Here is a 72,089-nt window from a genome sequence, read left to right as displayed (position 1 = left end):
GGAGCACCCGGAGGAAACCCACGCGGACAAGGGGAGAACATGCAAACTCCACACAGAAAGGCCCTCGCCAGTCCCGGGGCTCGAACCCAGGACCTTCTTGCTGTGAGGCGACAGCGCTAACCATTACACCACCGTGCCGCTGCCACCAAACACTATTGTATAAAATAAATATTATTCTCAATTATATAAATTCTCCATGACTACTGGAAAATCTCCTTATCCTTCGGTCCCTCTGGGACCCCCAAGCTGTCGACGCTACCTGCTGCTCCACTGTGCTGTTTCATCTCATAATACTGCAATACTTTGCAAGTAGTATTTTCTCTCTGGAAACATGTATGACAAAGTTATTCACACCCAAAGAAAGATTTAAAATAAATAGCAACAAATTCTCGAAAAATAAAACATCCTGTTAGTCCTTGGAAACTTTATTTTACTTTAACCAGTTCCTGTTTCCTTGGAATATAACGATGAGGGTTCACTTCCCATGCCTCACCATGCATCACCATGCATCATAGGAAAAACGAAAACCTTTCGACACAAAGGAGTCACGCATTGTTAACCTCCACATGTAAAGTAATGGGTATAAAAATACAATTGATCAACAACAACAACCATGTTGAAAACCTGTGGTCTGAATTGAAATCAGCTGCCTGTGTTCAAACCTACAAATATAAAGGAGCTTGAAATATTTGGCATGGTGGAAGCTCTCTAGTTTTTGTGGTTTCCAAGTTTTTATGGAGTGGAGTTACCAGCCCCAAGCCCAACCTTCCTCCTTTTACAACCTGGCTTGGGACAGGCTTCAGCGGAGTTCAACTCATTGAACAAAATCTGGTACAACAAGAAGATGACAATAAAGACTAAGATCAGGATTTATGAAAGTGTGGTCCTTACCATTCTCCTCTACTCCACAGAAACTTGGCAAACTACAGGTCAACAAGAACAGCGGCTTGAAGTTTTCCATCAGTCATGTCTCCGTAGAATATTGAAAGTTTGATTCTTCCATCAAGTAAGCAACATTGAAGTGCTACATAGAACCAGTCAAAAGTAAATCCAAATTCAACTGGCAGTGAGATGTTTGAGATTTTACAGGCATGTTGTCTGCATGGACAACTCATGCCTACCAAAGTATCTACTAGAGTGGATGCCATGGCATGGTCACCGCTCAATTGGAGCACAGCAAGTCACTTGGTTGAAGTGCATTGAGGAGGACTTGGAGTTAGTGACTGACTGCACCGGTATCCAACATGAGTGAGGCAAAGTGATGGCTATGGACAAGAGAGCATGGTGGGGCATGCTGCGGAATGTGATCAGTTTCGATGGTGGGTAGCCATATCCAAGATGATGGATGACAGCTTCTCAAGTAAGTCCACTCTGTCTAAGTAAGTAAGTAAGTAAGCTCTCTAGGTGCATTATTTAAGGATTTGTTCTGTATCAAAGTCCCCATATGTTTCGGCTCAAAATGTCATTCAATACATGGGTTGCTCATTGTCATGATAGGTGCCAGTATTTCTGGAGTTGATTGTATTCACAACAGATATGGAATGTAAGTTATTATGAACTGGATATATGTGTGATATGTGATTTTGGGGCAGACAGAGTGAGATCGGAGTGACTGTGTACAGCAGTGTGTTGGTGAGTGGGTTGAGGAGGAGGAGCATCTCAGTGCACAGGAGTGCAGGAGCAGTGGTCCATGTGGGCTCTGTGGTGCAAAGCAAAGTTGCACAAAGAGTAACACAGCACTGACTCCACCAGATGATATGGTGAAGAGAAAGAAAAAAATTGCAAAAAAACCACGCCACAGCGTAATGTACAACCTCAGTAAACACACAAGAATCAGTTGGTACAATCAAGAAGAAAAAAGTTTCCATTGACCAACATTGACAAACTCCGAGGAAGATGAAGATGATGTCGACTCCAAACACGAGTGTATAGCTAAACTGGAAGGCTAAGAGTTCGAAAGGGTTACAGTCAGTTCCTGGTAATGTATTCAGGAGTCTGACACGTCATTCGTTCTGTCTCCAAGATATTCGAATGCTGCGTCATTTCTGAAACCTTGTATCTTAATTACATGGTAAAATGAGCAGTGCAAATTCGTAACACAAATAAACAAAAGGGGAAATGAAAAAGAAAAGAGAAGCATATTTTATAGACACAAGTCATAAAGGATATGCAAATGGTGAATGATTTTCCAAACCATGGTACACTTCTCAACACTTCCCAGAAAAGACAAAGATGATACTCATTACATGAAACCATTTCAAGATGAGGATTCATTAAAAAAAAAAACTAGAGGAAAAACAATGTTACTTACAGATGCAATTTCAATATCAAGAAATTCCATCCAGCAATTTTGAACTTTTTGTCAGCCTACAATGAAGATCTATGCACATACCCACAGAGGTGGACAGTAACGAAGTACATTTACTTGAGTACTGTACTTAAGTGCACTTTTTGAGTACTTTACTTGAGTATTATTTTTTTTTGGAAACTTATGACTTTAACTTCACTACATTCGAAAGACAAATATCGTACTTTTCACTCCACTACATTTCCATCAAGGTACTCATTACTCGTTACTATGAAGCAGCTTTGAAAGTGGATATTTCTTTTTCTAAAATGTGATTGTTTTTTTTTCGTAGGTGACACTGAGACAGCCTATCAGTAATCACTATGGTCACGTCACGTCCATAGACTGTATAAAATCAAGTTCAATGATTTCTCAGCAGCATTATTTAGCATGATCAGTTGATGGCAGAATGGAAGGAGGCAGTTCTTCCCAGGAATGCATGCAACCATGGCTATAGATAGAACCCATGTTTCAGTTTTCTGAAAGGATTAAAGATCTATTTCATTTTAAATGTTTGCTTTGTTTGCCAAAGACGAACCACATCACGGCCTACAAAAACTCGCCATCCAACCTGCGGAAGCATATTGAGGTACAGCCCCGATTCCAAAAAAGTTGGGACAAAGTACAAATTGTAAATAAAAACAGAATGCAACGATGCGGAAGCTTCAAAATTCCATATTTTATTCAGAATGGAAACTAGATGACATATCAAATGTTTAAACTGAGAAAATGTATCATTTAAAGAGAAAAATTAGGTGATTTTAAATTTCATGACAACAACACATCTCAAAAAAGTTGGGACAAGGCCATGTTTACCACTGTGAGACATCCCCTTTTCTCTTTACAACAGTCTGTAAACGTCTGGGGACTGAGGAGACAAGTTGCTCAAGTTTAGGGATAGGAATGTTAACCCATTCTTGTCTAATGTAGGATTCTAGTTGCTCAACTGTCTTAGGTCTTTTTTGTCGTATCTTCCGTTTTATGATGCGCCAAATGTTTTCTATGGGTGAAAGATCTGGACTGCAGGCTGGCCAGTTCAGTACCCGGACCCTTCTTCTACGCAGCCATGATGCTGTAATTGATGCAGTATGTGGTTTGGCATTGTCATGTTGGAAAATGCAAGGTCTTCCCTGAAAGAGACGTCATCTGGATGGGAGCATATGTTGCTCTAGAACCTGGATATACCTTTCAGCATTGATGGTGTCTTTCCAGATGTGTAAGCTGCCCATGCCACATGCACTAATGCAACCCCATACCATCAGAGATGCAGGCTTCTGAACTGAGCGCTGATAACAACTCGGGTCGTCCTTCTCCTCTTTAGTCCGAATGACACGGCGTCCCTGATTTCCACAAAGAACTTCAAATTTTGATTCGTCTGACCACAGAACAGTTTTCCACTTTGCCACAGTCCGTTTTAAATGAGCCTTGGCCCAGAGAAGACGTCTGCGCTTCTGGATCATGTTTAGATACGGCTTCTTCTTTGAACTATAGAGTTTTAGCTGGCAACGGCGGATGGCACGGTGAATTGTGTTCACAGATAATGTTCTCTGGAAATATTCCTGAGCCCCTTTTGTGATTTCCAATACAGAAGCATGCCTGTATGTGATGCAGTGCCGTCTAAGGGCCCAAAGATCACGGACACCCAGTATGGTTTTCCGGCCTTGACCCTTACGCACAGATATTCTTCCAGATTCTCTGAATCTTTTGATGATATTATGCACTGTAGATGATGATATGTTCAAACTCTTTGCAATTTTACACTGTCGAACTCCTTTCTGATATTGCTCCACTATTTGTCGGCGCAGAATTGGGGGGATTGGTGATCCTCTTCCCATCTTTACTTCTGAGAGCCGCTGCCACTCCAAGATGCTCTTTTTATACCCAGTCATGTTAATGACCTATTGCCAATTGACCTAATGAGTTGCAATTTGGTCCTCCAGCTGTTCCTTTTTTGTACCTTTAACTTTTCCAGCCTCTTATTGCCCCTGTCCCAACTTTTTTGAGATGTGTTGCTGTCATGAAATTTCAAATGAGCCAATATTTGGCATGAAATTTCAAAATGTCTCACTTTCGACATTTGACATGTTGTCTATGTTCTATTGTGAATACAATATCAGTTTCTGAGATTTGTAAATTATTGCATTCCGTTTTTATTTACAATTTGTACTTTGTCCCAACTTTTTTGGAATCGGGGTTGTATGTAAATGTTTTATTCCAAGAGAAAGCTTGCAACAAAGTTGTCTGTGCTTTTAGAGCTAGCGATAACATTGCAATAGCTATGCAGTCTGGTTAGTCAAATGACTTTTTATGGATTTGCTCGCCAAGTTGCCATCGCCTTGTCCACGGCTAACGTTAACACATAGCTAGTCAACTTGGACACTGTTAGTTAGCATGTAAAAACGGAGTTATGCTAACATGAATAATGTTAACTTATCTGAAGTCCTTTCAGAAATATGTTTTAGCATAAACTTGTCAAATAAACATAATGTAGAAATCTTTCTTTTTTAGTAGCATGAGCTACCCAATATGATTTTGAGTTTGAAAAGAGTTTGCTAGCATGTCAGATAGAGCTTCACTGACTAGTTAGCTTAATGTTAAACCACCATGATGGCACAGCATATGCGTTCATTTTGTGAATTCACATTTCTGTCTTTGGTAACAGCATTCGGTTCTGTAAGTGTTGTGGCAATAATACAACGATGTGTTGACAGAAAATGTACTTTTAATACTTAAGTATTTTTAAAAGCAAGTACTTCAGTACTTTAACTTAAGTAAAAATTTGACTGGACAACTTTCACTTGTATCGGAGTAACTAGCGGGATCTGTATTTTGACTTAAGTAATGAAGTTGGGCACTTTGTCCACCTCTGCATACTCATGCCAAAATGAAGTAGAGCAATGAAAATGGCAGCAGATGGGCTGGTATCTGGTACCGCTTCAAGCTTGAACAAGAGACAAATCTGCAATTTGGTCACACAAGCAGCATAATGATGATGATATCACATCCTAGTTATGGACTGGACTATATTTTATTCATAAATTTCATTCAATTATATGAATAACACACACACACACACACACACACACACACACACACACACATTAGTGTCGTCAGTCCACCTACAGGTATATTTAAAGGAGGTGGGAGGAAACCAGAACACTCAGAGGAAGCTCACACAAACACATGCAAAGATATTTCCAGCCATACCCCCAACACCTGGAGCATAAACCTGGTCATAAGAAGCCAAAATATTTTAAAATAACCTTTATAATTTCATTGTAACATGGCTTTCCATAGTTCAAGATGAACCAATATTAACTATTATGCAACATTCATAATAGATTACTACATGCATACATAATATTCCTTCTCTTTACTGTTTCTAGTTTTCACTTTTATTATTATTATTTCTTTATTAGTATACTGTAGGTCAAAACTGGAACTAAGAGCTAGTCGCGCCCAGCTTTCTCTCTTTTCCACCAAGGTAGTTTGAGGGCTGGTCTGGAGCCGATGCCTAATCTTAAATCAGTTCTTCGCATTTCGACGGCCAAGGAACCAGCTCTCGGCCAAGAAAACTGGTTTGAGATCAGCGCCAACACTTTGCTGGTCTAGAACCAAGAACCATTTACGTCAGGTGTTGGGAGTGGGATTATCATGACCAACAAGATCAAGTAAAACTTTATGACCACCATGTTTAAAAAGCCAGAGCTAGTGTAGCCTCTTGTCTGCCTAAACCAATAGTCTGATATTGTTGTTCTTGCTGGTAAAGTGGGGATGTGTACACACATATACAGTGATGTAATGATGGCGTATTGGTGGCTCTCGAGCCTGTCTTGTAAGCAAACCAGTTATTAGAAGGTTTGAAAGTTGAACCAACTCTGAAGCAGCACTAACACCAGCCCAGAACTAGACCTAGTTCATGTTGGTTGAAAGAGGGAGTAGTCCTAACTCCTGTGATTTTCTGCTTGACAAGAGGAATGGCCCTGAATGGAAAGGCAAGTTAGAGAGCCAGTTCCAATGCATTAGTCTGTGCAATGTTTCTTTTTTTTATAACTTTGCAGAAATCTTCAGCAACCACTTCATTCTGGTCAGGGTTGCAGTGGATCTGGAGCCTATTCTGGAAACACTGTGTGCAAGGCCAGGTGGCACGGTGGTGTAGTGGTTAGCGTTGTCACCTCACAGCAAGAAGGTTCGGAGTTCGAACCCAGTAGACGATGGGGGCCTTTCTGTGTGGAGTTTGCATGTTCTCCCCATGTCTGTGTGAGTTTCCTCCGGGTGCTCTGGTTTCCCTCACAGTCCAAAGACATGCAGGTTGGGCTAATTTGTGGCTCTAAATTGACGGTAGGTGTGAATGGTTGTTTGTCTCTGTGTGTCTGGAGACTTGTCCAGGGTGTACCCTGCCTCTCGCCCATAGTCAGCTGGGATAGGCTCCAGCTTGCCCGTGACCCTGCACAGGATAAGCAGTTATGGATAATGAATGGATATGTGCAAGGCAGGAGAATTCACCCCCATGGGATTCCAGTCCACAGACCAGAGCTGCGAGACAGCAATGATACGTGTTTCATCTTAAGATCTGCAGAAGTGGTATAGAGCAAAATCAACAATGTGTTCTCAAAATTTCTTGAGTTAAGTTTGAGCCTTTTTAAGCATAATATGGACTTTACTGCACAATTAATGCACACAGTTTTTCAACTTTGCTAAGAATGTATTGCCTGCTAGATCCAGCTCATATACCAATACATTATTATTTATTTATTTATTTTATTTATTTATTGTAATTATATTATTATCATTAAAATGGAAACAAGGAGGTCACAATCTTTGCTCTATGGACATTTTGCAATTTGTCATTCCCAAAGTAAGAACTGAACTGGGAAGGAAAGCTTTTAGGTTTTCGGCACCTGATGCTTGGAACAATTTACAATCTGAACTTAAACTTCAAAACCTTGTACCCTTGACCAAATTTAAAGCATTAGTGAAAACTTTGGAGTCCAGACTGTCTGTGTGCAAGTGAGTAAGTTTTCATGTAGCTAATTTATGTGTTGTCTGATTATTTTACTGTAACTGTGTTGCTGCTGTCTTGGCCAGGTCTCCCTTGTTTAAGAGATCCTTGATCTCAGTGGAACTAATCTGGTTAAATAAAGGCTAAATTTAAAAAAAGGTATTATTATTATTATTATTATTATTGGGCGGCACGGTGGTGTAGTGGTTAGCGCTGTCGCCTCACAGCAAGAAGGTCCTGGGTTCGAGCCCCGGGGCCGGCGAGGGCCTTTCTGTGTGGAGTTTGCATGTTCTCCCCGTGTCCGCGTGGGTTTCCTCCGGGTGCTCCGGTTTACCCCACAGTCCAAAGACATGCAGGTTAGGTTAACTGGTGACTCTAAATTGACCGTAGGTGTGAATGTGAGTGTGAATGGTTGTCTGTGTCTATGTGTCAGCCCTGTGATGACCTGGCGACTTGTCCAGGGTGTACCCCGCCTTTCGCCCGTAGTCAGCTGGGATAGGCTCCAGCTTGCCTGCGACCCTGTAGAAGGATAAAGCGGCTAGAGATAATGAGATGAGATTATTATTATTATTATTATTACCTCGCCCACTACGGAGTAAGCGGGGCAAGGTATTGTTTTCGGTCGGGTTTCTTTGTTTTTTTGTTAATGATATTACGGGAAAACAGCTGGATCAATCTTCATGAAACTTTCAGGATAGATGGGCATTGGTCTCAAATAGAACCTCCAACATTTTGAGGGTCGTCTGGTCAAGGTCACCAAAAAGGTAATTTCCATTGTGGGCCATAATAAAAAATACACGTAACATAATTCAGTAGCACCAATAAAAAATAGTTATCAATGGGTAAGTAGGGAGATATATTAAAAGTGGAAAATTACATTAATAAAATACAAAATGACTAGATTCTTGTCTGTTAAGACTTTCAAATAAAAACTTTTTGACAAGAAATGTGAACTGAGATTTACTCCTAGCACCTTTGACATTTGATGGTAAACCATCCATCCATCCATTATCTATAGCCACTTATCCTGTTCTACAGGGTCGCAGGCAAGCTGGAGCCTATCCCAGCTGACTATGGGTGAGAGGCGAAGTATACCCTGGACAAGTCACCAGGTTATCGCAGAGCTGACACATACCCCTTTTCCACCAAATCAGTTCCAGGGCTGGTTCGGGGCCAGTGCTGGTGCTGGTTCACAACTCGTTCAACTTGCGAGCCAGCTGAGAACCAGTTTGCTTTTCCATAGCTCGCGGTGCCACGTCATTACGTCGCTGTATACGTCAGTTAAGTCGCTACGTTTGCTTAAACCTTGGCGCGAATATCGAAGCAAAAACAACACAGAAGAAGCAGCAGCAGCAACAACAACAATAATAATAATGGATGACTTCGCGTTTGTACAGCTGCTGCTTCTCGTCGCTTAAAAATGGCGATCTTTCACGGTCTTGTTATTGTTGTTGGTCTTAACAACTCCGCCCCCCCGCTGACGTAAGCGGTTCTTTCCTCTGGCCCAGCAGAGAGTTGGTGCTAGCCTGGAACCAGTTTTTCTGGCCCCAGAGCCAGTTCTTTACGTTTACATGCACGTCCAAATCGAGCTGCTGTTGGTAATCGAGCAAAGGGTCCCAGCAGGGGTGCCAGAGAAATCCAATCCTACATGCACAAGTGAAATCGGGCTATTGTGCAAGGTGCATTGTGCACCCGAGCCACACGTGGCGCTACACGCCCCATCGTGTTGGTACACTTCCGGTTGTCGTCATGAAGAAGAGCTATAGTGTTGCCAGCTACTGCTGACGTTTTCCAGCCCAAAACATGTTCAAATCCGCTAAAATGCACTTAAAACCCCCAATCTGGCAACACTAGCAGTTCCGTGTTCAAGCTGTTAGGCTTGCTCTAACAGACTATGGCTACAAACTGTCCGGCGCAGACCGTTTTGTAAGACAACTTATTTTGCACAATAATATTTTTCTAAAATCCATTTTTTGCTTACAAAAAAAAATTTTTTTTTTGCTTACAATTTAACTTATGTCTTAATAAACACACAAAAAGTTCAATTGTTTTGCTTTTATTGACATTCTTCAGATGTTGGACATATATATATATATATATATATATATACACACACAAATACAGTGACTTGTTTATGTACACAGTTCACAGCTATGCAACAGCTGTACAGATGTATTTGGTGATACAGTAAGTGAGCTAAATTTTAACAGTGCAAACAATGCCACAAAAAGAAAAGATTCATGCCGTTGTCATGATTCGTTGTCATGCCGACCGAGGCTGTTGTGTTTCCCGCTTGTGGTCTCGTCACTCGTCACTTCCGGAAGTAGCTCGACAACTAGCTCGATAGGGTATACATGCACAAAGTAGCTCGGCAGAATTCGCATAAACTAGGTCGTGTAGCTCGATTCCGAGAAATCAAGTTCGGTTCAATTTCAGCCGAATTAAGGTGTATACATGGCATTTTGAACTTCGATTTCAGTCGAGCAACGGCAGAAATTCGATTCTCTCTATGTGCATGTAAATGTAGTGACTGGAAACAGAAAACCCGGTTCCAAGTGACTGGAAACAGAAAACCCGGTTCCAAACTAAGCACTGGCCCCGAACCAGCCCTGGAACTGCTTTGGTGGAAAAGGGGCAACATACGCTACGTTCACACTGCAAGGCTTAATGCTCAATTCCGATTTTTTTGTGAAATCCGATTTTTTTGTGAGGTCGTTCACATTAACAAATATATGTGACTTGTATGTGATCCTCAGTATGAACGAAAAGCGACCTAAAAGTGTTCCGCATGCGCATTGCAGGATACGACGACGTCACACGCAGTGAGCATGGCCAGTGTTTACGGAAGTAAAACCGCCCGGTTGCGGTATGACCCATCCAGTCTAGCTTGAATAGCTGCATCCCCCCAAATGGAAATCAGCTCCCTAACCTCTGCGTCCTTCCACTGAGAAGATTCAGAACCTTCACAGCCCGAAGCGTCCCTCGCATTGATGTCATGCGCAGGGGCGCAGATACGTTTTTTGAACTGGGAGGGACAAAAAACTGGGGGGGACAAAGCTGCCAGCAAACCAACCCCGATATGCCTGTCAAACTTGTTGTTAGTAACCATAGCAACCAAGCTCGAGCTCGCAACCTGTGCAGTCTGCGCAGCTCAACCAACCAAATATCAGTCTTTGTTTTATGTGAGTTGTTGCAACTATGTATACACTGCTGTGCACCTCAATAAACCGAATGGTAATTAGTCTTTTGATTTTTCCGTGAGGTTTGCCTTATACAAAGAAAGACAGCATAGACGTTTTTTCCTCCCTATAAGTGGGGGGGACCGAACGAGGTGAATTTAAATCTGGGTGGGACGAGTCCCCCCTCTATCTGCGCCCGTGATTATGCGCCATGTTGTTGTAACTTTTTTTGAGAGACCCGCCGCCTACTTCAGCGCAGAATAGTGACGTTTGTGGCTTGTTGATGATGTGTAAGTCGGATGAATGCGACCTGGCGGTTCAGACTGAAGTCGCATATGAAAAGAGCAGATAGGATCGGAATTAGGACCACATATCCAAACGGCCTGGGTCGGATTTGAAAAAATCGGATCTGTGTCGTTCATATTGTCAATAAAAGATCGGATACAGGTCACATATGGGCGAAAAGATCGGATTTGAGTCACTTCAGCCTGCAGTGTGAACGTAACCATAGAGACAAACAACCATTCACATTCACACCTACGGTCAATTTAGAGCCACCAATTAACCTACCCTGCATGTCTTTGGACTGTGGGGGAAACCGGAGCACCCAGAGGAAACCCACACAGACACGGGGAGAACATGCAAACTCCACACAGAAAGGCCCTCGCCAGGCTTGAACCCAGAACCTTCTTGCTGTGAGGCAACAGTGCTAACCACTACACCACTGTGCCACCCATAGTAAACTATCAAATAAGTAAAATTTGATTTACTGTAAAGCTTGGACCTCAAAACAACTTAAATATGCCCACTTTTCAAATCTGTAAATTTTAGATTCTTCTTATTTTTATTCTATTTATATAACTATTCTATTTATAGATGACACAACAGTAGTGGGCCTTATCTAGGGTGACAACGACGTGGCCTACAGAGAGAAGGTGATACACCTAGTGGACTGGTGCAAAACCAACAACCTGGTCCTGAATGTCACCAAAACCAAGGAGATCATCGTCGACTTCAGGAGGAGCCGGCCCACTCACACACCACTCATTATCAACTACACAGCAGTGGAGAGAGTCAGAAGCACAAAGTTCCCAGGGTGCAGATAACGGACACTCTGATCTGGTCTCATCACACCGGGGCCCTTGTAAAGAGGGCTCAGAAGCACATGCACTTTCTGCGCTGGATGAAGAAGGCACATCTCCCCCCTCCAATTCTCACCACCTTCTACAGAGGCACTATAGAGAGCATACTGACTTGCTGCATCTCTGTCTGGTCAGGAGCCTGCAGGGCCTCTGACTGGAAGTCCCTGAAGAGGGTGGTGAAGACAGCGGAGAAAATCATTGGGACTTCACTTCCTCCGATACAGGATATTGCAGAAAAACGCTGCCTGACCAGGGCTTGCAACATCAGCAGAGACACCTCCCACCCCCACTATGGCCTGTTCTCACTGCTGGTTTTTGGAAAGAGGATATGCAGCCTCCGGAGTAGAACAGCCAGGTTCTACAACAGCTTTTTCCCACATGCCATTAGACTGTTGAACCGAATTAATCCCCCCCAACTAATATACTTTATATTCAGGCAATACACTTTATATTGTATATAGGATTTTATACACAGTTTGCTTTTATCCATCCATCCATCCATCCATCCATCCATTATCTATAGGCACTTATCCTGTCCAACAGGGTTGTAGGCAAGCTGGAGCCTATCCCAGCTGACTATCGGCGAGAGGCAGGGTACACCCTGGACAAGTCACCAGGTCATCGCAGGGTGAACACATAGACGCAGACAACCATTCACACTCACACCTACAGTCAATTTAGAGCCACCAATTAGCCTAACCTACATGCCTTTGGACTGTGGGGGAAAACCGGAGCACCCGGAGGAAACCCACGCGGACACGGGGAGAACATGTAAACTCCACACAGGAAGGCCCTCGCTGGCCACGGGTCTCGAACCCGGACCTTCTTGCTGTCAGGCGACAGCGCTAACCACTACACCACCGTGCCACCCTATTTTAGATTCTTCTTATTTTTATTCTATTTATATAACTATTCTATTTATAGATGACACAACAGTAGTGGGCCTTATCCAGGGTGACAACGATGTGGCCTACAGAGAGGAGGTGATACACCTAGTGGACTGGTGCAAAACCAGCGCTAACCACTACACCACCGTGCCACCCTAGTGCAAGGTACCTAACCCCTGACTGCTCCCTGGGCGCTCTGATGTGGCTGCCCACTGCTCTGGGTGTGTGTGCATGTGTTCACTGCTTCAGATGGGTTAAATGCAGAGGATGAATTTCACTTTGCATTTTTAGTTGCTCTCTTTTACCACCCACAGTTGACAATAAATAAAGTTTTTCAAATTATTTTATCTTAACTGTTAAGCACCAACCACCTAAGCAAATTCATTGTGTCAAAACACTTGATTCTGAAAGGGCGCCAAGATTAGCCACGCCCACCTACGCGCCAAAATCCATCGCTTCCGGTTGTGTGACGTAACAAGCACTAAGCCTGACAACAAATTTCAAACCAAACTTTTTTGCTCAAAAGATTCAAGCTGAAACAACTCTTTAACCTCTCACCGTATATTTTTCCAAGATTTAGACAACACACTTGACTTAGCTGCTTATATGGGGAACGGATAATTAGCAAACACTTATGTTTGTGATTTTTATTTGCATCCCTCGACTGATATTTTGAAAAATTGCCCCTCTGACGTATGTCCTCTCAGCGTTTACAGAACACACAACACCGCATAGAGGCAGCATGGCAACAGAGAACACGATGTCTAATGGACAAGAAGCGACTTCTCTGAATGGCGAGCCTGTGGTGAAGCGATCCCGGGAAGGTGGAGTGACAGAAACTCTGCGGAATTCCAGGGAACCTCAGAATAAACTGACCGTGGTGCTCGGGGCTCAGTGGGGAGATGAGGGGAAGGGGAAAGTGGTCGACCTGTTGGCTATGGACGCTGACATTGTCTGTAGATGCCAGGTATTGTGTTGAATATATATATGATATACTAGTGACTGTTTTCAGGGGGCTTTATTTTTTGTTTGTTTCAGAAAGTTTTTTTAATCACAAGTAGCAGCATTACTGTTGTTTGGTGCTTAGCTAGTTGTTAGCAAGCTAACACTGGGATGCTAAGTTACTTCCTTTTTTCCTCAGGGCTCGCAAGTAGCAGCACTACTGTTGTGTTTGGTGCTTAGATAGTTAGCATTCCAGTGTTAGCTTGCTAAGTTACTTTCTTTTTCCTCAGGGCTCACAAGTAGCAGCACTACTGTTGTTTGATGCTTAGCTAGTTGTTAGCAAGCTAACACGAATGCTAAGTTACTTCCTTTTTTCCTCAGGGCTTACAAGTAGCAGCACTACTGTTGTGTTTGGTGCTTAGATAGTTAGCATTCCAGTGTTAGCTTGCTAATTTACTTCCTTTTTCCTCAGGGCTTGCAAGTAGCAGCACTGCTGTTGTGTTTGGTGCTTAGCTAGTTGTTAGCAAGCTAACACTGGAATGCTAAGTTACTTCCTTTTTCCTCAGGGCTCTCTGGTAACTAACCAGGAGCTTTAAACCTTTTCGGTAGTGTCTCTAACATATTAAATATATATTTATTTGCATATATAAAATTTTACTCGTGACTCTTAAATTATTAGTTACTTCTGTCCTTGAGTAAATACTGGGCCGAGTAAACAGTTTAGCACCTGGACTGAACTTTATTTCCGGCCCTCAGAGTTATAACAACATGAAGTCTGTTTATATCTCTGAGTCCTTTGTGTCTCACAGGGAGGAAACAACGCGGGACACACGGTGGTGGTGGACGGTGTTGAGTACGACTTCCACCTCTTACCCAGCGGCGTCCTCAACAAAAAGGCCATCTCTTTTATCGGTACATTTCATTTGACCTTCCTGTTTCATTCAGACTTAATTCATCTACTGCCCCCTACTGGCCAAACTGAGCAAACGCTACCTCTCTTTCTGGCGTTATTTTTCCGCCTGAGTCACGTGGTCAACATGGCCCCGCCTGTTTCACTTTTTTTTTTTTTTTTTCCCCCCCTTTTTTAAATTTCAAGAATGCAGATGCAAACAGCTTGGCACTAATGTTTCCATCATGTCATAAGGTACAGGGCTTTCCCCAGGGGAAAAAAAAAAATTAAAGCGGCGCTACTGATGCGGCCCAAAGGCTCCTAGGGGGTCCGGGCAGAGGTGGACAGTAACGAAGTACGTTTACTTGAGTACTGTACTTAAGTGCACTTTTTTTTTTTTTTTTGGGAGCGTAGCCTATCTGTACTTTTACTTGAGTATTTTTGTTGAAGACGTATGACTTTAAAGTGCATATCACGGGTAAATTCAGGAGCAAGATCAATGTAATTCTCCTATTTTGGTCAAATATCTGTCACATTTTGTGCAAATTTTTTTACCTTGCGCAATACCAGGAAAATTCAGTTGAAATCAAACCGTTTGAGGCGAATTGGTCCGCCTCTGAAAAAACTTGGAGTTTGGATTTCCCGGGAAACAATGATTTTTGTGTCGTCGCGTGCGGGATGCCTCCTTCTGAATCCTACGTCAGCGCTGGTTTGTTTACGAGAAAACGACCTGGTGGTTTTCTGCAAATCTCTTCAACGTTATCACGTAATTATTAAAACGGTTAACAGATTTATCGTAGGAGGGTGTAGCAACACCAGTCGTGATGGGATTAGTACTCATCGTTTTCCAAACGGTCGGACAACGAGAGAGAAATGGGAGTGCTTGGTGTACACAGGCTGTGCACTGAATCTGTGGAAGCTCGCGCAGCCTGCTGGTGCTTCCGCAGGTGACGTCACGAATCTGGCTCCAGACTCCTTTGGGATTTTTCCAGACGCATTTTATTTAACTTTTTTTCTGCTATAGATAGGTGGCCTTGTGCAAAATTACCCTTCTGGATGAGTGTGTAAAGGGACATACTTTCATATTAAAAAAAAACAAAACAACAACGAAATTGGTCCAGAATATGCACTTTAACTTCACCATGTGGACAGTTGAAAGTCACACCTGGAGATGCTCTGGACTCTTATGCCAGTATTTCACTGGGCTGCGACTAGTTGGAGACACACCAATTGCGATAAGATATGCAAATTTGTGACAATTTTCACTTGGAATCACACTGAATTGGTATTCGCATATTTTACCATAATTGTGTCTCCAACTAGTTGCAGGCTGTCGCAGCCTGGCTTTCCCTCGGCAGGTAGGGAAGTAGAGGAAGCGTCATGGAAGCTGACTTGAGAAGGGTTCGTGACGGCTTTGTGACACCAGTGCCGCATTTGTGGCTATTTTGAGAGACGTTTTGTCGCATTAATTTTTTGAGCATGTTCAAAATTTCAGCGACGAAGGAGCGACACTTTGCAACTCATGCGAGGAAATTGAGAAGCCCCGTGAATGTTTCAAGACACTTTTGAAATTCTCTTCCGAATGACGTTCACAATTTGTCGCAAGCTGTCATAGCCCAGTGAGATACTAGCCTTACAGTAATGCTTTTATGGCTGAGGACTACAGTTGACTTGCTAACTTTAGGACTGCGGTTGTCATGAACAGTTTGCACTCAAGTTTCCATCAATGAAGTGTTTATAACGTCAACGAAACTGACTTCATGTTAAAACTGTTAATGTCATAGTCATGTTGTCTGTTGTTGCCCAAATTAGGATGGGTTCCCTTTTGAGTCTGGTTCCTCTCGAAGTTTCTTCCTTGTGTAGTCTGAGGGAGTTTTTCCTTGGCGCCGTCGCCACAGGCTTGCTCATTGGGGATAGATTAGGGATAAAATTAGCTCATGTTTTAAGTCGTTCAAATTCTGTAAAGCTGCTTTGTGGCAATGTTTATTGTTAAAAGCGCTATACAAATAAACTTGACTTGCCCCTGCGCATCCTCACTACGTTCTACAGAAGCACCATAGAGTGTTCTAACCAGCTGCATCTCTGTATGGTCTGGAGGCTGCAGTGCCTCTGACTGGAAGAATGTGAGGAGAGTGATGAGGACAGCAGAGAAAATCATTGGGACTTCTTTTCCCTCCATTCAGGACATTGCACCAAGGCGTTGCATGTCTCAAGCCAGAAATAACATCAGTGACCCCTCACGATAGATTGTTCTGGCCTCTGGAAAGAGGTTCTGCAGCATTAGGTGCAGGACCAGCAGGTTCTGTAACAGCTTTTTACCCCCCCCCAGGTCACCAGACTGCTGAACTCCAAACACAAACTCTAAACTTCTATTTATAACTTGAATCATTCCTAATTCCACCGGTCACTTTATACTGTTGCACTTTATAATATTTTTGCTGCCCTTCATATTTATTTCCGTGCTGAGCCAAATTGCAATGAAATTTCATTCAGTGTACACTTGCTGCATACTGAATGACAAAGGTTGTCTAAGTCTAATTACGTTTGATAGAGAAATATCGTCCTTTTCACTCCACTACATTTCTGTCAAGGTCCTCGTTACTATGAAGCAGCTTTGAAAGTTGATGTATGTTCTTTTCTTTTCTAAAACGTGATTGGTTTTTTCGCAGGTGATACTGAGAGAGCCAATCAGTAATCACTAGGATCACATCTCGTCCATAGGGGTCATTCCATGTCAGATCACCCAAAAAAGACATTTTAAACCCCACCTCCTCCAAATTCAATGAAAATTGGTTTATAGGTAAATCCTAGCCAGAAAAGTCAAATTTTAGCAAAATCGGACCAACGGTTTGAGGTCGCCATTTCTTTTTTTCACTTTTTCGTGAAAAAGGGCGTGGCCGCCAAATTTCAAAGTGCTGTATCTCGGCAACCAGTGGTCCGATTTTCAAAAATAAAGTATATTTGTGAAGGGGAGATCATAAGGAATCTAAGTACATCATTACTTTTATCTTTTAAGTGATATAGGTCAAAAGGTCATGATGAGATATATTTTGACCTTGAAATTGACAATTTGGGACAAATGACCCCGCGACGACTTTTCCTGAAAATTGTAGCCCATCATGTTGCCTACAACATGTAAAGAAATTGGAGAGGTAATATTTTTCATTTTGAAGCAATATCAATTAGAATGAGACATACTTGCCACTAAAATGATCATGCCTGTATTGTGTGTACATAAAGCATGTATTATCCATGTACATCACATATTCACAAAGTCAAGAGAAGATATATGCATCCTAATGATGCAACTTAACAACTTCCTGCATCAAAGAAATACAGACATGAAAGACAGAGAACATGTTAACCATGTGGTAAGCATATAATGTGTTAAATTGTGTGTACGGATGTACATAGAATGTACAGGAGTAGGACTTTTAGCTGTGGTAATGCACATTTCAAACTGATGCTGCTTCAAAATGAAAAATATTACCTCTCCAGTTTCTTCATATGTTGTAGGCAACGTGTTGGGCTACAATTTTCAGGAAGTGTCGTCGCGGGGTCATTTGTCCCAAATTGTCAATTTCAAGGTCAAAAGGTCATGAGGAGATATATCACATAAGAGAAAACTAATGATGTATTTAGATTCCTTATGATCTCCCCTTCACAAATTTACTTTATTTTTGAAAATCGGACCACTGGTTGCCGAGATACAGCACTTTGAAATTTGGAGGCCACGCCCTTTTTCGCGAAAAAGTGAAAAAAAGAAATGGCTATCTCAAAAACCGTTGGTCCGATTTTGCTAAAATTTGAAAATTTGGCTTTTCTGGCTAGGATTTACCTATAAACCAATTTTCATTGAATTTGGAGGAGGTAGGGTTTAACTCATTGGGTGATCTGACATGGAATGACCCATAGACTGTATAAAATCAAGTTCGTGATTTTTTTTTTTTTTTTTTTTTTCTCCCCCCCTCGGCAGCGTTATTTGGACTTGATCAGTTGATGGCGGAATGGAAGGAGGCGGTTCTTTTGGGGAACGCACGCACCCACCCATGGCTTTACCTAGAACCCATGTTTCAGTTTTCTAAAAGGATTAAAGCTTAATTTCATTTTAAATGTTTGCTTTGTTTGCCAAAAACGAACCACATCACGGCCTATTAAAAACTCGCTGTCCAACCTGCAGAAGCATATTGAGGGATATAAACACTTTATTCCAAGAGAAAGCTTATAATGAAGTTGTCTGCTTTTAGAGCTAGCGATAACGTTGCAATAGTTAGTCAAATGACTTTCTGTGGATTTGCCCGCCAAGTTGCCATCGCCTTGTCCATGGCTAACATGGACGCTGTTAGTTAGCGTGTAAAAACAGTCATGCTAACATGAATAACGTTATCTTATCTGAATTCCTTTCAGAAATATGCTTCAGCATAATAATAAATAATAAGCAGTTAAACTTGTATAGCACCTTTCTCATACCCAAGGTCGCGTTGCAATAAGGGGGGAACCTTGCCAAATAAACAATGTAGAAGTCTTTTTCTTTTCTAGTAACATTAGTTACCCAATATGATTTCAAGTTTGAAAAGGGTTTGCTAGCATGTCGGGTGGAGCTTCAGGTTCTACAAGCTTGTCAGTTGCTTCAGAGGCATTTGGTTTTGTAAGCGTTGTGGCAATAATACAGCAATGCGTTGACAGAAAATGTACTTTTTAAAAATGCTTAAGTATTAAAGCAAGTAGGCGGCACGGTGGTGTAGTGGTTAGCGCTGTCGCCTCACAGCAAGAAGGTCCTGGGTTCGAGCCCCGGGGCCGGCGAGGGCCTTTCTGTGTGGAGTTTGCATGTTCTCCCCGTGTCTGCGTGGGTTTCCCCCACAGTCCAAAGACATGCAGGTTAGGCTAACTGGTGACTCTAAATTGACCGTAGGTGTGAATGTGAGTGTGAATGGTTGTCTGTGTCTATGTGTCAGCCCTGTGATGACCTGGCGGCTTGTCCAGGGTGTACCCCGCCTTTCACCCGTAGTCAGCTGGGATAGGCTCCAGCTTGCCTGCGACCCTGTAGAAGGATAAAGCGGCTAGAGATAATGAGATGAGATTAAAGCAAGTACTTCAGTACTTTAACTTGAGTAAAAATTTTGACTGGACAACTTTCACTTGTATCAGAGTAACATTTGACCAGTGGGATCTGTACTTTCACTTAAGTAATGAAGTTGGGTACTTTGTCCACCTCTGGGTCCGGGGGCATGCACCTCTGGAAAAACTTGAAATTAGAGACTTCAAGTGGTGCATTCTGGTGGCATTTGGGGCTGATTTAGCAGTGGGCAGCCATGCTAACAGCACCTGGGGAGCAGTTGGGAGTTAGGTGCCTCGCTCAAGGGCACCTCAGCCCAAGGCCGTCCCATATTAACCTAACTGCATGTCTTTGAACTGTGGGGGAAACCAGAGGAACCCACGCAGACACTGGGAGAACATGAAAACTCCACACAGAAAGGGCCTCGCCGACCACTGCGCTCGAACCCAGAACCTTCTTGCTGTGAAGCGACCATGCTAACCACTTGCACCACCATGCCGCCCAGCTCGGAGTAGAACTTCTGCTCCTCTGCATCGAAAGGAGTCAGTTGAGGTGCTTTGGGCATCGTGTTAGGATGTCCCCTGGATGCTTCCCAAGGGAGGTTTTCTGGGTGTGCCCCACCAGGAGGAGACCCCGGGGCAAACCCAGGACAGGCTAGAGAGATTGCGTCTCTTGGCTGGCCTGGGAACGTCTCGGTATTCCTCTGGAAGAGCTGGTGGAGGTGGCTGGGGAGAGGGAAGTCTGGGCTGCTCTGCTTGGGCTGCTGCCCCGGCGATCCGGATAAGCAGTAGAAGATGGATGGATGGTTTTGTCAAATATGCAAGGGGAAAATTGAAAGGGGAACTGACGTCACGCTTGCTTTATTTCTTAAAGGTCCCATGGCATGGTGGTTTGTTGATGCTTTAAACGGGCTCGTGGAGGTTTCCGGATGTTATATCCGCAGCCTTTCTCGAAATGAACCCTCGGCACATAGATATAGCCTCCTGGGAGAGAGCCCCATTTCAGCGCTTTTCCCAGTGTGTCGTTTTGCTAATAGGCGGGGAAGGATAGAGGGTGGGGGCGGGTCTTATCATTAATATTCATGACATGTAAACGTGTTAGCTCTGATTGGCTAACAGCACTGTGACGCTACCTCCAGTGGGTCAGAACAAGCGGATGTGGGTGTCTTACTATGGCGAGAGAGAAGGAACAAACTGCGAAGGGAAAAATACCGCGCGCTGACGTCATTAAGGTGCGACGCGAGGAAATAAATTCAACAAATGTTTGGGTTTTTACTAAACAAACATAAAATGAACGAGTGACTTAAAAAAAAGAATGTGGGTGTCTTTGTAAAAACTGTTTTGATTGGCTATTATAACAGAGCATGCTGCATGCTTTTTGGTTTTGTAGCGCAGAGTACCTGGCTAACTGCAGGAAGCGGTTAGCTGCACAGCTAATGTAGCCATTTCAAGGCTAACGTGGCACCGATTTTAAAACACGGCAAAACGACTTAACAGTTATACACTTACTTGTTCGGTGTTTGTGGCTGATGCGGCAGGGATGCTTGGTATGGACCCAGGCTTCAGTGACAGTTGATGTGCAAAACCTGCCCTGTACTGTCCCAAGTTGTGGAAACATTCATCAGGAAAATGCTTCCGACAAACATGCATCGTCTTAGGTAGACTCGACGGCGTATTATTGGAGTAAATAAAATTAAGCCACTGCGTCTTCAGGGGCTCTCCTGTCGGCAGTAAAAACAGACTCCTTTGTGTTGTCACATCCATGTACAGCACAACTTCCATGTTTGGTGGCAACTTTTGAGCTGGGCGGGCAATCCATACAGTGGGTGGGAATCCAGAGGGGGGTGCGTGGGGATCATCTCCCTTGCTTGACGTAGGCAAGGGAAGAGTTTATCAATGTGCCGTTTTGACACGCCATTCTCAAATGTTGGGCATAGTTTGGCTTACACATTATGAAATTTCTAGCCACTGGGGTGACTTCTTCTGACCTTAACTCATTTTAACGTTAAAACCTCAGAGTGAAAATTTCATACCATGGGACCTTTTAATTAACGTGTTAATTATGTTTTCGGTTTTATTAACCTTTTTTATATTGTGACTCGTATTGGCATATTATATTACACTTATCAGCCTTTTTGGTTTTTAGCCATGTTGAATGTAGTTCGTTTGGTCCATGGCAGGCGTCGCTTATCCATGCGATCTTCGAGACTTGTGTGAGACTTCAAACGTGAAGTGTCAGCGCCGCCATTTTGAAAACTGTTTACACAGCGGCCAGGTCACCATATCATTCTAATTTAGATTAATTTCAAGACTTGCCAGCTTCATCAGTGATGGAGTGTCAGTCCTGCGCGCTGTGGCGCGTGCACCTGAAGGCGTGCACACCTGAGTTCAATTGAGGAACTATATGTTTGCCTCTTTAAGGATGCATTTGCATCGCAAAATACTATGATGCGCATGTGCACATTACCGAGCCTTTCTATCCGTTGTCTTGATTTCCTGTTTCACGATCCTTGTGCCTGTTTCTCGTTCTTGTCCTCGCTTAACCTTTGATGTACTGTTTTGTGCCTCAACCGACCCTTTTGCCTGTGTTCTCATTTTTGATCTAGCCTGTCGTTTTTGATTGTTTGCCTGTGTGTGTATGTATTCTGCACTTTATTAAACTTCTGCAAATGCATCCACCTCCTTCGCGTATGTGACATGGAGATTATTCCATACGATTTGGAACCAACTGAGAAGAGTTGGAAAGACGGCAGGATAAGGACTTGTCCGTCGTACTGGTATTTACGTCATTACTGTCACGCCATTAAAACGTGCCAGATCAGATGACTGGTGGGTTTTCAAGATAATAAATACTAGGGATGTCCCGATCCGATCACGTGATCGGAAATCGGGCCCGATCACATGGTTTCAGACTCGATCGGAATCGGGCATTGCCTCCCGATCAGGGATCGGATATATATCTATATAATATATTCTCATTTTTAACACATCAATAGCTATGCATTGGCACAGAGTGAGACCAGACCTCTTGTCTCAACACAGCAACACCAACGCGTGCGGCATGACATCACTTTGTAGCGGAGACGCTATTGGTTATTGGCTGCCTGTTGCCGGCAAAGTTGAACACGGAAGCAGTTTGAAGCGGAAAGCAAAGCATGAGATCATTTTTTGTTGGATGACAAAAGAAACGGGCTGAAAGGGTAGAAATGCTTGTTTTCATCAAGAAAAACGTTCATTTCCTTAATTGAAATTACTGTACACCACTGTGAGATGTGTTCTTAAAAGCAAATTACCGGCACTGTGGCACTTTATTTTTTTTATTTGTTTACATTCCTGCCAGGTATTTTAAGGTTATTTTTTTTAATTTGTTATTTATTGTTGAAACTGCCTCACGTAAGTGCTCTGTTTGCTAACGGAGTTGTTGGATGTTAAAATAAGGTGTTAAATAAAAAATGAGGAACATCCTGGATCCGTTTCTTTCCTTGTCTTTATTTTTTATGGCTTATAAGAAGTATCGGATCGGGACTCGGTATCGGCAGATACTCAAAATCAAATGATCGGTATCGGATCGGAGGGCAAAAAAACCTGATCGGGACATCCCTAATAAATACATGCATGTATTTTTGTGATAAATACATATTATACTGAGCGCATTTCCCACATAATCCTCACTAAGGTTTCGGACAGCACTACAAAATGGCGTCCGCACTATATAGTGCCCTGCATAGTGAGTAGGGAGTGATTTCGGACACAGAACTTCCGGCTTGATTACATCAGCATTCGAAAGAAGGCACGTGTGTCTTTTGACAATGTTGGCAGACGTCGGTCACTTTGATTTCCGCTGTACGTTTTACTTCCGTCCTGCGATGTCGCGCACAGGTCTCGGCGAATCTCGTTTACAGCCGTTGCTTCGACATGCGGACTGAGATGTTGCATAGCATATTTCAAACACTCATAACTTGCTATAGCAGTGACAAAGTGGCTATTAAAAATGCATTCCTATAGTTAATAAAATGAGAAATAGAATTTTGATGATTAAAAAAAATTTGCCTTCAGTTCCCCTTTACAGGGCAAAATTGGATTTGAAATGAAAACGTGTCATACTATGCTTCGTTTTTCAATTCCAGAATGCCAGGAACAGAATCAAAGTCAAATCACGCAACAGCACTATCTAGCAACTGACACTTGGAATGTGGTTTTATGTATGGTTACGAATGGCAGTCAGTGCGCACAGCGAAACCCTTTTTCACTTCTGGGTTGAGAGACATTTTCCTATTTCTATAGTTATTACTCATTTTCAGAGGGAAATGGGAGATATTTTGGGTGTGGAAAGTACTGTTCAATTTATGGAATTGATGTGATTATTTTGGGTGTGCAAGTGACAGTGTGGTGCTGATGTCACACAGCGTGTAGCTGTGTGTTAGGGAAAGCCTTGAGGTGCATACAAAGGACACCAAAACAAAAGGGGGAAAATGCATTAAGAGACTAAGGCCTTTTTTTTTTTTTTTTTTTTTTTGGGCAAGGGTTAGGGTTGCTGGTTCTATTCCCAGGACCAGCAGGAAAATGTGAGGGGAGTTGAGTGAATGAACAGCACTTTCCCCCTCCCTCTGTATCATGGCTGAAGTGCCCTTGAGCAAGGCACCTAACGCCCAACTGATCCTCAGGTGCTGTAGCATCACTGGTGTGTGTATGCGTGCTCGCGTTTCCTGATATTTCACTACGATGACGTCACTCCCAGTGTTTTCCCCCTGATTGGATGCGCGTTGTCAAAATCAGAGATGCCTACTAGAACAGATTGGCCGTATTTTGTACGGAAAAGTTACGTAAATACGATGTTACGGCAAACAGTGTTATTCTGTACGGAATTATTATAAAGTCTTAAATTCCAGTGAATTGTTTTTAAATGTCCAAGCGACTTTTTCAATCCATGCGCGATTCACGGCTAGGCTATTTATTTTTATGACAACCACACATGCTGTGTGTGACATGCGCAGATTCCGCACATTTGTTTGCGCTATTTTCGATACTGTAGAATGGCTGTGCATTACACCCAGTCAAAAGGGCAATGGATATGCGTACTGCAAACTGTGTAGAACTGACATTAACATCACTCATGGTGGTCTCGATGACTGCACGCGGCATGTCAACTACATAAAAAAACACATGGAGTATGCTGAAATGGCGAGTCAGGCTGAAAGTAAATCTGGGGGTATCCAGCAGTTTTTTACGAAATCTGTGGATGAAAAGATACAGAACGTGACACGTGCTAAGCGGTGATGGTTGACCTGTGCTTGGAGTTGAACTTGCCAATTAGTGTCATGAAATGTGAGTTAAATTATTCAGTTTTTTTTTTACATGTATGATTTTTATTCACTGAAATATCAAACACTGGCTGTACTTCTTTAATTCAAAGTCTTTTCAGTGTTGCAAGTGCAAATGTACATGTAGTATGATCAAAAACAGAATTTTATGATTAGTGCTGTTGGGATTGTGGCAAAAAACATCATTCCACTGTTTTAAATGTCATTTTATTCAATGTCTCTGCTGAAGCATTATGCTGAAGTATTTATATATTGGGACGTTAAGGTAACAATGTTGGACTCTCTTTGGCATGAAATAATATATATATATATATATATATATATATATATATATATATATATATATATATATATATATATATATATATATATATATTTTTTTTTTTTTTTTTATTAGAATCCGTTAACAGGTAGAATATTTTGCCAGGTAATATAATACTTTTGAGGAGTTACATTCAATACCAATGATTGGTAGTCAACTGTAATGTCTGCAAACAGGGAACACTATTGTATTTATAAAAATGTGATATTGTATGCTCTAGAAATTTGTTGAGTGGAAATTCAGTTGAGATGGCTGCTCGCGTTTTGTTTATTCAATTCACACAAAACAGTTCTTTTTAATAATTTAAATGTTAAACATATTGGTATATACACCTCTTTATAATGGAAATGCGCATAAATAATGTTACTGAAAGTCATTCCAAAATACTGAAAAATGTTTTCAAGAATACTGAAATTCAAAATTTGGGGTAGGCATCTCTGCAAAATGGAAAACCGGTTCAAAATTAAATTCTTTTTTTTCCAAGTGTCCATAAAGTCCATTTATGGATTTTTTTTTTTTTTTTTTTAATGTCCATAGTGTAATGTCCATAAAGAACATCTCACTATGGTATGGACATATGAAGTTTCTTATCGTGTTGAAAAATATTTCACTCATTTGCTTCACTCACTCATGAAATATGCCTTCGCCACTTGAAGATAAACTTCATACCTTCATGCAACTGTGTAACATCCTCCTATATATGCCACGAAAATTTAATTTTGCGACATCAGGAACAGTTTAAACTGTTCTGCTTGCATCACCAGAGACACGGCTTGGAGGCTGAAACAACCAGCTTTGCTTTGGCCCACCACCTTTCTATTTTCCTGAAGAATTCTTCATCTTGGGCTCTTTAAGCTTCAGCTGAATTATACGATCGCGTAGTGTAGTAGGTTTGCACACTTTCAAATTTTAACAGATGTAGTGGATGATCCAGGTACCGTTCCACTGCTATTAAATGCCTACTGAGTATCTCGTCACTCTATGGATTGACGTACTGCTTTTTTTTTTATTTATTTTTTTAATACTATATAATAAAGGGCAATATAACGGTTCAGCTGCACCCTTGGTGTATGACCGGTATTGTAATGTTTCACGTCCCAGATTATTGACTGGAAAATAAAGTGAAGTAAAAACATTCTCACAATAGAGGAGTGGGGTGAACAGTCAAGGTGCTTTCACACCTGTTAGTCTGGTTATCAGAGTGAAATTGGTACTATTTGGATTGTTTAATTTTCTAATTAAACGAACCAAAACGTGATAAATTTTGTTGGCGGAGGACTGCGTCGGGCCCAACCCAAAACACACTGCAGGCTTGGTTCTACTTGTGTCTGGACTGGTTCGTTGATTCGATTTCACGGTTTTTGTTGGTCGTCATTTTATTTCCTTGATCTGTAGCTTTTGCTAGAATATTCGATTATCTGTTGTCTTCTAGGAAATGGAGTTGTGATTCATCTGCCTGGACTGTTTGAAGAAGCAGTGAAAAATTCTCAGAAAGGCACAGGTGAGCGAGCAAGCGAGTGTGTGTTTGCGAAGAAAGTCATTTTTCTGCTATCAAACAGTTTGATCGAATAATCTACTTGTGTGTTCATGTTTGCTCTTATTTGAGAGACCAAATTTTGTGTTTTGGGTTCAGGATTACAGGGTTGGGAAGAGCGGCTGAAGATTTCTGATCGTGCACATATTGGTAGGATCGCATCTGTTACATTTATATATGAAGTTTTACATTGCTGTATTTTAAATCGGTTTCCTTCATGATGCCTTTTGAAGCAGCACTACTGAAATTAAGTTGCAGCCAGTTTATGTACTTTATCTTCATTTTCCCAGTGTTTAACTTCCATCAGGCTGTTGATGGGATACAGGAGCAAGAAAGACAACAGCTGGCTGGAAAGAAGTAGGTTTTCTTTCTCTGTCTTGGGCACCGTTTGGATGTTTCTCTAGCTGTTATTCTTCATTTGTCTTTTTTTTTTTTTAAACTAGCTTGGGAACAACCAAAAAGGGCATCGGTCCTGCGTATTCCTCCAAGGCAGCACGTAATGGACTGCGAGTGTGTGACTTGGTGTCTGACTTCTCAGCTTTTGAGGAAAAGTGAGTGTACCAGTTTTGAACATGTGAAATTTGTATAGTATGGAGTCTGCTTTTGGTGAACAAGAACTTTCTCCACAGGTTCCGTGTCCTGGCTAGTCATTTTCAGAACACGTACCCCAAACTTAACCTCGATGTTGATGGTGAACTGGAGCAGCTGAAGGTAATGGAAATGTTTTTTGTGTTTTTTTTTTTTTTTTTTCTCTCTATACGTGTGTGTGTATGTTATTTACCAGCTGGGAGGTCCGTATCGTGAAAGACCGTGACCGAGGTCTTGAAAGTACCGAGTGAGGCCCTCTGGGCCGAGGTCAATATTTAAAGCCGAGGTCACAGTATTTCACCATACAGACTGACCTTAAGCTGGTAAATAATGTATATATTTTTTTTCTTTATCAAATTCTAACAGAAAACGAGAGCGCCTGAAACGGAAAGGCGAGCCGCCATTTTGAATCCTCGTTCACAGCTGTAATGCAAATGGCTTCCTCCTCGGTATACAAGTGCACTTCCATGGCAGGAAAAAAAATTTTGCCACCTATGTAGTCCCCTATTTATACAAATGTGAGTCATTCAGGATTCAGCCATGTTTTTGCTCGGTGTTGGCAAATTACAGGCTTTAGCTTTCTCCTGAAATGTTTTCTTTTATTTCTTCTTCCTCAGGGTAGTAAAACTCGCTTTCACTGTGAAGACTGTCGTTATCGCTATCCATGCTGTAAAATTAATGCTATTCTCCTGAGAAATGCTGGCAAAAATTTATAATATTTTTGATAATCTTGTAAATAAATCTTATTAAAAAAAAAAGTGTTAACAAACATAGTAGCATTTTTTTGTCGTGAACAAGCGAGTCACCAGAGGTCTGTAACCGGGGTCCGTACTGTAGGATACGGACCTGCTCGCCAGCCAATCAGAGCGCAGGATTTGGACCGCGAAAAAAATGTCCATATTTATTATTACGCAAAACGTATTCATTTTATGTGGAAAACCTTTGACTAGTTCCGTTTTGAGGAAAAAAAAGCTAATTAAGTACCTTTTAAGTTATTCTGAAGCTGCACTGTAGTGTATGTAAACATCCTTTTCTCTACAATTTTAATTTTGTTATAACGAAAACTTCTGTTTATCTTCATCCCATTGTGTGCTGTTAGAACTTTTGTGGTCGGTCTTTGCTTTCGACTACCTTGTGCTTATCCTCTTTCTCTAGGCTTATGCAGAAAGGTTGCGGCCTCTCGTCACAGATGGTGTGTACTTCATGCATAAAGCTCTTACTGGACCAAGCAAGAAGATTCTAGTTGAGGGGGCTAACGCGGCTCTTTTGGATATTGACTTTGGTATGGATTGTGTCCCTTTTTAGCTTATTTTTTTTGAATTTTTATTTCTCTCAACACTTGGGTCACATGGGTCACTTTTGCCTGACACAGGAACCTATCCCTTCGTGACGTCATCAAATTGCACTGTTGGAGGTGTGTGCACAGGTCTTGGGGTTCCCCCGTCCCACATTGGCCGTGTGTATGGTGTGGTTAAGGCTTACACCACCCGAGTTGGTGTTGGAGCGTTTCCCACTGAGCAGAACAATGTGAGTGTGTTTACATGAGCTGATAGACATGAGTATGCGGAGGGTATGTTTCCTGACGTGTAGGTTTTATTTTGGTTGTTGTGTAGGATATTGGTGATCTTCTGCAGTCAAGAGGGAGGGAATTTGGAGTTACGACAGGCAGGCGGCGACGCTGCGGGTGGCTGGACCTGGTTTTAGTTCGTTATGCTCACATGGTCAATGGCTTCACGGCGTAAGTAACTTTTACACACTGTGTGGTCCTATGGAGATTCTTGTGTTCTTAAAGTTTTTTTGTCGTGATGTTTTTCAGCATTGCTTTGACCAAATTGGACATTCTTGATACGTTGTCGGATATCAAAGTGGGCGTGGCTTACACTGTTGATGACAAGCCCTTGGACAGCTTTCCTGGTGAGATATACTACTTAGATTTGCAAGAGTGTTTTTTCTTTTTTTCCGCCTTTCTTTCTTCCCCCTCCCATGTAATATGACACTGATTTTCAACTGCAGCTAATATGGATGTCCTGACGAAAGTTGTCGTGACTTATGAGACGTTACCTGGGTGGTGCTGCAGCACAGAAGGAGCACGCAATTTTAGTGACTTGCCACCTCAGGCACAGGCCTACATTCGCTTTATTGAGAATTTCCTCCACGTGCCAGGTAAGACCCTGTATATCTGTAATACCCTCTCAACAAAAACACTAATTTACAGAACCTAATTGTATTCAAGATGCACATTTGTTGGCCAGATTCTTCAGGGTTTGGGTCGCCCCACCTCTTCCTGGAAAGCTATACATGCTGCTTTTAAATGACCAGTAATCTAATTTTCAAATAAGTTTAGTTCAAAAGCTCAAAATCCTTAGTTTTTATTTCCATGCATTGGGAACACTGCACATTATATTCTACATCAAAACATGAAGAAAAATGTATCAATATTTTAATTACTTTACAGAAAATGAAGAAAAATGAACATTGGGCTGTTCAAAAAAATAGCAGTGTCTGCATTTTTCATTACAAACTCCAAATATTTACTGTATAAACTGAAAAAATCTTAAGGATTTAGTATTCCTGTGAATCACTAAACTAATATTTAGTTGTATAACCACGGTTTCTGAGAACTTCTGGCACCTGTGAACAGGTATTCCAGCCCAGGATGATTTGACAACATTCCACAATTCCTCTGCATTTCTTGGTTTTGCCTCAGAAACAGCATTTTTGATGTCACCCCACAAGTTTTCTATCAGATTAAGGTCCGGGGATTGGGCTGGCCACTCCATAACTTTCATTTTGTTGGTCTTGAACCCTGATGCTGCTCGCTTACTGGTGTGTTTGGGGTCGCTGTCTTGTTGAAACACCCATTTCAAGGGCATTTCCTCTTCAGCATAAGGCAACATGACCTCCTCAAGTATTTTGATATATGCAAACTGATCCATGATCCCTGGTATGTGATAAATGGGCCCAACATCATAGTAAGAGAAACATCCCCATATCATGATGCTTGCACCACCATGCTTCACTGTCTTCAGAGTGTACTGTGGCTTGAATTCAGTGTTTGGGGGTCGTCTGAAAAACTGTCTGCGGCTCTTGGACCCAAAAAGAACAATTTTACTTTCATCAGTCCACAAAATGTTTTTCCATTTCTCTCTAGGCCAGTCGATGTGTTCTTTGGCAAATTGCATCCTCTTCAGCACATCTTTTTTTTTAACAGTGGAACTTTGCGGGAGCTTCTTGCCAATAGATTAGCTTCACACAGGCATCTTCTAATTGTCACAGTACTCACAGGTAACTTCAGACCGTCTTTGATCACCCTGGAGCTGATCATTGGCTGAGTCTTTGCCATTCTGGCTATTCTTCGATCCATTCGAATGGTAGTCTTCTGTTTTCTTCCACGTCTCTCTGGCTTTGCTGTCCATTTTAAAGCACTGGAGATCATTTTAGCCGAGCAGCTGATCACTTTCTGCACTTCTTTACAGTATACGTTTTACCTCTCCAATCAACGTTTTAATCAAAGCACGCTGTTCTTCTGAACAATGTCTGGAACGACCCATGTTTCTCAGGTTTTCAGAGAGAAATGGATGTACAACATGTGCTGGCTTCATCCTTAAATTAGGGCCACCTGATTGACATCTGTTTTTTCACAGAATGAATGATCTCACTAATTAAACTCCACACTGCTATTATTTTGAACACGTCCCTTTCACTTAATTATTAGATTACACAGACTCGGGAGCATGCATATCATGAATGTTGGGTCTGTTGGTTTTCTATGACTCTACTACACCTACTGGTAAATTATTTGCCATGTAGTAATACAATTTCCACCAAAAACGCTTTGATCTGGTTAGTCATGTTGGACTGCTATTATTTTGAACACAAGTGTATACATGTACGTTTCAGAGAGCGGTATTTGAGGCCTTTTGTATCGGTGTCTACATCTTGGCTTCTTTTGTTATTGTTTGGTGTGTGATGTATAATAAAATTGCTAATTTTTTTTTTTTTTTTAATTCTCTCTTCCAGTAAAATGGGTTGGAGTTGGAAAATCCAGGGAGTGCATAATAAAGCTGATGTAAGATGCATAGGACAGTTCCTGAAATCAATCACCTGCATACGTCTTCCAGGGACATCATAACATACATATTTTTTTTTTTTGGGGACCAGAAATTTATGTAGATGATTAGTGCTGGACTAAAGAAAAAAAAAAAAAACCTTGGGTTGAGAACCTTGAGAATGTCCCGCATAAAGTGAGCACCAGCATAACTACAGTTCAGGACCATAAATATTAATGAGGGATTGCACAAAGTTGCAGACGAACACTTCATTTAGAGAGTGACTCAGGGGTCAGAATAAGAATTCTATTCTTGCATAATGGTGTTTGCTTTCATTTCAGTTTCTGGACCAGCATTCTTAATGTGACCATGTGTATTAGTTCAGAGGTCATACACTCCCACTTTAGGTCTGCACTGAATGAGCTTTGTGTAAATAAGTTGCAAATTGCACCATTCAGACCTCTGGCTTTAGCCTTCCGCTGTACTGTTCTGTAATAACTGGTTATAGGATCAAACTTTTTTTTTTTTTTTTTTTGTACTCCTGATGAAGTAGTCCATTGTATACAAAGCTCAGATTACCTTGACCAAAATTAAGGCTTTATTTTGATTTACTGCATTTTAGAAAGATTGACTGACTATTTTTCCATCTGTGTCGAAAATAGGCTTTTAAGATTTTCTGTAAAGTGTAGCCAAAACTTATTTTATGTGTATGACCCTGTGTTTTTGAAACTTCATTTTAATTTGTACATTAAAATAGTTTTGGGTGGCTGGTGTTGCCTGTCTTGGAAAAACAAAATATATAATGGATTGTTTCACAGCTATGTAATTAAAACAATTTTTTTAATTAGTTATGTAAATGTACACCAAGCACACAATCAGTTTTAACAGATGAGCATACTGATGAGAAATGTAGGAAATGGGTGGATCCACCCAAATGCATACATACAGTTGCCTTCCACTGGAGTGTGTAGATTGTCATGTTATTGGCTGCTGCTTTAGAACAATAAACTGTTCTAATTATACTGGTTTGTGTTTTTCTGTCGTCTTCCCTTTGGTTTGTGTATTCACTAAGAGGAATCAACTAACGTGGCAAGATGGCTTATGTATAGTATCTTCTATAAGTCTTCATCTTGAGCTTTCCATATTTTGTAGTATCGCAACCTAGAACTGGAAAATACTTGAGAAATCAGATAATTGAATGGTGGCTCAATAATGGTGTATACAAGTCATGCCATGCAATCTCAGTATGAAGATGTGTGTGTTCCTGAAAGACTGGAGTTGTGAGGGGGGTGTAAAGACAAAGCAGCAAATCTGGCCAAAGTTGTAGAAAATGTTTGTTTTAAATCAATTAGAAAATGGAAGTGTTTTTAGAATTTAGAGATGTCCACATTAACCTTGACTATGAAGTAACCTAATAGGTGATGGATCAGAGCTGGGTTAAGGGTAAATGGACGTTTCAGTAGGTTCACTATAAATAAATGTACCGTATTCGAGACGTGTTTTAAGTGTGTTTCTTTTTTGGTTTAAAAATCCAGGCTTTACTCAGGATCCCCAACTCAAATCTACAGCCTCCATTAGCATACAGTAGTAGATTAACTGAACTTCATGCTTTTGACCACTAGATGCCACTATTGTGCACCAAATAGAAAAGCTTTTCTTAATTAACTTTTTCGAAGTATTTTCTTTTGCACTGATTATCTGTTTAATTGCTTGTTTTTTCGTCGTTATATGATACAAGGGGTCGAAAATGCATTCCCCCCCCCCCCCCAGTATAAAACGGCCCATGGGACCAAAGTAGAGCTATCACAAACAAAAGCATGGTAAAAATAGTCAGTCTGACTACCCAAATCAGACTTAACTTTCGAGGAGACAGGCAACTAGTTGAATTTGAAACAACTGACCAACCCTGGTTATGTCTAATCCCCTTTGGTGCGTCACATTTTATTGTGATCATGCATTCTCTTTGTTCTGGACATGTCCTTTTTGGGGGATAAAAAAAAAATGCTTAAACTCAAATGTAAATGCGGAGATGAATTATAGAAAATAAATTCCATTTTCTTCTATATTCAGGAAGGTCCAAAAGACGTCTCGATTTCATTCTCACAGTGAGACACTATCACTTCAGTGCGAATGTTTTCTGTTTTTTTCCTCACTGACGTAAAAGCAATGGACAGCGGAAATGAATCACTGAAGAGGCTTCTGAGCATTATTAATTAATAAATAAACCTGTTTGGTTAAGACTTTCTTGCTTCAAGGGAAGTATAGTATACCTGGACCCACCACACCAAGAGGACTGAAAAGTGTCTAGTCAAAAAGTGGACTTCATCTGGCAACTTCCACATAATTTTTGTTTTACTCTGTAAAAAAAAAAAAAGTATGCATTTTTTTAATGTTAAAGATTTTTTTTCTTTTTACCTTTTTTTTTTTGCTTTGTATTGATTTTATTTGTAAAGTAAGGTAAATAAGTTGAAGTGAAAGGAGGTTGTTTGGCTATAAGCTACTGAGACATTGTCCCAATGCTATAACTTATAATAAAATGTGACGCACCAGAGGGGATTCGACATAACCAGGGTTGGTCAGTTGTTTCAAATTCAACTAGTTGTCTGTCTCTTCGAAAGTTACCAGCTGTCTGATTTAGCTGTCTGATTTGGCTGCCCTCCTGCCCCCCAGTGTCCTCTATTTTGAAAACCAATATACGGACACCCTATTTAGTGTTTTCCCATTTCTAACATACTTCAATTCAGGTTAATTAGCTGATTAGCTTTATCAGGTGTGTTAGGAGCAATGGACACGCAGGACAGGGTATTCCAGGACCAAGGTTAGCAACCTGGGAATTAGACGATATCGAAACTGCCACTGCAAAGGAATTAACCAGGTTAATTAATCTATCCTGCTACCTAACCTTGTAGGGTGCATTGCTGATATGCCATTCTACACGGCAAAAAGTAAGGGGTCAAATAAGTTTGGAGTTTGATCATAAGCTGACTAAGTCCATACATCATCTGCTGGGAAGCCTACGTGCCTTTTTGTCATGAGTATTTCTCACTGTGAAGTTCTCTCTCGATCTGAAGTTTCATTTGGTCTTGAGCTAGTGATCATGTCGCAGGTGTTGGTTTGGCTGCTTCTTGTCATCACCCTTGCCCTTCAAACTTGTGGGGTCAAATGTCAGGTAGGATAAAATAATGCATCATGGATGGTCAGGACTATAAAACATGCCTTATCCTATTTATTCAGATATTTATTTTAACGGATAAATGTCAAGATTTGACTTCAGGTGCTTATTTGTTTTCTTTTCTCTTTTCTTTTGTGGGTCCTATAGACTTTCACTGATGTTTTATCTGCTATTATGGTGTTAATCTACTGCACACTGGTGTTCATGTGATAATTTGAAGATCGCTTTTTGGACAGGAGCAAATGAATGAATGAATGAATGAATGAAGGCTTTATTTCAAACATGTCAAAGTAGTACAAAACGAGAAAAAAAACAAAAGAACAAATAAAAACACTTAATTCAATTAAAAACAATGGAAACAATATTAACTTAACATGTTTGAAAAGGAGTAGGAAGAAGCATTAGCTTATTTAATCCTACCCCCTTTCCAATTAATTAATAATACTATTTACTTCCTGTGTGTATGTGTGTGTATATATATATATATATATATATATATATATATATATATCGGGCGGCATGGTGGTGTAGTGGTTAGCGCTGTCGCCTCACAGCAAGAAGGTCCGGGTTCGAGCCCTGGGGCCGGCGAGGGCCTTTCTGTGCGGAGTTTGCATGTTCTCCCCGTGTCCGCGTGGGTTTCCTCCGGGTGCTCCAGTTTCCCCCACAGTCCAAAAGACATGCAGGTTAGGTTAACTGGTGACTCTAAATTGACCGTAGGTGTGAATGTGAGTGTGAATGGTTGTCTGTATCTATGTGTCAGCCCTGTGATGACCTGGCGACTTGTCCAGGGTGTACCCCGCCTTTCGCCCGTAGTCAGCTGGGATAGGCTCCAGCTTGCCTGCGACCCTGTAGAAGGATAAAGCGGCTAGAGATAATGAGATGAATGAGATATTTTATATCTTTATTGTTATTTTTATTTACTATTTTTAAATCACATACTCCTGAACACAAGTAATTAAACATATTTGCCTGTACCAACAAAATAGAAAATAAAAAAAGGAAATAAAAATATGTGCAAAAAACCCTCGTGCTCGTCCCACCCTTCTTCCTCCCTGTACCTAGTGAATACCATGTGTTTGTACCGCTGTTTGAATATACTCATGCTTGGACATTGCTTCAGCCCCCCTGACAGTCTGTTCCACAATTTCACTCCACATACTGAGATGCAATGTGTTTTGAAGGTTGTGCGAGCAAAAAGATGTTTAAAGTTTATTTCCCCCCTCAATTACAATCCTGATTTGTCTAGTTGTCACATATACAGGAAAATACATGTCAGCCAGTGTATACTGCAATCCAAGGACGGTTATTCATAATTTGCCTGGTAACATGTACACTGACCAAATTCAGAAGTAGAGTGGGAGTAATACTGTCTCAGTCAGTATGACTGACTTTTAAACAGTTCTTTGCTATCTGTAATCAAATGCAGGAAGCTATGACTCTGGTGAAAACGAGAGTCATGATGGTGTAAGAATGAGTCAACTGGATTGGCTTCTGTTTTATTTTCCTTTGAGGCATGCAAATTGTTTCTATTTATATGGATTTCACAGACATTATTTATATCCAAGGTAAATGCTGAAAAATGTCAGGCTGAATCCAATCCCACCAAAGAGCTCTGAATGGATTTGACAGTAATGTGCAGTGATTCTATCCTGAACTTGGTTTACTGTCCAGGTGGACTTTAATTCTATGTTCTTTGTGTGTGGTGTAGTGCTGCTCACTGTTGCCTCACAGCAAGAAGGTTCTGGGTTCGAACCGCACGGCTGAAGGGGTCTTTCTGTGTAGCATTTGCATATTCTCTCTATATCTGTGTGGGTTTCCTCCCACTTCAAAAGACATGCAGATTAGGTAAAAAAATAAATTGTTGAACTTGTACATCACTCTGGATAACAGCGTCTGCTAAATGCTTATAATGTAGTGTGTCCATGTGGGTTTCCTCCAGCTTCTCTTTTAAAATCTCTTATCTCATCATCTCTAGCCACTTTATCCTGTCCTACAGGGTCTCAGGCAAGCTGGAGCCTATCCCAGCTGACTACGGGTGAAAGGCGGGGTACACCCTGGACAAGTCGCCAGGTCATCACAGGGCTGACACATAGACACAGACAACCATTCACACTCACATTCACACCTACGGTCAATTTAGAGTCACCAGTTAACCTAACCTGCATGTCTTTGGACTGTGGGGGAAACCGGAACACCCGGAGGAAACCCACGCGGACACGGGGAGAACATGCAAACTCCTCACAGAAAGGCCCTCGCCGGCCACGGGGCTCGAACCCAGAACCTTCTTGCTGTGAGGCGACAGCACTAACCACTACACCACCGTGCCTCCCTCTTTTAAAATCATACCAGTAAATTGGTTAGCAGAGCCAACCATGGGCGCAGAGTTCAGCCATACATTCTAGAAATTGCTGGGTTACGAATTTGGGTAGGGCGGCACAGTGGTGTAGTGGTTAGCGCTGTCGCCTCACAGCAAGAAGGTCTGGGTTCAAGCCCCGTGGCCGGCGAGGGCCTTTCTGTGCGGAGTTTGCATGTTGTGTCTGTGTGGGTTTCCTCCGGGTGCTCCGGTTTCCCCCACAGTCCAAAGACATGCAGGTTAGGTTAACTGGTGACTAAACTGATCGTAGGTGTGAATGTGAGTGTGAATGGTTGTCTGTCTATGTGTCAGCCCTGTGATGACCTGGTGACTTGTCCAGGGTGTATCCCGCCTTTCGCCCGTAGTCAGCTGGGATAGGCTCCAGCTTGCCTGCGACCCTGTAGAACAGGATAAAGCGGCTACAGATGATGAGATGAGGTGAGATGTTTTATTGTACCCTTGTAACTCAAAATGTAATTATTTGAATTACTTCTGCGTAATTTGACTACTTATGTCCAGAATTAAACATAAACTACAATGTTAGCTCAGTAATTGGTGTTCATGACCAAAAATGTCTTCATCTTGACATCTGTCCATTTTCACTGTATTCACTAAAACACAAGTGGAAGAACATTTGAAGCACAAATAAGACAACAGAAGTTCCAAACGAGGAAGTGTTTTGTAAGTACAGTGAGACGTACTTTAAAAAAACAAACAAACAAAAAAACTCTCCATGGAAAGCATGATGCCAGCTTTCATTTAAAAGACAATGTTTTCCTGAATGTTTCAGGGAAGATTGTGTAGCTTATAAGAGCAATAAAAGCAGATTAGGGGTGGGTGTTTTTTATTTTATTTTTTTAAGATTTTCAACAAGTTAACGTTCCTCTTTAACTTTGGTCTGCCTGAAATCTCCAGGAGGCAAATGATTAGGGATGAAGGGGTTCAGTTAACAACAGTTTTGGGAACTGCTGGTTTAAGATGTATTCTGGGTGGGTGGGTTGACTTTTGTCCACTTATGTGGACAAAAATGAATACATTTGCTGTGCTGTAAAAAAAAAAGATTATAATTTTATACCCATTTTCAATAAACAGTGCAAAAAATGGTTTGATTTGATGCACCCTTATGTATATAATTTATTTGTACAGTATATCAGTCAAAACAGGGTGGCACAGGGGGTGTCCCACTTGGGCTGAATTGTATGTATATTCGGTTTAAAACGCATTATAAAACTAGTTTAAAAAAGTGACTCTTAATGGAAATCATTATTTTCATGCATCATTTTTACACCTCCACTTACAATTCCACTCCTATCAGGTCATGATTACACTATTACACTACCAGGTACAGTAATATCAGTGCCTTGAAGTGGTTTCCTGTTTAATTTAGCCTTCTTTTGCTTTGACTGGATTCGTCTCAAATTTTTGTTTGACTTGCCATTCCAGTTAAAGCCACATGTTCTCTGGAAATGGTGTCTTTGGTGTTTTGTTTGGGAAATCTGTGAAGCTGTATGACTCACACTGCATGTATTTTCCAGGTTCATTGGGGTGAACATTTAGTCACACAGTCTTTCACTTTCCTACCGCACGTGCGCACAAAGAAGAGACACATCGTATTAAAATTATTCATCTCATCTCATTATCTCTAGCTGCTTTATCCTGTTCTACAGGGTCGCAGGCAAGCTGGAGCCTATCCCAGCTGACTACGGGCGAAAGGCGGGGTACACCCTGGACAAGTCACCAGGTCATCACAGGGCTGACACATAGACACAGACAACCATTCACACTCACATTCACACCTACGGTCAATTTAGAGTCACCAGTTAACCTAACCTGCATGTCTTTGGACTGTGGGGGAAACCGGAGCACCCGGAGGAAACCCACGCGGACACGGGGAGAACATGCAAACTCCACACAGAAAGGCCCTCGCCGGCCACAGGGCTCGAACCCGGACCTTCTTGCTGTGAGGCGACAGCGCTAACCACTACACCACCGTGCCGCCCAAAATTATTTCTATGTTGTATTTAATAACATTTGCCACACTTGTCTTCCAAAACTTCTTGGCACTTTTTCGAAGTGTGCACATGGGGCCAAGTTTGGCAAGCAATCTGATTCCTTTAATTTAACTGCTAAAACTAGCCCGTTTATATAACGGTGTATTAGGACCATTTGTAGGTGGGGGGAAGAACTCAATTCACGAGATTAGTCATTCACTTTACTAGGAAAAAACTTGGATGTTTTCTGAAACTAAAGTCGTAAATGTGTGATTAAATATTACCCCACTTTTTTAACCTACAATGGCCCTAATATGCCGTACCTCTAGCATCTTTTTTTTAAAACTACTTTTATCTAAAATCTGATACTAGCGAATGTTAGATATCAAACTTGAGTACTTTTTATGTAATCTTGCTGGCTGTATGTAACACTAAATTACAAAATTTAATGCTTACTGTGAAAGAGTCAGTAACAAGTAACCTTTTCTAGCTAGGAAACTTGCAGCATAATGCTAACTACAGTACCTGGTGGTGGCTCAAAGGTTAAGGCTCTGGGTTACTGGTCAGAGGTTCAAGCCCCAGCACTGCTAATTTGCCACTGTTGGGCCCTTGAGTAAGGCTCTGCCAGGGGTGTCGTATCATGGCTGACCCTGTACTCTGACCCCAACTTCCTAACAAGCTATGTGAAGAAAGGAATTTCACTGTGCTATAATGTATATGTAACACATAAAGCCAACTTCTTACTAAGCCTACCTACACCTCATTTTTATTTCATGTAATGTTGTAAGGTCATTTTGTGTTGGTTACCTATCCATGTATATTTGGCACCTTTCTAGTCTGCTCAGTGCCCTGCTTAGTTTGGTAGTCATTGCACCTAGTGGTCAAAAATTGGAACTACATCAAGTGCTAATAGGAGCCCACTGGGGCAGAAGTCACTCTGCCTCTTGCTTGCTCGGCTACCCCTTTTCCACCGACAGGGAACAAGCTCCGTTCTGGTTCATGCACTGAATGAATTTTGAACTATTTGGAGCATTTCGACCAAAAATTAATTGGTTCAGAACCTGAAAAGTTGGTTCCCAGCTTGAACTAGATTTTTCTAGTGTGAACCATGACATCGTTGGGCATCTCATTAGTTTTTATATCATAGGTACAACCCCAAGTCCAAAAAAGTTGGGACAAAATAAAAATTGTAAATAAAAACGGAATGCAATGATGTGGAAGTTTCAAAATTCCATATTTTATTTTGAATAGAACATAGATGACATATCAAATGTTGAAACTGAGAAAATGTATCATTTAAAGGGAAAAATCAGGTGATTTTTAAATTTCATGACAACAACACATCTCAAAAAAGTTGGGACAAGGCCATGTTTACCACTGTGAGACATCCCCTTTTCTCTTTACAACAGTCTGTAAACGTCTGGGGACTGAGGAGACAAGTTGCTCAAGTTTAGGGATAGGAATGTTAACCCATTCTTGTCTAATGTAGGATTCTAGTTGCTCAACTGTCTTAGGTCTTTTTTGTCGTATCTTCCGTTTTATGATGTGCCAAATGTTGTCTATGGGTGAAAGATCTGGACTGCAGGCTGGCCAGTTCAGTACCCAGACCCTTCTTCTACGCAGCCATGATGCTGTAATTGATGCAGTATGTGGTTTGGCATTGTCATGTTGGAAAATGCAAGGTCTTCCCTGAAAGAGACGTCGTCTGGATGGGAGCATATGTTGCTCTAGAACCTGGATATACCTTTCAGCATTGATGGTGTCTTTCCAGATGTGTAAGCTGCCCATGCCACATGCACTAATGCAACCCCATACCATCAGAGATGCAGGCTTCTGAACTGAGCGCTGATAACAACTCGGGTCGTCCTTCTCCTCTTTAGTCCGAATGACACGGCGTCCCTGATTTCCATAAAGAACTTCAAATTTTGATTCGTCTGACCACAGAACAGTTTTCCACTTTTCCACAGTCCATTTTAAATGAGCCTTGGCCCAGAGAAGACGTCTGCGCTTCTGGATCATGTTTAGATACGGCTTCTTCTTTGAACTATAGAGTTTTAGCTGGCAACGGCGGATGGCACGGTGAATTGTGTTCACAGATAATGTTCTCTGGAAATATTCCTGAGCCCATTTTGTGATTTCCAATACAGAAGCATGCCTGTATGTGATGCAGTGCCGTCTAAGGGCCCGAAGATCACGGGCACCCGGTATGGTTTTCCAGCCTTGACCCTTACGCACAGAGATTCTTCCAGATTCTCTGAATCTTTTGATGATATTATGCACTGTAGATGATGATATGTTCAAACTCTTTGCAATTTTACACTGTCGAACTCCTTTCTGATATTGCTCCACTATTTGTCGGCGCAGAATTAGGGGGATTGGTGATCCTCTTCCCATCTTTACTTCTGAGAGCCGCTGCCACTCCAAGATGCTCTTTTTATACCCAGTCATGTTAATGACCTATTGCCAATTGACCTAATGAGTTGCAATTTGGTCCTTCAGCTGTTCCTTTTTTGTACCTTTAACTTTTCCAGCCTCTTATTGCCCCTGTCCCAACTTTTTTGAGATGTGTTGCTGTCATGAAATTTCAAATGAGCCAATATTTGGCATGAAATTTCAAAATGTCTCCCTTTCGACATTTGATATGTTGTCTATGTTCTATTGTGAATACAATATCAATTTTTGAGATTTGTAAATTATTGCATTCCGTTTTTATTTACAATTTGTACTTTGTCCCAACTTTTTTGGAATCGGGGTTGTCGTTGGTCAATGATTTGTATTTGTTTTCATCCAAAAACATTAAAAAATTTCTTTTGTTTATTAACACTGCCATGTTTTTAGTGACCTCTGTTTAGTTTTGTCCTTTTCCTGATTAGAAAGAATGTGATTAGCTAGATTTATTCTTCACTGTTGTCTAACTACATAACCTAGGTTGTTAATGTGCCATTGGAAAACAATGATCAGCATCCAGAAAACATAATTGTACCAATTACTTATAAAATTATAACCGCTGATTTTAAATAAAGCCATGATAAAAATAATTGGTGTACATATTTAGTTTGTAAATTCAAGTCTTATCAAGTGTTGACTTCTTATTACAAGGTTGCTCTGAAAATTCATTCAGTAGTAACTTATAGCATCAGACTTTCAACTTGGACATAGCCTCAAACAAAATTATTTATTTTGTCCAGCCATACTAAAATATATGGTTACAAGCTGCTGCTGGCTCCCAGGATTAGTTCTAGATCCATCCAAAAAGTTACTGAAGATGGATGAATGACTAGAGAAGGGAGTGATTGAACTGTAGGAGCATCTGGAATCAATTATGTGCATGAACACACACTTGCGCAGAGAATACCACAACATAAAATGAGAGCTAGTTTAGTAACATGTTGCAAATTTTTATTTTTTTATTTTTTTAATCAGCTTCCCATGTCTTATTAAATGTGCATTTTTTTTCTCTCTTCAACTAGGGCTCTAACGGCAATACTAGGGAGAAATTGGAGACTAATGGAGGTATGTACACATTGAGATTTGGTTTGGGAACTAATACAGCATGCCGTATACTAATACCTTGATTTTAATAGATGTCTGAAGAAATACTCTAGCTGGTACTGTGACTTTATCACAGTGTTATAATTTTTTGTGCATTATCTTAATATAATATATTCATGTTAGTGTTGCAGTTTGTATTCCAGTAGGTCTGGAATGTTCACTTGTTATGCAGCATCAATAATTGCAAAGCCACACCAGCTATATATTAAGTGAATTACAACATTTCATTGCTATATATGCTGCTGAGGGGGAGGGGTGTGGGAGTTGCCGGTTTTGGATTTAAAGAAGCAAATATCTAATCAAAGTCTCTTGGGTAATTACTGTACTGATTTTTTTTCTTCAGTTGGCAATAATTCTTTTAACCCTAACTGATGCAGTGAGTAGCTTCTCATTTCTTAAACAATCATGTTGGAAGATGTATCCTATGGTCATGGAAAAGATGCTACGGTGTTTCAGAAGGGTCAAATTATTGGCCTGCCTCAAGCCAACAAAGGAGATAAAATAAAAGGGTTGAAAATTGTGAAAGAGTGGTTCAGGGAGTGTGAAGAATCATTTTCACCTGTGAATTGGCTACCACAGAGTCCCAGCCTTAACCCCACTGAAAGTCTTTGGGATGTGCTAGAGAAAATTTTAGTGGTTTGACTCTTGTCGAGACAAGATCTGGCAAAACCCTGCAACTCTGAATGGAAATAAGTATTGTGATGTTGCATAAAGTTGTTGAAGCAGTGCCATGGCAAATACATGTTGTAATCAAAGCTGAAGGTGGTCCAACAAATTATTAGTGAGCTCCCCCCCCCTTCCTCGGGTCAGTATATAACGCTACATGACTTATAAGGATGTACTTGGATATTTTTCAGACCAGACAGAGGGATTAAGATGGTTGTTTAGCAAAATTCAACTCTGGGAAATTAAATTTTGTCAACTGCATGCTGCGTCTCTCCCAAACCACCACTTCCCAAAATTCTATTTTTATATTTGGTGACCACTGAAGTACACTGAACTTATATTCATGGAATCAGTGTGAGATTACTTAGTGACATGGAAGTAACCGTTATCATCGTTGTTACTACCGAACCCAATCTGGGCTTGAGGTGGACCATGTTTGAGTGGCTTGGCCAGAATTGCAGCAGTAGGGTGGGCAGTTCCTTTCTGTGCGCACACACATTCATACCTACAGGCAATTTGGAGTAGCCAGTTAACCTAACTGCATGTCTTCTACATGGAAACTGAATTTGCCCTTCTTTGTATTCTTCAGAAAAGAGTGTGTTGGACCTGATACGTCAAACTTTGTGCCAACCTCGAGAAGCTTTAATCAAGGTTCATGATGAATTTCCAGAGGAGATGCAGTACAAGATTGTGCCTAGTTGTGTGCCAGTGCAACGGTGTTTGGGCTGCTGTTCTGATGAGGCGTGCACGTGTATGTCTAATAAAAATCATACAGTCAAATTGGAGGTATGTCGTATACAGCATCAAGATGCATTGTCCTGATTCTTTCAATTTTATTGACTCAGAGCTCATACTTTAATCTTATCCCCAAACTATATGCTGTGTGTGTGTGTGTGTGTGTGTGTGTGGTGGGTTTTTCTTTTTTTTTAAATAGGTGCGCCGCATTTACTCGAATAATACAGTAGAACTAATTGTGTTGCCGTTTGTGAAGCACATTCGATGCAGGTAAATAACATTCATAAAGACACACAGGAATATCACCACATTACATTTATCACCTTAATCCCTTAGAAACAGACAATAAGTATGATTACTTCTTATTCTAATTTCTGTTGCATGTTTTTTATTTTTTTAAATTGACAGATCTTGTATTGTCCATGCATTTGGCTCTAATTTCACTTTTATTTTTATTTTTTTTAACAGCTGCAAGAAGAATAACAGCAATTAGACTAACTTCCTTTTATGGAGCATAATTTAATAATTTTAACTTGAATTTTTGATATATTCTAATTATTTTGTTGTATTTAAAGTATTTAAAATACAGATTTCAGTCTGCACTTTCAAATGTGGTACCTATAATTAGGGAGGGAGAGAAATATATTTTATATTAACAGTTCTGTAAATAAACAAGAGTAAGCTGTGTCTGTACTGAACCTATACACTTGCATATCTTATCACTTCCAGATGCAGTGTACAAAAAGTGAGTGTTAGTTTAATTAATTCCTACCTCATGCCTGGTTTTCCTGCAATAAACTCCAGCTCTGAACAGCATAAAGCAGTTACTGAGAACTACTTTTTTTTTTAAAGCCATTTGTTTGATTTGTTACCTGTCCACTAAAAAAAAAGGAAAAAAAATCAGTGAAATTTACTCAAGAAAAGCATGGTAACAATTTCCACACAAGATACTCTTAACTAGTGTATTTTAAATCAAATTTAGATGGCACCAAGTAAATTTGACTCACAGTTTTTATTCATTTTTATAAATAAATTCTACTCCAACCCATATAAAACACTAGTTAACCTCCATTGATATCTTTAATGGTTTTTGTCAGAAGTAGTGCATCGTTGGATGTATATTAGCCTTCATAATATTGAACTGTTAGAATGCAGCTTAACTCAGTTCTGCACACGTGCATACGTACATGCCATACACCTGATTTGAAATTCACAAACAGGGTGAACCAAGAACTTTCCTGAAATACTTGACCTTTCATGAGATTTCATAATACTTAGGACTTAAATCCAACACGAACCATGAAATGTTTTGAAAACAACCCATCCAAAATGCTCACAATTATAGCAGGTTAAAATGCAGGTGAACTCCGATGTAAATTGAGTTCTAAAAAAGAAAAAAAAAATGCCCCCATGTTTCAAATAAACACCACTTTGGGTTTCAGACACAATATAGTACAGAGCTTGATTTAATTATTTAATATTTATTTCATTTTATTGGACTTTTTTATAAATTTGCTCTTGCCCATGCTTTACTGTTAGAACTGGAATATAATTGACAGTACCAAGCAATAGAGCTCTTTAATTTTTACAGACTCATGATCCTGCCTCCAGGCACTTGGGTTTTTTGTTTGTTTGTTTGTTTGTTTTTTGATCATCCTATGATTGTCAGTATTTTGGACAAACTTGAACTTTTACAAAGCCATGGCCTAATGGTTAGAGAAGCAGCTTTGGGACCAAAAGGTCACTGGTTTGACTCCCTGGACCAGCAGGAATGGCTGAAGTGCCCTTGAGCAAGGCATCTAACTCCAACTGCACCTCAGGTTGCTCTGGGTATGTTGTTCTGGATAAGAGTGTCTGCAAAATGACATATGATATCCTGGTAACCACAATCAGTTGTCCTCAGACAAGAGATTATCATAATCTGTTGATGTTCAAGTGAAGTTTTTCCACCTTCCAACACGTGCTTCCAAAACCAAGTGGGAAGGATACAGTATATACCTTGTACTAGCTGAAGATATTCTGGTCAAACTGATGGAGCCGTCATCACCAAATCGTGCAAGCAGGACATGGGAGATCTACCACATGTCTGCTAAAGTCATGGACTCAATTGAGGAGGAGCATATTAATCATCTACTTCCTGATAAAGCTGACTTTTTTTTCTGGTGTGTTTTCTGATGTCTATGCTGAAAAATTGCAGTTGTACTGAAGTTTGTATTTTGCTGTTTTCCATTGTGAATATTTACAGAAAGATAAAGTGCACATGACATTTATTTACTGTACCAAATTGTTAAAGTTGTTAAGCAAGGAAGCAATGGCTGAATGGTGAAAAGGTTGGAACTGTTTGTTGTAATTAGGCCACTGCTACTATTATCAGATGGAACTAAAATTTGTGTCTTTTACAATAAAAAAAAATATGTCCAAAATGTGTTATTTTGTATATGTAATGAATAATTTTAGAGGAAGCCATGGCCTAATGGTTAGAAAAGCAGCTTTGGGACCAAAAGGTTGCTGGTTTGATTCCCTGGACCAGCATGACTGGTGGAAGTACACTTGAGCAAGGCACCCCAACTGCTCTCGCAAGAGTGGTGGCATACCTTGTGTCTGATTCGCTAAAGGGAAAAACTGATTATGTGCTTTATCAATTTGGGTGGTGTCCAGCCAGAACAATAATGTATTTAAAAAATGAACAGACTTGAATAACATTTAACAACATGCTTATGGTCTAGCTACAATTATTTCAAAGCACCAAGTCTATATAAGACTAAATACATAAAGAGGAAAAATTAGCATTGTATTTTCTTGACATGTGTTGGCAAAAAGTAATGACAGGGGAAAAAAATGCATATTTTAAGAAAAAAAAAACTGGGGCAGCACAGTGGTGCAGTGATTAGCACTGTCACCTCGGGGGGGGGGGATAAAATTACTAAATCAGGAGATTGCACTGAAATATTGCTTGTTTGAAAAGACCTTGTTTATAAACCTATATGTTTGTATTTCTTAACATTTACATATATTTTTTTATTTTTAAAATTAAAACTTGTTTTATCCAAATCCTCAAGAATCATTAATTTGATATATTTTTAAAAATTTAATTCTATTTTTAATCTCATTTTGCATTACACATATTCATTTCTGAAATAAATGAAGTATTTTTAAGTACTTTGGTGTTGATTAAATACAATTTTGAAGACTGGGAAAACTTTATACTGCTTTATTTGTGTTGAATTTTAATTCCCTTTCTGAAGTGAACTAAATCAAATAGTCAGAATTTGTAGATGATTAGGCTTATCTAGCAGTGTGTTTGTTTGTGGTATAACTTGTGACTCAGAACAGAAGCGCTTTATCAGTTCTGTGTTTTTGTCAGATCTCGTTTAAATCTTTTACTTGTTCTAAAGATTTCCATCAAAAGTGCTTTAAGCATAATCAATGTTTTTGTGGTTTCCTACATTGGTGTAGCTTCCTGTCAATTTTAGTTGTACGTTGCTGTGGATAAGAACATCTGTTAAATGCCTGTATTTTAAACATTTCTATGTTGTTGAAATGCAGCTCATATGAAATACTATATTTATTTATTTATTTATTTATTTATTTAATGCATGAATATTAACATAATTTCAAAATTACTTAGACATTTATTTTAAAAGGTAAATGTTTCTGACCTGAAAAAATGATGGAGTTGCAGCCAGTGCTGGATCAGTATTGCTATCTGGGATAATTCTCAAGTTCTACACAGCATTTTTTAACACTATGAAATCTTGGCATGAATTTATTGACCCATAAACTGACAGTGAGAGTATAATGACCCTACAAGGATGTTTTGAGTGCACAGATTGGGACGTTTTTAATTGTGACGATATAAATGAACAGGTAGAAGCAATATCTGACTACATCAATTTTTGCACAGACTCTATCATACCCACAAAAAACAAAAAAGTGTTTCCCAATGACAAACCGTGGGTGTCCAACAAACTAAAGCACCTTATAATGGAAAAGAAAAAAGCACACCTGGCTCATGATGACATAGGCAGGAGGGACATACAGAGACAAATTAAAAGACAAATACAGTTGGATAAACACAGTTATAGACAAAAGATTGAAGCTACCCTGGAGTCAGGCAACTCCTGGGAAGCATGGCAGGGAATTAAGACCATGACCGATGTCCCACACAAGGGCAGGGGAAAATCCTCTCTGGACTGGAACAATTGCTCAGACATGCTTGGAGGTGAGGGCAGAGAGGGTGTTAACCAATTGAACAACTTCTTCTGCCGCTTTGAAAGCGGCAACAATGACACCGGTGGCACCCCACCACTGCCCTCTCCCCCCTCTGCATCTGAGTGGAATATCAGGCAATTTGATGTTCTTAGGATGTTTAGGCATACTAACCCTAGGAAAAGCCCTGGTCCAGACAACATCTGTGGTAGTGTTTTAAAGAACTGTGCCGAACAACTGGCCCCTGTTTTTACTGACATTTTTAATTCGTCTCCCAACCTCTGTAAAGTCCCTTTTCTGTGGAAGACTTCTACAATTGTACCTGTTCCAAAAAAGCCCAGACCCTCAGAACCCAATGACTTCTGGCCAATAGCACTGACATCCTTGGTCATGAAGTGCTTGGAGCGTCTGGTAAAGCAGCACATTGTGTCCCAAACCTACAAGCTCATGGACCCCCTGCAGTTTGCATATCAAGCCTCCAGGGAGGTGGAGGATGCCATTTTAACACTAATGCACCTTTTGCACATGCACCTTGAAAAATCTAAGGCCCATGCAAAGATTTTATTTGTGGACTTTTCCTCTGCTTTTAACACTATGCTACCAAAGACTCTTGCAGGGATACTTGCTAATGATTTTAACCTTAATGCTGGTCTTATTTGTTGGATTATGGACTTCCTGACCGGTAGAGCTCAGCGCATCAGAGTTGGCTCTCTCCTCTCTGACACTATGACTACATCCATGGGCTCCCCACAAGGTTGTGTTTTATCTCCCTTACTTTTTATTTTATACACAAATGCATGCACTAGCACTTTCCCCAACAGACATTTTATCAAATATGCAGATGACACAGTACTAGTGAGCCTCCTAGAGGATGGAGAAAGTGATCATGGCCCAGTTTTAGATTTCTTTTTAGCGTGGTGTAAAAGGTCAAGCCTGATTTTAAACACAAAGAAGACAAAGGAAATGTCTATTGATTTTAGAAGGTCACACTCATCCTCTGCCACAGTTGTGATGGGAGAGACCATTCAGACTGTCTCCACTTATAAATACCTGGGTGTCGTACTTGACAATAAGCTGAAATGGGACTCATGGACTGATTTACTGCATACCAAGACACAGCAAAGAATGTACTTCTTAAAGAAACTGCTTGTTTTTAAGGTTGACAAAAAGATGCTTCACATGTTTTATACTGCTTTTATTGAAAGTGTTTTAACCTTCTGTATTACTTGCTGGTTTGGCAATGCCACTGAGGCACAGAAAAAGGTGGTCAGAAAGACAGTCTCTACTGCCAGCAAGCTTCTTGGGATCACTCTGCCAAGTATGGAAAGTATTTATAGAGACAGACTTGTTAAAAAGGCTGATAACATTATTGAACAATACACACACCCGCTGTCCTCTTCATTTCAACTCCTGCCATCTGGACGTCGGTTTTGTCCCCCCCTGCTGTCCAAAAACAGGTCAAGGTTTTCTTTTGTACCCCAAGCGATAAAAGCCCTAAATGAGGGCAAGTGGTAATTCAGTCAACCAATGTAGTATTAGTGTGTGAATAGCAATTTTCTGTGTATGTGTTTTTTCTGTTGTTTTGTATGCCTGTCTGTGTCTCATGTCTTGTGCCAGCGACTGTACAGCAAATACAATTGCCCCATGGGGATAAATAAAGTTCTAACTAACTATGCTAGAATCTGACATTACATTATAGGCATTTAGCAGACGCTCTTATCTAGAGTGATGTACAACATACCCGGAACAGCTTGGGGTTAGGTGCCTTGCTCAAGGAAACTTCAGCCATCCCTGCCAGTCCAGGGAATCAAACCAGTGATCTTTTGATTCCAAAGCTGCTTCTCTAACCAATAGACCATGGCTTTCCCAAGTTTATAAAACTATGAAAGCATACCTCCTTCATACAGTCTCCAAAATGGTCATACAGTTGAATCAACACCTCTCTAATAAATTGACAACTGAGTGGGATATGAAATTATGCATTATACACCATGGAATACCAACTGAAAGGTATGTTTTTTTAATAGTGAATAAAAATAAGTGAAAAATATATTCACATATATGTGCATACAAGCAGAAATATACATAGAAGTAAATACATTTAAACATGCAAACCCTTGATTTGATTCAGCTTGCTAGTCAGGATTTCTTCAATTTTAAGTTAGTTTACACAGAAGACAAAAGAAAAATCCAGTCAAAAACTTCAAGTTCAAACTTTCCTTTTCAAAAAGGTCTGTTCTTTTTAAATCTAGAATAAGCAATCATGGACACGTTTGATCAACTTTATTCACATTTAAACATGGGGCTAAAACAGATGAAGATAGGGCTAATACACTGGGAGCTAAACCACCAGATACCACCACCATTTTGCTAACAAAATGACATGAACACACTTTCTTGGGTGGATGTATTAGTTTCAGCTTGTTCAGTCATTCAGCTTGTTCTGCTACTGCACTGCTACCTTATAGTCCCTGCCTTTACACCAATTACAGTATATGAAGGATGCATGAGGTGACTGAGTCACTATCCAGTCAGGAACAATGTTCAATTAAGCTCTGCCTGCAACAGTTTTTCAGTCTATTGCAAAATGACTATGATGGGGAAATAAATCTTATTTCTGAGGCTATTCCTCAGAAATCTGGTCTGAACGATCTATGCGGAATACGATAAGGGTTTATTGCGACTGGCTCGCCTTTACAGGTACTCTCCCCTGCACCATCTGCGAGCCAGTGGCATCGCTCTCTCTTTCTCTCTCTCTGTCTTTTCTCCCTTCCAGGCACCTTCGGGACTCTGCATGGCAGTGCCATCCTCCTCCCTGAGCCGAGACTTGGCCGCATACCATCAGCAGATCTTCAGGTGGGCACCCCCCTTCCTTGGTGTTTCGTCGTATTTAAGCCCACAACACCTGGGGGGGGGCTCGATGGCAGGTCCAGCGTCCTGGATCTGCCCCTGCTGAACACCACCCGACTCTATGAAGATGTTAATTCTTCACTGGTTGGCTCCCTCACCAGACCTTCCGCTGTATCCAAATCCATCTTGATGCTGCCTCTGTTTGTTTACTGGTGTTAGCTACCAGCTGCTTCCTAGTGAGCCCTTAGATCCCTAGCAGCCCAAGGGCTCTCCAGAGCGACCGCCCAGCAAAGCCCTGGCAGCCAACGTCCACCGGTAGGTTCCAGGCCTTCCATCCGTTCTGCTGGCTCTCGAGGATGAGGGCTTGATATTTCTATAACCATATTTGGTCAAGATCATAAGAAAAAACATCACTGATTGTTGGTTATATGGACCAGAAATCGAAATGAAGTGAGGGATTTGATTAATAAACAACATGAAAAGTCATTTGAAGCTCAGGCAAAAGAGAAAAAATATCTGACTGTGAGGCTAAGGAAATTCAAGAAGAGCAAGCAGACACACAAGACCTTACACAAGAATGAGTAAGAAGATAAACATCAGAGGACATCATTACAGAGAGAAGTTCAAGTAGGGCAAGTAGATACAGATGAAGACTTACACAAGAATGAGCAAGAAAAGAAGCAACAGAAGATGTCATTGCAGAAAGGAGCCCAACCTGAGAATGGAAACAAAAAACAACGGAGAAAGTTGCCAGTGGTATCAAAGAGGTTCACAATTACAGTGGAGAGGAAGAAATGGCAAAAAAATTGTTCCACTGCCAGTTTGCATGTTCTCTCCGTGTCTGCATGGGTTTCCACCGGGTGCTCCAGTTTCCCCCACAGTCCAAAGACATGCAGGTTAGGCTAATTGGTGGCTCTAAATTGACCGTAGGTGTGAATGTGAACGTGAATGGTTGTCTGTCTCTGTGTCAGCCCTGCGATAACCCAGTGACTTGTCCAGGGTGTACCCCACCTCTTGCCCATAGTCAGCTGGGATAGGCTCCAGCTTGCCTGCAACCCTGTAGGACAGGATAAGCGGCTACAGATAATGGATGGATGGATCTTCCACTGTCAGGTTCAACCAAAATGAGGTAACCATGGACCAACGTATTGTACAACAGTTTCCGAATGAAAAATCCATGTTGTACACTCGTCTTCAAGAGCCAGCATGTCAAAACTCCTCACAGCCGGATAAGTCTATATTTTAAACAATCAGTGCAGTTTGCACATTCCCTCCTGCAGTGCTAAATACTTCTTTAAAAGAAAAGATGAGGAGACCTCATCGGCCACTGTTCATCCGGGAGCTTGAGGTGGAGAGGGTGAGCAGCTTCAAATACCTGGATGTTCACATCAGTGAGGACCTCACATGGACACTCAACACCACACAACTGGTTAGGAAGGCTCAACAGCGACTGTGCTTTCTGAGGAGGCTGAGGAAGTTTGGTATGTCACCCAAGATCCTCAGCAACTTCTGCAGCTGTGTGATTGAGAGCATCCTGACCAACTGCATCACTGTATGGTATGGCGGCACTACAGCAATGGACCGTAAACGCCTGCAAAGGGTGGTGAAGACTGCTGAGAGGATCACCAAAACTCCACTGCCCCCTCTGCAGAGCATCTACCACCGCAGAGTCCACAGGAGAGCTGTCTCCATACTCAAGGACCCCGCCCACCCCCAGCACGGACTGTTCACACCCCTACCTTCAGGCCGGAGGTACAGAAGTGTGAAATGTAAAACTGTCAGACTAAAGAACTCTTTCTTTCCCACTGCCATCAGACTCCTGAACAGCTGACAGGAGTCTACAGCCATGGACTACCTCCCTGTAAACTGTCCTTGACTGTTTACATCTGTTTACATTCGTTTGCACATTACTGCCCTTTTTGCTGCTGTTCCTTGACTGTTTAAATCTGGTTAAATTGTTTGCACATATTTGCACATTACTGCCCTTTTCCTGCTGTTTCCTTGACCGGTTACATTGTTTGCACATTCGCACATGACTGTCCTTCTGCTGCTACGTCGGATCATTGCCTTATTTTTGTATTACGCTACCTATTTTGCACTACATTTACCTTTATTTTATTTTTTTCGATACTGGGTGTTTTGTTTTTGTTGCTTTTTGCTTTCTTTGCTTTTATTTTTGCACTATATTGCCTTTTCTTCTTCCGCCTATTTATTATTTATTTGTAATTGGCATTCATGGTGGACAGCAAACTAAGAATTTCATTGTACAAGTGGACATGTCCTAACTGTGCATATGACAATAAACACTTTGAACTTGAACTTTAAAAGAAAAAGGGAGCCAGTGGGAGACACCAAGGTTAAGATTTTTGTGCTACAGAAAGGAAAAATGGCACACAAAACAAGTGAAAGACAATTCAGACCAGCAGCAAATATGAGAAGAGGGAGAATTGTAAAAGCTCTACATAAAGGAATGAGCCAACTCTTCTATCCATCCATCCATCCATTTTGGCGTATCACTACAGTGATGTAGCCACTCTAACAGCTTCAGCCATCAAAGTCATTACAGTAGTGGTTTCCCATTGCCTTCTACTTGATTATTATAGAGGTTTTCTCCTCTCAACCATTCACACACACACATTCACACCTACGGTCAATTTAGAGCCACCAATTAGCCTAACCTCCATATCTTTGGATTGTGGGGGAAACCGGAGCACCTGGAGGAAACCCATGCAGACAGGATGAGAACATGCAAAACTCCACACAGAAAGGCTCCCACTGACCGTGAACCCAGAACCTTCTTGCTGTGAGGTGACAATGGTAACCACTACACCACCATGCCACTCAAATCTCTTCTGTATTAAACTTTAAAAAACACTCATTGCTGAATTGATTTCAGGAAACATAGCCCAAAGTCTGAATCAAAATATTATTAAAGTGATTAATTCAGAGGTTCAAAAGAGAAAATAATTAATGATGATATTTTCATGAAGATGTACCTCACTGAAAATATCATGAAGGAATGTGACTTCAGATTTCACAAGATGCCTGGGTACATCCAGCACTTTCAAGTTGACCCGTTTGGTTTATGTATGTATAATGAAATAGGAACAAGCCTAGTTGTGCAACACCTGAGAAAGAAGACTCCACTGACCCTATATCTGCTACTGGTAATGTTGTATCCAAAGTTCCCAGTCAGTAAATGTTAGGTTTTGATCTGTCTGTACTGAAGGAGGTTGAATTGCCAAAGTATGATCTAGGAATGTAGACCTCTGCTGCCTAAGAGATTCGGCCTCACAGATCGATCCGGGAGCAAACACAGACACAGCTGTTCAGAGATGTTTCTCAATTTATTGTAGGACAAACATGAATATATATTCACATTCGAGAGTGTGTTGTAGCTATGTGATTGGATAACAATGATGTGATTGACAAAGCTAAATGATCTACGTATGACAAGATAACGTCAATGGGTGATGAAGCATTACATCACTGGTTTAGACTACACTACTGTATGAAAGAAGAGAGACATTATGTACTATTACATCACCCATCAAGATCATAATCTTATGAAAAGAAGAAAGACATTACTGGTCAACATAACCTTCATTAAGCAGAGAGCAGAATCTCTTGGTCTGATTTTTCTCCTGCTTTGTTTGCATCTTATAATAAGCCCCTTGTTGAATTGGATTAAGTAGTCATCATTTATTTATTAACTAATGTAAGACAGTAGCTCAGTAGCTTGTATGACAGTGGTAACCCAGAGGTAAGATGTTGGACTAGTGATTGTTCTGTAGGGTCATGATTTCAAACCCTAGTACTGCCAACCTGCCACTCCTGGGCCCTTGAGCAAGACCCTCAATTGCTCAATTATATAAATGAGATAAATGTAAAGAAAGAAAGCACAACTTTATTCATCATACACTTGTGAAATTTTCTCTCTGCATTTAACCCATCTGAAGCAGCAGAGCATTTTTTTAACATAGTTACTGGGAGACCAAATGGTCTCCCAGTGGCCAGATTTGGTCTCCTAGTCAATGCCAAACCAGCTTCACTGGGAGACCAAATTTTAAACCAAGTTATGTCTTATCATTTGGTTCAATCAGTTGCAATTAATTAACCAAGTACCATGTAAGTATACATTTAACAAGGAAAGCTTGGCACTGCATTAACTATGTTGATATTATGCTGGCTGAAACGAGGATTCGTAATGCGGCAATTTGCATCACAGAATATGCCGCAGCGGTGCTGCCGCATGGACTCTGGGGCCTGTGATTGTATTGCCCAGACCAGTTGGTCTCCTAGTGGAAAATCCTTAAAAAATGCTCTGTGAAGCAGTGAACACACACATACATGAGCAATGAGCACACACACACCCAGAGCAGTGGGCAGCCATGCTAACAGCAGTTGGGAGTTAAGTGCCTTGCTCAAGAGCACCTCAGCCCAAGGCCATCTCATATTAACCTAACCTGCATGTCTTTGGGTGAAACCAGAGCACCCAGAGGAAACCCACACAGACACAGGGAGAACATGCAAACTCCACACAGAAAGGCCCTTGCCGGGTACTGGGTTCAAACCCAGAACCTTCTTGCTATGAGGCAACCATGCTAACCACTACGCCACTGTGCCGCCCAAAGTAACTATGGATAACTGTGTGTGCCAAATGACGTAAATGTAAAAGACGTGATTCTGGATACCTGCTTCTTCTTTTCATGTCATATAAATAAATATTTAATTTTTTATTAAACATTTCTGTGGACATGTTCTGTGGACATGTTCTTTTTTTTTACTCATGATGTGGAACATCATGAGTAAAAAAAAATGTTTGTGGTTAAAGCTAATGGGGTGGGGGGCTTCCTATGAGTGTTCAAAAACACAAGAGGAAATGTTTAGTTGGTGACTTTCTCTCTGTAAAATAATTTTTCTGTGTTAGCTTTGCAAAAAAATATATTTACACCAAAATATGCGGAATAGACAGATAACTTTATTAATCCCAGAGGGAAATTCACAGATTACAGCAGCAAGTAAAAAGTATTCAAGAAGTAATAAAAATGTATTCAGTAAAAAAAAAAATCTCAAATATTTTTGTGCAAGATTTAAAGTAGATGTGACCATACCGTATATAAAACAAGTCATCTGAGAGAATGCAAAAGTACGCATGCAGTGATATTTACCGCAGGGAAGATGAATGATAAGTGTAACTACGTAGATTGTGCATTTCCTGTGGAAACTGCAGATGTTCTCATCTCATCTCATTATCTCTAGCCGCTTTATCCTTCTACAGGGTCGCAGGCAAGCTGGAGCCTATCCCAGCTGACTACGGGCGAAAGGCGGAGTACACCCTGGACAAGTCGCCAGGTCATCACAGGGCTGACACATAGACACAGACAACCATTCACACTCACATTCACACCTACGGTCAATTTAGAGTCACCAGTTAACCTAACCTGCATGTCTTTGGACTGTGGGGGAAACCGGAGCACCCGGAGGAAACCCACGCGGACACGGGGAGAACATGCAAACTCCGCACAGAAAGGCCCTCGCCAGCCCCGGGGCTCGAACCCGGACCTTCTTGCTGTGAGGCGACAGCGCTAACCACTACACCACCGTGCCGCCCTACTGCAGATGTTTTGCAAAGCAATTTTTCAAAGCTGGTCAATGGGGAAGAACTGGAAGTTGTTCTGTTTACTAGGTGTTACGAACAACAGAGCTGACCAACAGAGTTCAATAACAGAGTTGACCAAAATTAAACTCTCATATGATCCTGCACATTCACAGTACGACAGATTTATTACCCAATTGTATTACGAATTAAAAACATTTATACTACAGTTAATTCCAACCCATTAATTTGTTTCTTCGAGCTGTGTTCCAAGAGTACTTATATTTCGTGATAACAGCACTGGAACATTTCGCTGTGTGTATCATTCTGCTTGTCACACGAAACTCCACTTCCTTGCGCTAACCAGTTACGATGGTTGTGTTAGTGACATCATCAGCGGACATGGCAAATGATACTTTTCAGGAATATAACATTTGAATTAAAATTTGAAAGCTAGTCAGATGAAAATGAAAAAGCAGAAAGGATGCCAATTTTTCTGGAAGCACCTTTAACAAGAATGTACAAATCAGTGTGAGCTAGCTAGCCACTGTATAGCTAACATGGATTTATTTGCACTCAAAGACCAAAAATAAACAGAACATTTGGCCATATTATGTCCGAAATGTCACTCAATATTATTTTCTTGTTTATAGAACTGTTATATAAAAGCATCATCACACTCGAGGTCGAGCTGTAATTATCTATGATCGAATCACAGCCATACTGATATTCAAGTACAACAGGACTTCTTTTGTGATATTGCTTAAACATAACCCCCCCAGCCAATGGGTCACTAGAGGGACATATAAGTTATGACCATTGCTCATTGCTGACCCTATCAAGTGGCTGCTGAAAGCTGATTAGCCAATGCTTTTTATGAAACTAGATTGTCCAAAGACTCTAGCTGTCTTGTAGACTGATAAAGATTAGCATACAGATGAAGAATCCCAAATTTCAGAACAATCAGATTTATTTCTCAGGTTCCTGAGAAACAATTTTCTGAACTCAGCCTCTATTGATGATCGTATCCCAACTTGGCATACCTCCTCAGACCTTCTCTGGCAGAGGTTTGTCAAGTTTTGTTCAAGTCCATGCAAATACTCATGAGTTAAAGTTGTTTGAATGAATTAGGCCATGTTGTTAATACATCTCAACATCTTTCTCACAATTATTGAGGGAGAAACGCTCCTGAGCCATTTGACACCAAGGTTAGTTTCCAAAAACAGCTATTTTGCATTCTACAAATGGCAGCACGGTGGTGTAGTGGCTGTCACCTCACAGCAAGAAAGTTCTGGATTCGAGCCAAGGGAGTAACTTTGATTTTGACATTGGTGGGGACACAAAAGTGATCCAAGGCAGAGCTTCCAAAAGGTGTTTTTTTTCCCTAATGGTTAGGGAGTTGGTCTTTGGATCCCAGGGTTGCAGGTTCAAATCCCACCCTTACCTCTCCCTACATCTTCATCCATGGCTGAAGTGCCCTTGAGCAAGGCACCTAACCCAACATTGCTAGAATCTGATGATTTATTACTTTTACACCACACAATTCCTAATTTGTGTTTAAGCAGTCGTTCTGTCTCTTCCACAGAAATACATGAAAATAAGAATTAAAAACTTTAAGCATTTTTAGCATTAAATATTGTTGTTTTTTTTAATTCAATATCTGTATTGTTTGACATGGGGGGGGGGGGTCTCAAAATTCACTGACTGCCTTATTGAGACACGCTACTGGTGGCATTTTCTATTCTGTAATTAAGCTCAAATTTAGTTCCATTAGCATAGTGAACTAGACAACCCTACCTAGTGGCAGAAAGCATTTTTGCTTGTACATTTCATGTTATAGTCTGGCTTGCCAGGCTAGTGCCTCATATCCTTAATCAAAAATATCAAACATCCAAAAATCACTGGCTATTCAACGAAGAGCCTTGAACAATCATACCCTGATATGCAACACAGAGTCTTTAACACAACAGCCAGCTGTGCAACACATCCTTGAACATCTTCTGCAACACAGTCTGGAAATTCATAACCAGGTAGGCTATGCAACACACAGAACCTTGAATATTATACCCAGGTATAACCTATAACACAGAGCCCACACTGCAAAAACCTGGCTTACAAAAACAAGAAAAAAAAGTAATAAAATTAGGAATATTTTACTTAAAATAAGCAAAATTATCTGCCAACAGAACAAGAGAATTTGACTTGGCAAGATTTTTTAAAAAAAACAAGTAAATATATCTAGCTTTAGAAACCCCACAGATGTCTTAAAACTAGTGTATTTATACTAAAAACAAGTAAAGTTGTACTACTCATTTTAACATGCTAGATACTTTGTCCCCCAACTAAGTTTGACTATTTCATCTGGGCATATTGGTGTGCTCTGTTTAAGTAAGTGTTTATACCAACTGAGACCGCCAAATAAGTCAAAATCAAAACAACAAACCAATCCATTTTGTAGCCTATTTTTGTTGCCAGATTGACAATACAACAATTCATTTAATTTAGTTATCTGTTTTGTGTTAAGAGATTAAAAGAAAGGATAAGATGCTTGAAATAAGAAATTCTGACTTTGACAAACTTGTCATGGTTAATATAACACCGATGAAATTCTGGTAATTCTCATTTTAAGACAGAACTTACTCATAACCAGTAATAAAATCTCAATAACAAGTTATAATACCTTATTAAGATAATTGAGGGAAAAAATGCTTAAAGTAAGTGAAATACTCTTACACAAAACCTGCCTGGAAAGGAGAATTATCTTGGCAGACAAATAATAAGCATATTTTGTCTTGATTTAAGATATTTAATCTTGGTTAGATTTTACTTTTTTGCAGTGCACCATTCTCTTAACATTACTGAACAATATACACACTTCAGATTCATGAACATTATATGATGCACACTATTTATGCACAAATTCTGCCCTCCGCTCCTTTTCCAGAAAATGGTCTGTGACCCTGTCATACTAGCTGGTTGTGCTTTCCAAAGACTTCACCAATTTCTGTTAGCAGCTAGCACTGCAGATCCCAATAAGGCTCAAGCTAGCCTACAACCAGATTGAACTACAAACGAGTGAATTCACGAATGATCAAACTGATAGAATGGATGAAAGTTAACGGAGCACAACGAGTAATAGGAAACCCGGCTGCCAGCGCATAGAGCCCATTGAAATAAGAAAGGTTACAGCGTGTTGCCAGATTGGGCTGTTTTAAGTGCATTTTTGCGGGTTTTGAACATATTTTGGCTGGAAAACGTCAGTAGTATCTGGCAACGCTGGTTACAGCCTGGCAGCAAAGGTGATTCTCGTAGCGAACTGCAAGTTCGTCAGACATCACTCAAATAAGTTACAGGATAGTTATGAACGTAAATACAATCTTGGGCATATATTATGTTATGCAAGTTATTGTTTTAATGATAATTCAACGTCATAGACGCCGCAGTTTGGGGAGAGAATTTTAGGGGAAGCTCGGCTTCCCTTGTTGTCTCTGAGAAATCGCCCCTCATATATATATATATATATATATATATATATATATATATATATATATATATATATATATATATATAGTGTGTGTATGTGTGTGTGTGTGTTAGAGAGAGAATGTGTGAATGTGTGCGTGTGTGTGGTAGAGAGACAGAGTGTGTGCGTGTGTGTGTGTTAGAGAGAGAGTTGGGGGCGCGCTAATGAGATGCATCCTATCGTGCATTGCGCATGTTCATTTCAAATGAAATGAAGTTTTTTTTTGTAATTTGGTGTTGATATATATATCAAGTTTGTTGTGGACTCTTTTATTCCTACTTTATATTCCACCCCTTGTTGGATTTAATTAAACAGCGATCATTTATTTCCCATCAGCTAGTAGTGTGTTGTGTTTGGTAGAAGAAGTAACGCCACGCAGGTTGCCTTTATCGTTCTGGTTTTTCTTCAAATCGAATAAGTCTTTCGCCTTTTACTAAAGATTTCCGTGGAGAAAAACACCAGGAGTCTAAATTAATTTTTCGTGGCTCTACTTTGTAGTGGAGCTTTTTCTTGTATGTTGGAAAATAGATCATGTTTTCTAGGAGTGTTTTAAATTTTGTTGTACTTACTAAAGAAAATACCATACGGTTACTTAAACTTGTAGAAAGCCATGGATATACGGACTTTTTAGCTGCTGTGGGGATAGTTTTATAATAATGTGGTAATATTATTTTATAGTTGGAAGTTATTTGTTTTCGAATGCTCCAAGAACTTTGAAAAAAGAAAGGATTCTAATGACAACTGGTAAGGAAGGGTAGGAAGTTGCTTTTAGTCTATTAAAGTTACTGACTGAAAAGTTATTTGAAATAAAAATTTATCTATATATATATTGTGTGTACGTGTGTGTGCGCGCGCGTGTGTGTATTAGAGAGAGTGAGAGTGTATGAGAGAATGTGTGTGAGAGAGAGAGTGAGCGAGCGAGAGTGTTTTGTGTGTGTGTGTGTGTGTGTGTGTGTGTGTGAGAGAGAGATAATTTTGAATTTCATAACACCTTTATTTCAAACATTAACCAACAGCACTACCAGATCATTTCTGGCAAGTACATAAATACAAAAAAACACAAAAGAACAAACAAAAAATGTGATTCAAGAGTTTTAGTTAGAGCAGGGGTTTTCAAAGTGTGGGAGAGTCAGCCCCCCCTCAGAGAGCAAATAAACAACAGCGCCCCCCACCCCTTACAATTTTTGTTGTTGCTATAGACCCCTTTCACATGACATCACCGCGCCGCGAGATTTTGTTAGGCGCCATATTGGAAGACCAAGTACATGCACTCACAATATAAAACAAAGTACGAGCGAGAGTAAAGTGACACGATGGATGATAATTCTGGTTATGTGAGTACATTACCAGCTGCAGAAAGGGCACGGTATGTGGAGAAACTGGCTGTGATTGATGGGTTTGACCCATATGATAAGACTCGGGGCAAGGGAGAATGGAAACATAAGGAGGACCGGACACCAATTCTGCCATCTGTTTGCTACCCAGACATTGTAAACTATTTGTTGTTTACACCCAGTGCCTACACTCAGTGTTCGAACTATGCCGATATTTTCGGGGGGGCCCTTTTTTTCCCTTGGGGGTGTGTGTGCTTGCGCTTGTCTCAGCGCGGATCTCCAAACACATGAGAAGCCTATCTTACGCACATATCATGCGGACTCCACACCTAACATCGCGTCTGAAGTCATAACTCATCAGGGGAAATCGTGTCCGCATTGGCATGTTCAAAAAACAACCTCGCGTCAACAATGATACCACACGCAAGAAAAAAAAACAGTCAGGCTACTCAACAACCAACCTGGCAGCAGCGAGCAAGCCCCAAACCATCCTAAATTATTATTATTATTAAATTGTAGAAGTCTGGGAGGCTTGCTCCTCATACAGTTATCAACTTGGGGCCAATTTAGCATGTTTTAAATCTGAATTTCTTGCGTTTGCTTACCTCAAAGTGTCCACAGATCATGCACAGACTTATCCATTATATCCACAGTTTTTTGCCAAGTCTCACACAGGTTTCTTTCAAGTCTACTGTTGGGCCAATAAATCATAAATAAAACAGCTCAGATTTGTTTAAGTCGTTTGCCACTCCACTTTATTCTCGTGGGTTCACATACCGCTGCCGTTATTTCCCCTTATCACGAGTTTGTTGGTCTTAAACATCTGTGCTTTCTGAAAACATCTTGTTTTACACATTTAAAACATCTGTGCTTTTTTAAAACATCTTGTTTTACACAATTTAAACATCTGTGCTTTTTTAAAACAGCTTGTTTTACACATTTTAAACATCTGCTTTTTTAAAAACATCTTGTTTTACACATTTTAAACATCTGTGCTTTTTGAAAACATGTTTTTACACATTTAAAACATCTGTGCTTTTTAAAAACATCTTGTTTTACACATTTTAAACATCTGTGCTTTTTTAAAACTTTTTTTACACATTTTAAACATCTACTTTTTTAAAACATCTTGCTTTACACATTTTAAACATCTGTGCATTTTTAAAACCTCTTTTTTTACACATTTTAAACATCTGTGCTTTTTTGAAACCTCTTTGTTACACATTTTAAACATCTGTGCTTTTTTAAAACCTCTTTTTTACACATTTTAAACATCTGTGCTTTTTGAAAACATCTTTTTTTTTTACACATTTTAAACATCTGTGCTTTTTTAAAAAACATCTTGTTTTACACATTTTAAACATCTCATAGCATCGTTAGCTAGCACCTCTTGGCAGACAACACACTGTGGCAGTGGAGCATCTTCAGATCCAGTCCATGAAAATCCAAACTTTAAATAATCGTGGTCATACTTCCTTCTTTTTTTGCTTGGCCCAGACTCTGTCTCCTCACTCACTGTGGCTTTAGGTACTAAAAATCGATCCATTTTGTCTCTGGCAAAGGCTAGCTGAAGTTCACTAAATGTGCGCAATAGTAACTTCTCATCTCATCTCATTATCTCTAGCCGCTTTATCCTGTTCTACAGGGTCGCAGGCAAGCTGGAGCCTATCCCAGCTGACTACGGGTGAAAGGCAGGGTACACCCTGGACAAGTCACCAGGTCCTCACAGGGCTGACACATAGACACAGACAACCATTCACACTCACACTCACACCTACGGTCAATTTAGAGTCACCAGTTAACCTAACCTGCATGTCTTTGGACTGTGGAGGAAACCGGAGCACCCGGAGGAAACCCACGCGGACACGGGGAGAACATGCAAACTCCGCACAGAAAGGCTGTCGCCGGCCACAGGGATCGAACCAGGACCTTCTTGCTGTGAGGCGACAGCGCTAACCACTACACCACCGTGCCGCCCCGCAATAGTAACTTATTCTGGTTTATTTTTCCTCACATTGTGCCCCCCCTAGAGGAGGCGTGCCCCACACTTTGAAAAGCCCTGAGTTAGAGGATCCAACCCTCAAAAAATGTGCAAATAGCAGCTTTTCATCCTCGGCTGTACACACTGTGCTATTGTAACACCATATTTGTTTTTAAGCAGTTTTTTTTTTATAGATAGGACAGTGTAGAGAGACAGGAAATAAGCGGGAGAGAGAGATGGGGAGGGATCGGGAAACGACCACGGGTCGGAATCGAACCCGGGTCCCCGGATTTATGGTACAGTGCCTTAGCCATCTGAGCCATGACACCCCACACCATATTTGTTTAAAAGATTCAAGGTTGGACATTGCCTTATAGAAACGAAAATCAATTAAAATACGAGATTGCACTAAAGTTGAAAAAAAAATACCACATCCTCACTAAAAGCTTGCTCAACCTTGTTTCTCCGGCTAACATATATTGCCATCTTAGCTTGTCCAAGCAAAAAATTTAACAATTGGCACTTCAGACGTTGTTTCTGTACATATTTAAAACCAAAAATAAAAGTCTCCATTGAAAAATTTTCAGAAAAATAAACAAATAGCATACGCCAGGGCTTTTCAAAGTGTGGGGCGCGCCTCCCCTAGGGGGCGCCAGAGTTCTTCAGGGGGGCGCAATGTGAGGAAAAATAAACCAGAATAAGTCACTATTGCGGGGCGGCACGGTGGTGTAGTGGTTAGCGCTGTCGCCTCACAGCAAGAAGGTCCTGGGTTCGATCCCCGTGGCCAGCGAGGGCCTTTCTGTGTGGAGTTTGCATGTTCTCCCCGTGTCCGTGTGGGTTTCCTCCGGGTGCTCCGGTTTCCCCCACAGTCCAAAGACATGTAGGTTAACTGGTGACTCTAAATTGACCGTAGGTGTGAATGTGAGTGTGAATGGTTGTCTATGTGTCAGCCCTGTGATGACCTGGTGACTTGTCCAGGGTGTACCCTGCCTTTCGCCCGTAGTCAGCTGGGATAGGCTCCAGCTTGCCTGCGACCCTGTAGAACAGGATAAAGCGGCTAGAGATAATGAGATGAGATGAGATGAGATGAGAAGTTACTATTGCGGACATTTAGTGAACTTCAGCTAGCCTTTGCCAGAGACAAAATGGATCGATTTTTAGTACCTAAAGCCACAGTGAGTGAGGAGACAGAGTCTGGGCCAAGCAAAAAAAGAAGGAAGTATGACCACGATTATTTAAAATTTGGATTTTCATGGACTGGATCTGAAGATGCTCCACTGCCACAGTGTGTTGTCTGCCAAGAGGTGCTAGCTAACGATGCTATGAGATGTTTAAAATGTGTAAAACAAGATGTTTTTTAAAAAAGCACAGATGTTTAAAATGTGTAAAAAGAGGTTTTAAAAAGCACAGATGTTTAAAATGTGAAAAAAAGAGGTTTTAAAAAAAGCACAGATGTTTAAAATGTGTAACAAAGAGGTTTCAAAAAAGCACAGATGTTTAAAATGTGTAAAAAAGAGGTTTTAAAAATGCACAGATGTTTAAAATGTGTAAAGCAAGATGTTTTAAAAAAGCAGATGTTTAAAATGTGTAAAAAAGTTTTAAAAAAGCACAGATGTTTAAAATGTGTAAAACAAGATGTTTTTAAAAAGCACAGATGTTTTAAATGTGTAAAAACATGTTTTCAAAAAGCACAGATGTTTAAAATGTGTAAAACAAGATGTTTTTAAAAAAGCAGATGTTTAAAATGTGTAAAACAAGCTGTTTTTAAAAAGCACAGATGTTTAAATTGTGTAAAACAAGATGTTTTAAAAAAGCACAGATGTTTTAAATGTGTAAAACAAGATGTTTTCAGAAAGCACAGATGTTTAAGACCAACAAACTCGTGATAAGGGGAAATAACGGCAGCGGTATGTGAACCCACGAGAATAAAGTGGAGTGGCAAACGACTTAAACAAACAAATCTGAGCTGTTTTATTTATGATTTATTGGCCCAACAGTAGACTTGAAAGAAACCTGTGTGAGACTTGGCAAAAAACTGTGGATATAATGGATAAGTCTGTGCATGATCTGTGGACACTTTGAGGTAAGCAAACGCAAGAAATTCAGATTTAAAACATGCTAAATTGGCCCCAAGTTGATAACTGTATGAGGAGCAAGCCTCCCAGACTTCTACAATTTAATAATAATAATAATTTAGGATGGTTTGGGGCTTGCTCGCTGCTGCCAGGTTGGTTGTTGAGTAGCCTGACTGTTTTTTTTTTCTTGTATGTGGTATCATTGTTGACGCGAGGTTGTTTTTTGAACATGCCAATGCGGACACAATTTCCCCTGATGAGTTATGACTTCAGACGCGATGGAGGTGTGGAGTCCGCGTGATATGTGCGTAAGATAGGCTTCTCATATGTTTGGAGACAAGCGCAAGCACACACACCCCCAAGGGAAAAAAGGGACCCCCCGAAAATATCGGCATAGTTCGAACACTGAGTGTAGGCACTGGGTGTAAACAACAAATAGTTTACAATGTCTGGGTAGCAAACAGATGGCAGAATTGGTGTCCGGTCCTCCTTATGTTTCCATTCTCCCTTGCCCCGAGTCTTATCATATGGGTCAAACCCATCAATCACAGCCAGTTTCTCCACATACCGTGCCCTTTCTGCAGCTGGTAATGTACTCACATAACCAGAATTATCATCCATCGTGTCACTTTACTCTCGCTCGTACTTTGTTTTATATTGTGAGTGCATGTACTTGGTCTTCCAATATGGCGCCTAACAAAATCTCGCGGCGCGGTGATGTCATGTGAAAGGGGTCTATAGCAACAACAAAAATTGTAAGGGGGGGGGGGGGGGGGGGGCGCGCTGTTGTTTATTTGCTCTCTGAGGGGGGGCTGACTCTCCCACACTTTGAAAACCCCTGGCATACGCAAAACAGCAAATAAAAGGTCTGAGCTTCACACAATGCGTAAAAGCATGGAAAACTGTTTCCCTTAAAAAACAAAATGGGCACTGTTGGCCTACAACTGGATTTAAAACAGAAATAAAAGCTTTAACTGCAACAGCACCATGTAAAATACACCATTGCAGATCCCCAGTTTTCTTAGGTAATGGTGACTTGTAAAATACTCTCCACTGTGGTTTGACAGCTTCCTCTGTCTGCAAAACCATACGCCAGGGAGTATCTGTTTTTTTATCTAGAATCTTCTTATTAAAAGACTTAACACAGATTTTGTATAAGGCTTTACCATTGGCAGAGTTTGGGCCCAAGAATGCCACACTTTCACATTGCAGATAACTACCTGTACAATCCATAAGATTAGGGGACAGCATAAAATTTGGAAAGGGATCATTGTTGACTGGCTGACACAAACCTCTGGAATAGTCTACCAGCAACCCTAACTCTCCAGTTGTTAGTAAAGTCTGCCACTTTCGAAGCAGAAAACTAACTACACGAATGGATCTCACCCCCAAATGATCTGCCACTCTTTCACAGTTCTGCAACTCTGGACCAGCTAACTTAATTAAATCATTGAGAGTTGTGACTCCAGATTTGAGGAGATTAAAGGTTAGAGCAGAAAAACACTTTTCACCCATTACATCAAAAATTGAGCCATAGATCAGGGGCTCCTTTAAAAACCAATGTAAAGAACAAGAACTGAGCCCCCTTTTCACTGTTACAAAAGACCATACTTTAAAAAGATTACGATAAAACACTGGGAGTCGGCTAAGGTTCATCTTCTGAGGATCCATCCAGAATAAAGTTCTGTCCATCCCCAAACCCTCAAAAGTCTGTAAAATAGCACAAGCCACTGACTTCCAGCTGGAGTCCACTGGCCCTGTAAGAAGCCGTTGTACAAACTGGAGATGGAAAGCTGCCGTTCTGCTCTGTAGGTGAATAAGTCCATGTCCGCCTTCTTCTTTAGGTAGATACAACACACTTTGTGGTACCCAGTGTAGCTTGTCCCAAAAAAAGTTGACCAGAATCGACTGGATCTTTGACAGGAGTTGCATTGGGGGATCCACACACGCTAACTGATGCCAGAGAGAAGATGCTACCAAGTTATTTATAATTAAAACACGCCCTCTATAGGACATTTTATTCAGTAAGAACCTCCATTTGTCCAGACGGCCCTTTATTTTTTCAGTAGTGCCTTCAAAGTTTTTTTGTATAGAGGCTTCATCCCCAAGAAAAGCTCCAAGATATTTAAAATCTTTCCTGATCCAGCTTAAGCCATCTGGGAGACTAGGCTCTCCATCTGACCACTTCCCAATTAGCACAGCTACACTCTTAGCCCAGTTAACTTTGGCTGAAGAGAAAGATCTAAAATCTTCAAAAATTTTAAGCATTGTATCAATATCCTTCTGGTCTCTAACCAACACAGCAATGTCATCTGCATATGCTGACACTTGAAAATTGTTACCACAAAAAGGAAAGGTCACACCACTTAGTTCCTTTCTCATCTCATCTCATCTCATTATCTCTAGCCGCTTTATCCTTCTACAGGGTCGCAGGCAAGCTGGAGCCTATCCCAGCTGACTACGGGCGAAAGGCGGGGTACACCCTGGACAAGTCGCCAGGTCATCACAGGGCTAGTTCCTTTCTTAAACTTATTAAAAGTGGCTCTACTGCAAGACTATACAGCATGCCGGATAAGGCACAACCTTGTCTAATGCCCCTATGAACTTTAAAAGGAGCACACAAGTCACCATTAACCTTCAGTATGCTTTCAACGCCACTGTACAGAACTCTTATCTTTCCAATAAAAAGGGGACTAAAACCAAAGGCTGCCAGGACACTCCAGAAATAGTTGTGTTCAACTCTATCAAAAGCCTTTTCTTGGTCTATAAACACTAGACCAAACTCTAAATTAAAAAGTTTACCAATGTCAAAAGCATCTCTGACAAAAGAGATATTATTATGAATTAATCTACCTGGCACACAGTAGGTCTGGTCAGGGTGGATGACCTGTTCCAACACAGTCTATTTGCGAGCAATTCCAGCGTTACGGACGTGACACTTGAACTCAAAATGCCAACAAATGACCCAGTGCATGTTTTATTGTCTCCCAGTATTTAAACAGGTGTTGCATATTTTAAGGCTGTACCATCCTGGAGAAGTGATAGAACAAGAACAAATCCTATAGTACATCTAGGGCATGCCAGAAAATGCCAATAAAAGATGCGTTATGGATGTGACAGAAAAAGTATCATTTTTCTTGGGTGACTGTACATTTTTATCAAACTCTGTGAAATTGTAAACCTAATGTCGAAATGGAGATATCCATTTGATAGAGGGGTCCAAGGTGAATATTAAAAAATCTTTGTTTAAAATATTTTGTATTTCATGCAGAGTTTCGGAAGGAAAAGTCAGCGTTATGGATGTGACGCGTCTGAAATAGACATGGCATATGTTTAGAAAATCAGCAATTTAACCACCATAACCCTTTGAAAAACTCTCTAAATATCAGCTAAAACTATCAAAGTTCTTAAATAATATTTAGGATGGCTATTGTTTTGCTGTTTTGTGGATTTTAGCATACATTTCTGTGGCTTGTGGCAATAATATAGAATTGTACATGATCAAAGTTGATTTTAGCTTGGGTTTTACATTATAAGAAAGAAAGACTGACATATTAAGGCGAAGGGAACGATTCTTGTGACAAATTGGTTCAACTTATTCACATCTATAAAATACAGGCCTAGGTGATATCTTTGGGAGTGGTTTTGATGAATTACATGTTGCTTTATTTTTGCATGGTGAGGTTGACATTTACATGGAATTGCCCTTGCCAAAGTTTTTGAGAGCAATTTGTATTCTGTACAAAGTAACAAGACAGGCCTCCAGGACTTTGTGTCGCTTAGGTCCCCTTTTTTTGGCAGCAAAGTGAGTACCGCTCTACGGCAACTCAGTGGCAGCTTCCCCTTAGCTAGGCTGTCACTGAGGACAGCCAGGATGTCTTCACCCATTTCGGGCCAAAAAGACCTGTAAAACTCAGCAGGAAGACCATCTAGCCCCGGTGCTTTACCACTCTCCATACCTTGAAGGGCTCTCTGCAGTTCCTCTAGAGTCAAGGCTCTTCCAAGATCTGCATTGGCCTCTGTGGACACCTGGGGCAAGTTGCCAAGGAAGACACTGTTAACAGCCTGGTCCTGTAGTACCTCACTTTGGTACAGCTCCTCATAAAAACAGACTGCTCTCTTACGTATGTCTGCATGATCAGACAGAAGTATTCCATCCTTAGAGCGTAAAGCATGGATACATCTTGTTTGTCCATTCTTTTTTTCTAGATTAAAGAAGAATTTTGATGGTGCATCCATCAATTCTGCACTTTGAAAGCGAGACCTGACCAGAGCTCCCTGTGCTGTAACTCCTAGCAAGTCAGCCAGGAGATTCTTTTTGCACCTAAATTTTTCAGCATAGGTCTGATTTCCTGTGTTCTGAATTAACTCCTGGAGCTCAATAATTTCTTTTTCTAGGTTTTTCATAGAGCGAGTTATGTCACCTGTGACATTGACAGTATACTCTTGACAGAATTGCTTTATCTGCACTTTGCCAAAATCCCACCACTGCTGCAAAGATTGGAAGAAAGATTTTTTGGTTTTAAAATCGTTCCAAAAGTGTCTAAAAACATCTTTAAAATTACCATCAGACAATAAATTAGTATTAAAATGCCAATATGCACTTTTTGGCTTAACAAAGTTTAAAAACAAGACGCAAACAATTAAGCTATGGTCTGAAAAACTGACCAGAACAATTGAGCAGTTTCTAAAACAACTAAGTTGGTGTTTAAAACCATCCAATCTTGCTAGAGACAGTCAGTGGCGGTTCTAGACCAAAATTACTAGGGGGGCCGAGGTGGGGCCAGTGTTTTTTCAGGGGGGCACATATGGGCAAAACATGGCAATATTTAAGCGTTCAAAATGTTTTGTTTAGTTTATTTAAAACCAAAACAAAATACATTGAGCATAAATACAATGAGATAAACATTCTGTCTCAATAGCCTAAACATAAAATAAATTGTGCTCAGTAAATCTTAAAACCATGTTTCTCTTTTTTGTAAAATAAGATTTCTATTTTTGCATACAATGAACCTTTTCTTCAGATGTGGCTGCACTGGAGTGTTGTCCAAGCACTTGCTGATATCTGGAGAAAGATGAATACAGTAAATATGAGAGTGCGACTGAGAACAACATTTATTTATCATTATTCATTTATTAATTTATTATTATATCTATTATTTGTATTTTATATTTATTAATTATTATTCAGACTTCACACTTTCAGGGTAGGCTATATGAATTGTAGGTCGACACTGCTCACACACATACATTTGTTCAACATCACAAACCTGATGGTGCTGTACTTGATATGCATGGTGAATCTGGTTGTCCCAATGACTTGTTGGGTTGTCGCTCATTCTGTCCCTCAATCTGATCCTGAATGTCTTCATCCTCACTCTCAGATTGCCTTTCAGATGCCTCACTTTCCACCTCTCCAACCACCACCTCTGGCTCTCTCTCCACCTCTGTCTCTCTCTCCTCTTTCATAATCTTCATCTTCCTTACTCTCTCTATGTTGCTTTTTGCCAACAGGGGCAAAAAAGGACATAATGTCCTTCTTGCTCCTTTCCATGATGATAGCCTACAGTAGGTCTATACTAAAAAGTAAACGGAGAGGAATGTAGCCTCTACATATCAAAATGCCATTAAAGTTTTACAAGAAGGTTAAACACTGTTGGTTATTTTACCCATTTCCCAAAAATATTAAGTTAGGCTACTTATTGCTGTGCAACGCACTTTTAAGAAAGCGCAATGTTAGGATTGTGCTGCGTGCTGTTCAGATGCGTTACAAGGAGTACTCCGAGGACAAAAAGAGAGCAAACCACATGAGTTAAATCAATCTGGTTTATTCTCAGTCGTGCCCCAACGCGCAGCTGCGTCGGGGCTTTATATATATACTCTGCGTAGGGAGTATCAGCAGTGGAAAGTTACGGAATGTGCTTTGCACACTCAGTATCAAGGTCACACAAGAGTTATGCACAGTTCAACAGAATGTTTCACACAAAAACATAGACAAAATCAAGATATGAAACGGGAACAGAACATGTGGAAATGCAAAATGTACAGAGCAGCACGTACTGTATTGTAGCTGGCCTAAAGTAAACCCTAAACTGCTACACTAAACGACAGTCACCCTTGGGCCGCGCATTTACAAGAGTAGGTTTAGGAGTATTCAGGATTATATTCTTACAATCCCCTCTTTAATACTCTGACGCAAGCCCAGAGTATTATTCACACCCCAGTCTTGGCCGACACAGGGACATAACCTGTGTGCGAGATCATCATATTATATATACGATCCATGCAACAACGGAAAAGAAACGGGCCACAGGCTGAGCCATGTCATATTAACCTCAGAGTAGTTAGATGGGGCTATTCGGACCAGAAAAGGAGCGCTGCTGTCATGGGGTAACAAAGAACACACATAACAGGGTTTACTCATATTCATTGATGTTTTTACAGTGAAGTTTATATATTTCCAAAACTCGTTATCCCTTGGGTCCCGGTGTATTGCTTGTGCGGGTAACCCTGCCCCAAGCGTTGAGATCAGCACGATGATGAAGAAAGTCATACTGGTCACTGACTTTGTTCTCTAATGCTCACAGGGTGCAGACGGCGAAAAATGTCACAGGCTCCCGTGCTTTTCAGACTCTTCAGCCCAGAACTTTGCAAGACTCACCAACCATCCCCTCTTTGTAGATCAGCCGAAACTGGATTGCTCCAGATGCTGGAAGGGGATCCCTGAAAAGGCCGTCAGCTATTGTCACAGCAACTTTCTGAAACACAAAAGTCTGTTAAGCATCAACAATA

General features: G+C 40.7%; 2 protein-coding genes and 1 non-coding gene across 4 annotated transcripts; all 3 read left to right on the top strand.

Moving 5' to 3' along the window:
* The first annotated feature begins 13,263 nt into the window (after positions 1 to 13,263).
* Positions 13,264 to 32,279, top strand: adssl (adenylosuccinate synthase, like). The gene is made up of 13 exons (XM_060936351.1): positions 13,264 to 13,524; positions 14,309 to 14,411; positions 26,519 to 26,587; positions 26,720 to 26,770; positions 26,911 to 26,977; positions 27,064 to 27,171; positions 27,250 to 27,331; positions 28,364 to 28,490; positions 28,581 to 28,735; positions 28,822 to 28,946; positions 29,025 to 29,122; positions 29,222 to 29,371; positions 31,229 to 32,279. Exons 1-13 carry the CDS (start codon positions 13,300 to 13,302, stop codon positions 31,279 to 31,281), a joined length of 1,413 nt encoding a protein of 470 aa, XP_060792334.1. The 5' UTR covers positions 13,264 to 13,299; the 3' UTR covers positions 31,282 to 32,279.
* A 2,028-nt stretch (positions 32,280 to 34,307) lies between these two features.
* On the top strand, positions 34,308 to 46,149 carry LOC132895035 (vascular endothelial growth factor A). 2 transcript variants are annotated; one of them, XM_060935209.1, is made up of 5 exons: positions 34,308 to 34,426; positions 42,244 to 42,286; positions 43,581 to 43,777; positions 43,926 to 43,996; positions 44,456 to 46,149. In XM_060935209.1, exons 1-5 carry the CDS (start codon positions 34,355 to 34,357, stop codon positions 44,574 to 44,576), a joined length of 504 nt encoding a protein of 167 aa, XP_060791192.1. In that variant the 5' UTR covers positions 34,308 to 34,354; the 3' UTR covers positions 44,577 to 46,149. The 2 variants fall into 2 exon arrangements, with proteins under 2 accessions (XP_060791192.1, XP_060791193.1); XM_060935210.1 differs by having other exon boundaries at positions 34,312 to 34,426; positions 44,195 to 44,548.
* A 14,147-nt stretch (positions 46,150 to 60,296) lies between these two features.
* Positions 60,297 to 60,412, top strand: LOC132895827 (U5 spliceosomal RNA). Its single transcript, XR_009655859.1, has one exon. It is a non-coding gene; the product is annotated as a U5 spliceosomal RNA (small nuclear RNA).
* Positions 60,413 to 72,089: the final 11,677 nt, after the last annotated feature.

Source organism: Neoarius graeffei, chromosome 12 (assembly GCF_027579695.1).
Source record: "Neoarius graeffei isolate fNeoGra1 chromosome 12, fNeoGra1.pri, whole genome shotgun sequence".
In the NCBI taxonomy this organism is placed as follows: Eukaryota; Metazoa; Chordata; class Actinopteri; order Siluriformes; family Ariidae; genus Neoarius; species Neoarius graeffei.
Note: the sequence above shows the minus strand (reverse complement) of the source record. Positions and strands in the feature narration are given on the sequence as shown.

Coding starts and splice junctions, on each gene's coding strand:
- adssl (XM_060936351.1), top strand. CDS start 13,300: ATGGCAACAGAGAACACGATGTCTAATGGACAAGAAGCGACTTCTCTG. Junction 26,588..26,719: donor AAATTCTCAGAAAGGCACAG/GTGAGCGAGCAA, acceptor TTTTGGGTTCAG/GATTACAGGGTTGGGAAGAG. Junction 28,736..28,821: donor TTCCCACTGAGCAGAACAAT/GTGAGTGTGTTT, acceptor GTTGTTGTGTAG/GATATTGGTGATCTTCTGCA.
- LOC132895035 (XM_060935209.1), top strand. CDS start 34,355: ATGTCGCAGGTGTTGGTTTGGCTGCTTCTTGTCATCACCCTTGCCCTT. Junction 42,287..43,580: donor GAAATTGGAGACTAATGGAG/GTATGTACACAT, acceptor TGTATTCTTCAG/AAAAGAGTGTGTTGGACCTG. Junction 43,778..43,925: donor ATCATACAGTCAAATTGGAG/GTATGTCGTATA, acceptor TTTTTTAAATAG/GTGCGCCGCATTTACTCGAA.